Source organism: Zymoseptoria tritici, chromosome 1 (assembly GCF_000219625.1).
Source record: "Zymoseptoria tritici IPO323 chromosome 1, whole genome shotgun sequence".
Lineage (NCBI taxonomy): Eukaryota > Fungi > Ascomycota > Dothideomycetes > Mycosphaerellales > Mycosphaerellaceae > Zymoseptoria > Zymoseptoria tritici.
Genome location: NC_018218.1, coordinates 4917308 through 4972367, shown reverse-complemented (window position 1 = coordinate 4972367; position 55060 = coordinate 4917308). Strand labels below are relative to the sequence as shown.

General features: G+C 51.9%; 17 protein-coding genes across 17 annotated transcripts; 8 read left to right on the top strand and 9 right to left on the bottom strand.

Moving 5' to 3' along the window:
* Positions 1 to 2729: 2729 nt before the first annotated feature.
* MYCGRDRAFT_107644 (uncharacterized protein) lies at positions 2730 to 5149 on the bottom strand (the record flags this gene model as incomplete). Its single annotated transcript, XM_003856625.1, has 6 exons — positions 2730 to 4311; positions 4362 to 4487; positions 4542 to 4690; positions 4754 to 4819; positions 4885 to 4957; positions 5139 to 5149. 6 exons carry the CDS (start codon positions 5147 to 5149, stop codon positions 2730 to 2732), a joined length of 2007 nt encoding a protein of 668 aa, XP_003856673.1.
* Positions 5150 to 6627: 1478 nt separating this feature from the next.
* MYCGRDRAFT_107643 (uncharacterized protein) lies at positions 6628 to 8456 on the bottom strand (the record flags this gene model as incomplete). Its single annotated transcript, XM_003856624.1, has 3 exons — positions 6628 to 7200; positions 7251 to 8226; positions 8312 to 8456. 3 exons carry the CDS (start codon positions 8329 to 8331, stop codon positions 6628 to 6630), a joined length of 1569 nt encoding a protein of 522 aa, XP_003856672.1.
* A 3279-nt stretch (positions 8457 to 11735) lies between these two features.
* Positions 11736 to 13103, top strand: MYCGRDRAFT_90025 (uncharacterized protein; the record flags this gene model as incomplete). Its single annotated transcript, XM_003856963.1, has 6 exons — positions 11736 to 11999; positions 12088 to 12192; positions 12263 to 12296; positions 12418 to 12466; positions 12784 to 13030; positions 13095 to 13103. 6 exons carry the CDS (start codon positions 11736 to 11738, stop codon positions 13101 to 13103), a joined length of 708 nt encoding a protein of 235 aa, XP_003857011.1.
* Positions 13104 to 15454: 2351 nt separating this feature from the next.
* MYCGRDRAFT_28473 (uncharacterized protein) lies at positions 15455 to 15872 on the bottom strand (the record flags this gene model as incomplete). The annotated part of the gene is made up of 2 exons (XM_003856623.1): positions 15455 to 15718; positions 15768 to 15872. Coding segments are annotated over 2 exons (369 nt in total), but the record flags the coding sequence as incomplete, so codon positions are not given.
* Positions 15873 to 17709: 1837 nt separating this feature from the next.
* MYCGRDRAFT_67233 (uncharacterized protein) lies at positions 17710 to 18963 on the bottom strand (the record flags this gene model as incomplete). Its single annotated transcript, XM_003856622.1, has 4 exons — positions 17710 to 17807; positions 17874 to 18507; positions 18559 to 18676; positions 18727 to 18963. The coding sequence occupies 4 exons, from the start codon at positions 18888 to 18890 to the stop codon at positions 17710 to 17712; spliced, it is 1014 nt and encodes a 337-aa protein (XP_003856670.1).
* A 210-nt stretch (positions 18964 to 19173) lies between these two features.
* On the top strand, positions 19174 to 20163 carry MYCGRDRAFT_67228 (uncharacterized protein; the record flags this gene model as incomplete). Its single annotated transcript, XM_003856964.1, has 1 exon — positions 19174 to 20163. The coding sequence occupies one exon, from the start codon at positions 19210 to 19212 to the stop codon at positions 20161 to 20163; it is 954 nt and encodes a 317-aa protein (XP_003857012.1).
* A 181-nt stretch (positions 20164 to 20344) lies between these two features.
* MYCGRDRAFT_107640 (uncharacterized protein) lies at positions 20345 to 21919 on the bottom strand (the record flags this gene model as incomplete). The annotated part of the gene is made up of 6 exons (XM_003856621.1): positions 20345 to 20523; positions 20577 to 20721; positions 20801 to 21129; positions 21192 to 21526; positions 21585 to 21758; positions 21879 to 21919. 6 exons carry the CDS (start codon positions 21917 to 21919, stop codon positions 20345 to 20347), a joined length of 1203 nt encoding a protein of 400 aa, XP_003856669.1.
* An 830-nt stretch (positions 21920 to 22749) lies between these two features.
* MYCGRDRAFT_31461 (uncharacterized protein) lies at positions 22750 to 23389 on the top strand (the record flags this gene model as incomplete). The annotated part of the gene is made up of 2 exons (XM_003856965.1): positions 22750 to 22843; positions 22932 to 23389. The coding sequence occupies 2 exons, from the start codon at positions 22750 to 22752 to the stop codon at positions 23387 to 23389; spliced, it is 552 nt and encodes a 183-aa protein (XP_003857013.1).
* Positions 23390 to 23665: 276 nt separating this feature from the next.
* Positions 23666 to 25946, bottom strand: MYCGRDRAFT_90019 (uncharacterized protein; the record flags this gene model as incomplete). The annotated part of the gene is made up of 4 exons (XM_003856620.1): positions 23666 to 23910; positions 24024 to 24027; positions 24366 to 25787; positions 25899 to 25946. The coding sequence occupies 4 exons, from the start codon at positions 25944 to 25946 to the stop codon at positions 23666 to 23668; spliced, it is 1719 nt and encodes a 572-aa protein (XP_003856668.1).
* Positions 25947 to 27400: 1454 nt separating this feature from the next.
* MYCGRDRAFT_90018 (uncharacterized protein) lies at positions 27401 to 27898 on the top strand (the record flags this gene model as incomplete). The annotated part of the gene is made up of 1 exon (XM_003856966.1): positions 27401 to 27898. One exon carries the CDS (start codon positions 27401 to 27403, stop codon positions 27896 to 27898), a length of 498 nt encoding a protein of 165 aa, XP_003857014.1.
* A 1142-nt stretch (positions 27899 to 29040) lies between these two features.
* On the top strand, positions 29041 to 29689 carry MYCGRDRAFT_90017 (uncharacterized protein; the record flags this gene model as incomplete). Its single annotated transcript, XM_003856967.1, has 4 exons — positions 29041 to 29197; positions 29253 to 29483; positions 29538 to 29591; positions 29652 to 29689. 4 exons carry the CDS (start codon positions 29041 to 29043, stop codon positions 29687 to 29689), a joined length of 480 nt encoding a protein of 159 aa, XP_003857015.1.
* Positions 29690 to 29958: 269 nt separating this feature from the next.
* Positions 29959 to 32473, bottom strand: MYCGRDRAFT_107637 (uncharacterized protein; the record flags this gene model as incomplete). Its single annotated transcript, XM_003856619.1, has 6 exons — positions 29959 to 29973; positions 30401 to 30966; positions 31019 to 31230; positions 31289 to 31559; positions 31613 to 31771; positions 31828 to 32473. The coding sequence occupies 6 exons, from the start codon at positions 32363 to 32365 to the stop codon at positions 29959 to 29961; spliced, it is 1761 nt and encodes a 586-aa protein (XP_003856667.1).
* A 552-nt stretch (positions 32474 to 33025) lies between these two features.
* On the bottom strand, positions 33026 to 35061 carry MYCGRDRAFT_67218 (uncharacterized protein; the record flags this gene model as incomplete). Its single annotated transcript, XM_003856618.1, has 2 exons — positions 33026 to 34546; positions 34635 to 35061. The coding sequence occupies 2 exons, from the start codon at positions 34965 to 34967 to the stop codon at positions 33026 to 33028; spliced, it is 1854 nt and encodes a 617-aa protein (XP_003856666.1).
* A 178-nt stretch (positions 35062 to 35239) lies between these two features.
* Positions 35240 to 37276, top strand: MYCGRDRAFT_98811 (uncharacterized protein; the record flags this gene model as incomplete). The annotated part of the gene is made up of 1 exon (XM_003856968.1): positions 35240 to 37276. One exon carries the CDS (start codon positions 35240 to 35242, stop codon positions 37274 to 37276), a length of 2037 nt encoding a protein of 678 aa, XP_003857016.1.
* Positions 37277 to 37815: 539 nt separating this feature from the next.
* Positions 37816 to 39123, top strand: MYCGRDRAFT_67212 (uncharacterized protein; the record flags this gene model as incomplete). The annotated part of the gene is made up of 5 exons (XM_003856969.1): positions 37816 to 37896; positions 37978 to 38091; positions 38145 to 38400; positions 38449 to 38602; positions 38700 to 39123. The coding sequence occupies 4 exons, from the start codon at positions 37993 to 37995 to the stop codon at positions 39121 to 39123; spliced, it is 933 nt and encodes a 310-aa protein (XP_003857017.1).
* Positions 39124 to 39218: 95 nt separating this feature from the next.
* Positions 39219 to 40912, bottom strand: MYCGRDRAFT_35119 (uncharacterized protein; the record flags this gene model as incomplete). The annotated part of the gene is made up of 3 exons (XM_003856617.1): positions 39219 to 40281; positions 40347 to 40700; positions 40764 to 40912. 3 exons carry the CDS (start codon positions 40910 to 40912, stop codon positions 39219 to 39221), a joined length of 1566 nt encoding a protein of 521 aa, XP_003856665.1.
* A 604-nt stretch (positions 40913 to 41516) lies between these two features.
* Positions 41517 to 43529, top strand: MgAGL2 (putative alpha-glucosidase; the record flags this gene model as incomplete). The annotated part of the gene is made up of 2 exons (XM_003856970.1): positions 41517 to 43029; positions 43087 to 43529. Coding segments are annotated over 2 exons (1956 nt in total), but the record flags the coding sequence as incomplete, so codon positions are not given.
* Between the last annotated feature and the right edge of the window lie 11531 nt (positions 43530 to 55060).

The following is a 55060-nucleotide window of genomic DNA, read 5'->3' as shown; positions in this document are numbered from 1 at the left end:
GTCTCTTCTATAGCCGTAGAATAGCGGGTAGGTAGAGGACTACTCCGCGGTGCGGTATCGATTAGTAGCGTTAGCAGAGCCGGTAGTTAATACTATAGCGGATACTATGTTAGCATTAGCATTGCTAGAGCCGTCGCTAGAGCTAGTGTTGCCGCAGACTCTACAACAGGACGCTTCTTGCTACAGTAAGTATCCTTATCTATCTTAATAACCTTCTTAATAATGTCGTCCGGCATAGACTAAACGACAGTAGTGCTAGTAAGCACTATAGCCTTCTACTCGTTAACGTGTGCTCTAAGGACGCTATAGTACTTACTACGGCTATTAATGTAACATCCTATTATAAGCTTGCTCTTGCTGTTGCTATACTGCTTGTCCTTACACTTAATAGACTCTAAGCACTTCCTAAACGTTGCAATAGTCGTCTTAAATATATCTATAGTCTTATCGTTCGCTAACTTCCTTCCCTTACGCTATTATAAGGAAGGGGCTTGCTCTTAATTAGATTCGAGTACTATTAAACCGTTAGACGACTCTGTAATAACCGGCTCTCTGCTACGTTTATTACTCTATACCTCCGCGATAGTAATAATTATCTCGTAGCCCTTAAAGTGCTCGATTAGCGGTGCTATCTATATAGCCTACTACCCTAAGTCTATAGTTGTAACGTCCTTAGGGAGGATGTAAGATAACCGAGCATACTTCTTAGCCGTTATAAGGGCCTTCCTTAATAGTAAGTAATATTATATGCCTTACTCTTATGCGTGTTTCTCGGCTAGTCTCTTAGCCTTAACTATTAGGTCGTCGACAGCCTAGTAATTACTAGTATATATATAATTAAAGGGGTCCGCTAATTGCCTCTTATTAAAGGCTACCGTGTAGCGCACGAGGACTAATAAGGGCTCGTCGACCGGTTTAGAGGTTTTAAGGCGCTTTAAGGGCGTTAGAGTCGCTAATGTTATCGAATCCTATAACTACTAACTATTAACATCCTTTATAGGCGGCTAGATATCGCTATAGTTGTCCGATTAACCTAATTTTTAAACGAGCTTAGTTAGCTACATCGATAGATAAATCCTAGAGCTTACTATGTATGTTAGACGAGGGTAGTAGTGCTATTAGAGCAGGGAGGGCTAGTAGCTAAATCGCCGGTTTAGGCGTTGTTAGCGCCGACGACTCCTTACGCCCTAACGACTACTTACGAGCCTTCTTCGGCTAAGGAGCCTTCCTTAGCTCCTGTCTCTTATTAACACTACCGGTAGTACTGCCCTTGCCCTTAGTAGCCTTCTTGCCTACTATTTTAGTAGTAGTTCCGCCCTTCTTTAGTATAGGGGTATCCTCCGTTATAGGCTCTAGAGTAGGCGCAAAAGATATACGCTTCTAAGTTAGTGCCGACGCTAGAGCTAGCTTCTACCTTAGTGCCGGCGTTAGAGCGGCTAGTAGCTCTAACTCTACGATAATATTCGAGGATCTTATAACACGTCTAGTATTTATGTTACTATCGCTTCTGCCAAATATAGCGTCCTTAGTAGGGTCCTTATTACATAGGGCAATAATCTGTGTATCCGTCGGCAGCTCTAGCTCTAGCTCTAGTATATTAGAGCTCGGATCCGGTTGTATATACTACTAAGATAGTTCCTATAATTTAAAGGGCTCTTAAGAGGGTTGTTCCTATATTTAAGAAGGTCCTTAGCTACTATCGTCGTTAGAGGGCAGTATAGTAGAGCTGTCGGACGGCTAATAGTTAAATTTCGGCTACGTCTCTTCCTATAGGTAAACGGAAAGTTCGAGTAGCGATTGTACACCCGCCCTTAATAGTAACGATAAGATTAGTAGCTTAAAATGTTGCTACGATCGCGGTTGTTACGGATCGCCCTCCGCTCCCCGCTCCGCTCGTCCCTACACTTCCTTGCTTACCTTATCCCGCTCCCTTTCCGTCCCGTTGCTGCTTGCCTATACAGCTTTCCTCCCTAGTTACCTCTTAGTCTAGACAACAAGCAATGAGTCTATACCTTTGATCACTCCCTGATCCTGTCCACTGTTCCCTCCGTAACAGTGGTAGTAATAACGGGAACGACGGTATGTCGCCGTTTATAGTATATTAGTGTTATATAGTTGTATATAAAGTTTAGCGGTCCTAAACCTTAAGATTCGAGTAAATCCGAATTAGAGTTTGTGGAGTCTTAGCAATCCCGTCCCTTTATAGAGTAAGAATAGGATAGATCGGGGAGGGTAGAAGGTACCGGTATCGAAGCCTCTATCCCCGATCTTATCGTTGTTCTTTAACCCTCTCCTAGTCCTTCCTACCCGAAGGACAAATTCTTTTATAATTTAGGAGGGTAGATAGGTAGACCGGAGGAAAAGTAATTCGGATAGATTCTCCCGAGTATTAAATACCGGGGCGAAATAAAGGTCGGCTTCCCTTACTTCTCTCTCTACTTCCTATAACTTATAAATGCCTCGGGGTTAGTACCCCTCCTCGGCGAGTTCTTGTTTTTCTTCTAGCGGATTTTAAAGTTAAATTTTAATCCTACCTCCGGGAGGTAACGTTAGTCGGCTTCCTAATAGAGCCGATGTACTCTCGAGTTACGTCTTAATATAGAAAATAGAGAGTAAAAAGTAGGTCTTATCTATAGGGAAGTTCGATATTACCTCGTAAATTATATTTATTTAACTTCATCTACATCTATACTCTCTCCAAGCACACATCCTCCATCACCTCCCTCCATCTACGACCGATTCCACTTCCCCAACATCTCCTCTCCAACACCATCCTCGCCCTCATTCCTCGCCACGCCCTCCACAGTCTTGATCAAATCATAAACGATCCCATCTCCAACCACACTGTCCCCTTTGTACTCCTCATGCTTCGCAACAAACTCCCGAATCCACCTCGCCGCCGTCCACAAACTGCCGTCCGCGCGACCACGGATCAACGCGAGATACCGCGCCAACGCACATCGCGTTTCGACATCCACGTTCAGGGAGTCGAGGTACAGTTCCACGAGTGGGATCAACCCGGGAAAGGAGTGCGCCGCGTCGTCTTGGGTTCCGTTGATGACTTCGTCGACGGAGAATTGGGCGTATTCGTCTTCCACCGGACCAGGCGATGGAGGGCGAGAAGGGAGAGGAGTGGCGTTATTAGAAGCCGGCATACTAGCACTGCCGTTCGTCCGCGATCCACGCTGAGGGAATGGGTTCTTGCGGAACCAGAACTTATCCTTGTTGACGGCGTCGCGACGATGGGCTGTTTCCATGTTTTCTGTCGTGAGGGGGATGGGGATGTAGAAGTTGAGGTTGAGAGAGAGGATGGCTCGCGTGATGAGCACGACGAAGACGGAGAAGGCGGCGTTTTCAAAGTCGGTGATTTGAATCTCCATCGGTCGGACTTCGACGCGCCAGCCGATGTCATCGCCTGGTGGAGGCGGTTTGAAGCGCATGTGTTGCCAGTTGGTTGATTGGAGGTTTTCGAAGTGGTCGGTCTTGGTGAGGTCGAGGGATTCGAGGTCTTCGGCGAAGACGACAATGGGATCTCGGATGAAGAGGTGGGCGAAGTGCGTCGCGAGGATGTCGTCCATTCCTCCTGCGACAAGACGAGCTTTGAGATCTTCGTCCACCACTAGATCCGGGTCGAGGTACTCCGGACGAAGGCGAGAATCTTGTGAGATGTATGTGCTGTTGCTGGCGTATCTTGATTTGGGAATCTTCCAACGATCGTTCTTGAGAGGCTTCTCGCCCATCTCCTCGGGTGTGCGATCATCGACCGCGCGGCTGATCTGGTTCCATCGGACATCCGTTTCCGCCAGGAAGCCCTTGTAGATTGGTGTAGCAGCCGTCAGAGCGAGAAGTATGGGGCCTAGAGGTGAAAGTTGGTCGTACATAGTCCGACCCTCATCGATGTTCTTCGCTTGAAAGGTGATTTGCAGGCAACATGAACCCATGCCAAAGGCCATCGCGTCCATGTAGATGTGGTCGTCCTTGGCTGCGCCATTCCTCACGTCGTCGTCTTCTGGCCAGTCGTGGAGGTCGTAATTCACAGTCGGATCCTTCCACGGCTTTGCAGTGTTGACATCGTGAAAGACCGGCACATTCAGTTCCACCTTCCTCCCTCGTCGCCACCGAATGTTCGCCGCCAGTGTTGGGAATCGAATGTGAGGGTTTGCAATCTCATCAGGAACGAATTGCGATCGTAGCTTCGATCCACCGGGTGGGAAGAAAGGTGTGATGGACTTCCGGTCTCCGAGCAGCGGGAATGTCGTAAGTGTAATTGGGAACTCGTTGTCGTAGATGTGATCTTTGGCGAGCTTGCGTCTGGACAGTATCAGTTCTGGCCCTTGAAAGAACGAGATCGTTCAACTCACCTCCACTTCATATCCTGCTCGACATCAAGCAAATCCTTGAACCCAATGCCCCAAGGTTTCCCAGGCGTGGCTTCGAGCATGAATCGACCGAACTCAGGATGAAAAGTCGGAGCATTTCTCCCAGGCCTGTCGCAACAATCAGTCACCACATCCTCGTACCAACAAACGTTTCAATCATACTTCTCATCTCCAACCTTCAAGTCCGGAACTCCACCGCCCTGCTTGATCAACTCGGCATCACTCGCCAGCGCGGCCAGGATATCCGCCTGTCTTAACGAAAGCTTGACTTCTCTCTTCTCGTCGTCGAATGCAACAACGAGGTACTCGATCTATCCCCTCATGCAATCAGCAATCCACCTCTCCTTTGTATATCGCGAACTGGCTTACCATACCTCATCACCCCATAACAACGCGTCGCTCTCCTTTCCCTTCGCTCGATTCCATATCGCTAGTAGTTGCTGCAGATCCAACACATCAGCAATTGTCCTCTCCAAAAACCCACCCGTGTCACAGCCATGCATACCTCAATGCCCCATTCCCGCACATGTCCAGCAACTTTCTTCGCCTCAGGCCAGTCGAGCGGCGTTCCCACCGCACTGCAAAGATCCGTATTAGCTCCTCATGTCCTTTCCACATTCGTCCCGCGAACGTCGTGCATGTGCGATCAAGCAATCCAAGCAAGCAGCAACGGGAAGCTACATGCAAAGCCCACTCCACCTCATCTGCACAAATCCACGCATGCGGATCGAACGAGGGTTGGGTATAGAGTCAACGTACAGAAGTCCCATCTTTCGCCACTCTTCTCTTCCTTCCTTGTCCCTGCTTTCCTGTCACTGTCCAATCGTCGGGGCGTGGACTCGAAGCTCGATCGTCGGACTCGACAATGGCGGTATGCGGTGCGACTTAAGGCGTCAATGGCGATGAGGGTGATCGCGTGCGATTGGTGCGATGGGCGCGTTGGGAGATGTTGTGGAGCAGTCGAATCGGTATTGGTGATGTTGGTGCTCGTTGAAAGTCGTGTTGTGTGGCTCTCGCTCTCTGCGGTGACTCGTGGTAGTGGTGGTGTTTCGTGCGAGCGTCGGAAGCAGGACTGAGGATCGCTGTGGTTCGGAGGAAATGCTTCGCGAGCACGTTACAGTCGCGACAATGCAACGACTTTGCCAAATGGTACCTCGCTGTAACAAAATGCAACCGTTCGACCTGGGAAGTTTTTCGTCGTAACGTGGGGGCGTTCTTTTCCAGCGCGGGGCAGAGAACTTTATGAAGTCGTGATGAGAACGTCACGTCACTGCTTGATACCATCCATGCCTGTAGCAAGGCTCTAGCATCGGATGAACAGCGGGATGCTCATATGCTCGTGGGGGTGGGAGAATGATATAGCGGTGACCGGAGAATCTCTTATACGCCCCGTCCGACTACTTCTTTCTGATGAAGACTCGCAGGACGCGAAGAGCAGCTGGGTCTTGATTTCTAATCCGCTTCTGCCACGGACCGGTAATGGATCATTGATTACTGATTGACAGCAAGAGCAGCACCTTGTGCACTTGATCGTCTTACGCGCCCACTGCGACATCAGACTCGGTAGGGAATCTCACATGTTGCACGCAGTATCGTGTGAACGGCGATCGGATGGAGAAAAGCTTTTCAGAACGGTGCCGTAGCATCGATTGCATTCTCATTCTCAACCTCTTCCTTGTCCTCGTCGACCCAAGACGCACTCTCCCCCAACGACTTTTCTATATACACGCGTCAACCTCCTACTCTCTCGATACTGCTCCTCATCACATGCTCCCGCTTTCACCTCTCTCAAAGACGCCTGCCTCATCTTCGTTGAAAAAACAGAATCCCAAACTCCTTGCCCACGGCCCAAATCTCGGCCATCCATTGAAGTCCCAGGGGTACACTTCCTCAAAACTCCAGAAAAAATCTCAGCAATCCCAGTCCGTCCGACCCAGTGGACGGACAGATTCGACCCGTGGTATAGAGGGAACCCCTAATAGGCTTCCGATTCGATGATGCATGCTTCGCTAATTCGCTGCAAGAAAGTCCGACAAATTTCGGAAAAAAAGGTCAAATAAAGGATCGCTTGTTGCACACTCGTCATTTCCGTGGTTTGCTGGTCAAGCATCCTTGGTTGGTAGTTTGCCTCGTCCGTTGGGCGCAAATACGCCATTCGAAGTGATTGCTTCTAGCCTTCCAGATTTTGTCGCGTTCTTCGGCCTTTCGCTCCAAATTTGGCCAACATCTCCGTGGACTCCTTGTCCTCTCAATCCATGTTCTCCTTTGGCCGCAAATTCGAGCTTCCCACCGCACTGCTTTTGTTCGCGCTCTGGCTTTTTCTCGTCAACTTCGCGTAATGCAATCCACACGCGTTGCAAAGTGTCCTCGCTCCATCAGGTCCTCTCCTCCACTCCGGAGTCTCTGCACGGTTGCAGCTATGACATCTACCCGGAGGAGCCGCTCTACCTCTCCTCTTCTTCGTGTCCATGCCCGCGAATCCACCCATCTTTCCATCATCGGAGTCCTGGAACTGGCCTCCGTAAGGGTGCTGTTGTTGATGTTGCAGATCCGCGTGGGAGGCTGAAGGTGCTTGGTCTTGGAAGAGGTTATTCTGCTTTCTTTGATCGGCGACTTGTTGCTCGTGGACAGCTTGTTGTGTAAGGATCACGTCGCGAATTTTGAGGAGCGAGTCAAGCTGGACGCGAGTTTTCGCGACCATGTCGTCGACTTCCACGATCCCAGGAAGGGTGGACATGCTTGGACCAGAGCGTTGGGTCTGGTGCATGCGGTCACCGTAGCGGCGGGAGAAGTCGCTCAGGATTCCACTCGTAGCGGCGATCTATCGTACGTCAGCGAGAATCTACATTATCATTTTCTTCGCAATATTACCTCGTTCAAAGCTGATTCCAAATCGTAGAAGTCCAAGTGACGCTTCACGTTGTCACCATATGCTGCCTGGCCGGGTTGTCGATCATTGAAGCGCTCACTACCACCTGACTTCCATACCGGTGGTGCCGTTGCTTGCTGTGAGGCGTATGCCGTAGACGGTGGGAAAATGGGTCCTGCGGAAGTGGTTGCAGGAGGTGCTGCATTCGCGTATCTCGGAGGGTAGGGCGTGTACCCGTAAGGGGTCGTGGCCGGTGGCGGCATAGATCCATTCGTCTGCGGCGGAGGCGAATCATAGCCGGAGCGACCTTCTGGTGCACGAGAGAACGCGTTGCTCTGAGGTGTCCTTGTATGCTGAGCAGGTTTCGCTTCTGCAGGAGAGGGGTACGAAGCCCTAGGTGCATCTGCAGATGGGTACGGAAGTGCAGAGTCCGCACGATACCGCGTTTGAGATGGGTATGAAGAGCTGTTGTTGGAGAAAGAACTCGGAGAGGTGTGTGGCGGCTCCATCGGATACGTTCGTGTGATCGTTTTCGGCGATGCAGGAGCGGTAGATATTGGTTGTGTGAGATGAGACGATTGTAAGGAAGGCGGTTGTTGCGAGAGTGTCGTTCCAAACGCGGTCTGGCCATCTCCCAACGCTTCCGAGATCGATGGCAGTGATTGCCTCGCAGTGTATTTGGCAGAATCCTTGTCGTGTTCGCTGGCAAGCCGTGACTCAGGCGGAGTGTTCGCTGGCCGTGGAGCGCCTGACCATGTATTTGTTTGCATGTTTGGAGGAGGCGGCGGTGGTGCTGGGTGGCCTGCGTGGTTGTGCGCATATGGTGGGGGAGGACCGGGAGGATAGTGGAAGGTCGGGCTGGCGCCGGCGCTGGTCGACAAACTATGCGGCGGGCCGGTGTTGCGGTTGTTCTGATATGCCTCCTCTTCGCGCTTGACCTTGTCCACATCGAGATATGTGAGTGCGGGTAGCTGTGGTCTGTATCGAAGGATTGTCAGTTCGATGTGGCGTGGATGTGGAGACATGGCCAGACGACCCGTCATGAGCACGCGACCAGACATACCTGCGATTTGTAGTGTCCATGGTGTGAGAGAAGGAGATGGTGTCGACAAGGCGACTGTGTGCGGCGTTGTTGAGCGATCAGAGTGGAAACAGTATCGGCAACTCCGTCGTGGCGGACAAAGATCGGTGCGGCGAAGTTGATCAGATCGGTGAGGTCGGATCGAGGGCCAGCTTGAACGATGGGCCGGCCGATGTTCGACTGGCAAGAATAAGGTGGTGGCGACGATGATGCCTCGAGTTCGGTGAGGTGGTGTGTGTCCGGGAGAAACAAGAGGGCGCGGTGGTGGAGGTAGAGTGGTGTGGTGTCAAAGTGAGGCTCGAGTGTGGTTCTGAGTGTGGATAATCGAAGGCGGCGGGATGGCGCTGGGCTGGCAAGGCAAGTGGCAGCGACGGAATCTAGCAGATCCAGTCCCAGTCCTCTTGGTACTAGCAGAAGCAGATCCCGTGGGCGAGATCCCTGAACCACAGCCGGGAAGATTCAATGCACGGACGGGACGATGCCGATGTGAGATGTGATGATGATGACTGCATGTACCGAGACAGAACCGAAGTTACAGCGTCGATGGGGCCAGTGCAGTGAATAGAACGGTTTGGATGTTATTCTTCGTCGAGAGAGACAGTTACCACGGTCAGACCATCGTCGAGACGGTTGCTGTCAAGACAAGTTATACCAATTCAATCCACACGATAGAGGCGAATACTGTGGACACGAGAGGATTGAGCTACATTCGTTTAGCGCGGTAGGTACAACGGAGAACATCTGAATCCATCTCCGATCTGCCTGCTTAGCAAAGTCGGACCAACCCAGCACCCAAGCGGTATCGTGCAGGCCGGTATGTCTATATGTTGACTTTCGAGAACAGGCACAACGACAACGAACATCTCAGCCGCATGATGATGAACAACAGCACTGCCGCTGAAGGAGATACATGCAATCCTGCTACATGCCCATATCCCTGCTGGTCTTGTGCCATCCTACCCGCCACGCGATGCCGATCTGACAGAGATCCGATCAGAGATGCTCCTTCTGAAACGATGCACAGAAGGGCGTTGCCTGCCATCGTAAATCACGCTGCGTTGTAAGGCAGACGGCTTTTTGGCACTACACCGTCGCATACTACAGTTGAAGACCAACATGAGAACGCAGCCGACGACCAAGGAAACACGACATCCAATATTACACTTGCCCTGTAAGGACGTGGAACCGTCGTCGACGCCGTCGTTTTTGACCTTGCAGGCGACAGGTAAACCCTGGACAGAACGGCGGCCGGCCAAATCTCATCCACCCACAGATCTTGGCCCCTCGGGTCCACACGATCGCGATCCGCCAATCGCGTCGCCACCCTCTGGTGGTGCATGGATGGCCCTGTCCATCAATTATCAATCAAAGTTTTCATTGGGCTGCCACGGTATCGTATCTGATCGGATCATCTGGCAATGCACGGGTCCACGGGTCGCACGCTTCGAGTTGCCTCGGTGCCTCACTCGTGAAGGTAGTGAGATTGCAGCTCCTGACAGGTTCAACTGAGGACGACAAAGATGACAACGACGACGACGACGCGACGAAGTCGTCGGAGTCAGCGTGCACAGCCGTCAAGGTCCATATGCAACAATGCATTGTGGACCGGGACTGCAAAGTAGGTTAGAAACATGAAGTTCTACCCGACCCCGATCTCCAGGACCACCGATTTCACCCCCAGATCGCGACAAGGGCCGCCATCCGAGACGCAGCACTGATTGGTTGACTTTGACGCCTCGAAGCGAACCTCGAATCCTGCGGTGGCTGTAGTCCACAAATCCACACGGGCGAGCGGTCGTCGGACATCTGCTTGACGGCGAGATCGATTGTGGTTGCTTGTGTGCGTTCAATACATCTCTCGTACGGCGACAACTCCGTCTGGTCGAGATCATTTCTCCAATTCATTCCACTCGACAAATAGTCGACTGTTTAGCAAGGCGACACTGCTCCGTTCAGCTGTGCCGCAAGAACCTAGGCCAAGACCGAGTATACGCGAACTCTTTCATCCCGGCTCGCATCATTTCCAAAGAGCAACGATGGACCGTTGGACGACCATCAATGCCTTCTCCAGAAGTGCTTGCAGCTCGACCCAGTAAACGTGATGACGCATGTCGTCGACCTGGCAATGAGATTGAAGAAACACGTATGTTGAAGAAAGATATCCGACTGTCCATCTAGTCAGTATACGGACAGCGCACGAGTCCGACAATTGACTTGAGCACTCAATCTCAACCCTTGCACAAACTCCACCACCATCCGCTGCGTCCCGCTGTCACGACCCGATATGATCGAGAGGAACCCACACCATCCAAGCCCTGTACGGCAATTGAACGTGGAGATCGCGGCGGGTGGACAGATTAGGACATGGGACCGGGATACGCATTTCGGTCGAAGGATGGGAACTCATCGCTTCGGCCTGCGAGGTCTGCGCCGCCAGTCGATCTTTCACTCGTCTTGGATGTTGGACGGAGCGGCGCATCCTTGCGCTACCTACCAGCATGAATCTGCACGATGTCTTCGACAAGCGAAAAACGCAGGGCCCGACGAGAAAGATTCCAGCCTCGAGATTCATTGTTCCACACGGTGTTGGCGACGAACATCTTTTCCCGAAGCCACTTTGGAAGCGAGAAAAGTGGAGCGTCGAATACCGCATCGTGTAACAACCTCCCTTCAAGCAGATTGACTCGTCGCGGAGAACGTCTCCGAACTCAAGTGTTTATCGTGGAACAGCACCGAAAGGCTGGGTGAGTTGCTGCAGGGCAGCGTGCTGAATATAGAATTGCATACATCATCGACGATGATTTGTGTGGTGCTTTCGCTTGTCTGGAGCGAGCTCCGGGTTTCGTGCTGCGTTCCATAGAGCCTATGGAAGACAGGACACTCACGCGACCACATGTTGGACGCGTTTCGTGCAAGTCCAATGGAGGTCGCAGCAGCTGGTTCCTCTCTCTCTACACGTAACGTCGATACCGTTGGTATCGTTGGCACTTCGTGCAAGGCTACGCTTTTGCAAGCTTCACATGCTATCCCGGAGAGGAGCTCACGAGATGGTCAGTGTGGTGTTGAACTCTCCCTACTGTGCTCATCTCAACCGAGTCTACCAAGGCTTTGTCCGACCAGCAAGTGGCATTGCCCATTGTTCATTTAACTCCATGAAGTCGCAATCTCGGATCATTAATTTACAGTTTCCAGTCCTCCGCCATCCCACGTGGCAGGGCGCAACCACGAGCAAGCTAGCGAAATATACCGGCAGATGGGCTGAACTCTCCATCTCGCGCGACTTTGGACCCCATGGCAAAGTTCCGTCTCGTCTACTGTCAATTCACACGCCGCGCACTCTGCTAATGACTCTGCTCAGATTTAGGTGTCATCGTTGCCGATGAGCGGCCTCCAGTCGTCCATGAAAATGCACGATCTTGTGCCATCGATCGTAAATCCCGCGCCAGCATCAGCGACCGAAATCTCCGAACTTCTACCATCAGCGTCCTCCTATCTCGCTCGACCAGGATGCCAGATCTGGGTGACAGTGCATCAACGATTCACCGACGATGGTCGTTCCACCGATCACAGGATCTTCCACGTGTCGCTTACTGCCTTTTTCAAGGATACCTGGGAAACCCCTCTTCGATCCGGAGATGAGCACCAGATCGTGGCATCGCCCGATACTGGGGTAAGCACGGATACGATGGTTTCATGATGCCAGGCTTGCTCGTGCTCTCTGCCGTGGTCTACACGAAGACGATACATATTGATCACAGACACCACGCTTTCCGAGTCGGAGATTGATTCTCTGGAGCGCGGAACGCAGCGAGAGACGTGCGTTCAGTGTTGATCGACGCATCAAAGACTCCGCCCTGGCCGGTGTATGTTGAACAATCGAAATGCCGCGGAGAAAGACGTCACGACAATTGAGACACGACTAGGATATCCTAGAGTCTCGCGAGAGTCTTGCTGCCCAATCTATATCGTAAGATTTTGCAATCGTGATCGGGCTGCCGGATACCAGGATTCATTCCATCCGATCAGAATGGACCGGGCTGTGCTTCTGGCTCCCGAAAATTTTCCACCACCGTGTTCATCTTCGACAGATCTCGGAGATATGACTGAAGTGCACGTACCTGTGCGAGCACGCGTGCGGTATGTGACGTAGATCGCTTGACATCTTAGTAATGACAGCTGCCTTTGGAATGTATTGTCATGGCAGACTCGTTTGGCTAAAGGACGTGGGAGGTCAGATGCTGCCACGAGGGACCGCAAGCCCGCCGGAAGGCGGTGTATGGCGACTGTTCGGGCTCCGGGACCTCCGACTTCCAGCATCGTGGTGGGTTGAGATAAGCAGCGATATGCCCTCTCGCCATGTCTCCTCTTCTCGATCATCCGCTGGGAATCCATCTTCAAAACGCGATTCAATACCTCAAACACTCAACCGCAACGCCTTCTGTTCGCCCACCAAGACCATCAAACCGAATCATTGACCGCAAAAACTCCCACTCCCTCGAAGGCACCATGCACTTCTCCACCCGCTTCCTGGCCCTCGGCGCCCTCGCGACCCTTCTCTGCTCAACTCAAGTCCTCGCAGGAGGCCACTGCGTCGAGAGCTTCTGCGCCCCGGCGACCAAATACGACGATTGCAATTGCGGTGGCTACGACCCCAACTTGAAGCAGTTCGTAAATGAACCGGGTTCATGCGGAGACGATGGGGTATGTATGATCTTCTTGGACTCTTCCATGGATCACTTTGCATTCATGGATGACCTGACGAGAGGGTCGCTAGTATTGCTATTTCCCGCGTGGTTGAGACATGAGACTTGGGGTTTTGGGGCCGGACTGTGACTACTGGTATTTGCGAGGCGGAAGTGTAGCATTCGAAGCATGGGTGGATATGCGGTGATTCTCATACTACCATGAATAAATAGATGCGTGGCCAGCTATATGACAATCAACCCACCTGCTCTCAAATTCCACACACTCCTCCGTCTTCCGATCGTTGGATATCTCAGCCCCGGCGGCTGACAGACCGCCGCAGCCGCATTCTGTTCGATCTGTGGGAATTCCTGCTCTCTCGCCATGTCGCCATGGTATAGGTATGAAAGGCACTGACACCGTCCGCCTTACTCCATCCTCCTCGCCTCAGCCAACCGCAGAGGACGACAAGGCATGCAGCATGCGACTGTCCAGGCAAGTAGATCTCGTGTTGCTATGATAAGAAGCGCGCTCTCTCCTCATCTCTCTCTCTCTCCTCGATCACCACTCCCAGACGACACCCAGCCACTCAAGCAAATCAACCGCATCCAACCACTCTTCACACAACGAACACCAGGTCGACTATGCATCTCAGACTCCACTTCCTCACCCTCGCGGCCCTCCTCTACTCCACGACGGTCACAGCATCGGGCTCCTGCCCTAACCCGAAAGTCGACCCAAACGGCCTGACACCCGCGACGTGCCACTGCTGTGCGTTCAGCCTGAAGACAAAGCGGCTTGTCAACCATACGGGTACTTGCGGTCTCCTTGGGTCATGTCTCGTCCCGCGAATGGACTCTCCTCACTTGTGGTATGGTCATGCTAATCCAAGGCTGGAATGTGTAGAACTGCTACTATTCGTCATGGTGATAAGTTCGCATCCTCATCCCGGCTCACTATTCCTGCTCGGTAGCAAATGTCAGAGGCAGTGATGTAGAAAGCAGAGACTATCCGATAACCCCACGTTGCTTGTCGTCTAGACCGAGAGATGGGGGCCGGACAGGTGGGACAAGTATAGCAGTCCCTTCCGCAGGCCTGACCGTCAAGTGAAGCGACTCTCTACCCAAGTTTCTTTGCGACCGTCCATCGTCATCTTCATCAATAATGGAAACACCTAGGCCAAAGATCATGATGTCTGCTGCTGAAGCGGACCATCTCAGTCCTGCCTGAAACACATCGCGTCGGATCTCTTCGTCCGCTTTGAGGTCAGGAATCTCTCGCCATGCTGACCAATCGAAGAATGCTTCTGAGTGGCAGTACGTGCCGTAGCCAACGACATTGAAGGTGGTGCGAAGTGTAGGGCGTAAGACGAGGCACGCCTGCTGTCCGCCGCGTGCGGCTCGTTCGTCTGCCGAGAATACGATGACATCGTCTGGACGAGCATCGTGACACACGAGAGCAACCGAATGGTCGCCTACCTCCGTGAAGACTTTATGAGGCTTGCGAACGTCCGATCCATACCAGTTGTACTCCGGCAATGCGGTCACGCGGAGCGCGGCGAAAAGTTCCGAAGCATCGCGCTCGTTTGTATACAGATCAGTGTCCATATATCGGAGTCCACAAAGCATTGCTTCATGAGGTCCTCTTGTGAGCCTTGCGACCACGAGCGGGCTGAATGCAGATCCGAGGTTGAAATCGCTGATTTCCGTGGCCAGGCTCACAGGACACTGTAGCGACAAGCGCACTTGAACGATCGCAATTAGCTCAGGTATCAACAAGTCGATCCGGAGAGTTCGTAGGACATCCTGAACGAATCTGCACTCTCCCTTGCCAGACTTGGTTATGACTTCTCTGGCCAGGTCCAGCGTGGACTTGCTGTAGTCTGGAAAGATCCATGCCGCCTTGTCCGGTCCCCAGTCGATCAAAGCCAATAGACCATAGACCCGATCTCGAGGGTCTTGACACTCCATCTTACTATACAGTCGACATGCCATACCAATATCAAATGTCGCGCCGTCAAAATCCCCGCCTGTCCTCGAGCGAACGCCAGAAATGAGTCCTGCCCAAAAAAGATTTATGGGTGACGGATAATTCTTCTTCATCCTCGTGGTAGCACATCTTCTCCGCAACCATGGTGGATATCTCGCTCAGATCATAGAGAGACATATGTTGAGCGCCGCACAATACTTTCGTACCCAAGCTCCCAGCTGAGACTTCTTGCACGATCCACAAACGTTTCCAGTATGGGCGGCTCGCGAAGCTCGAGAAGTTGTCCGGTACTTGCACGATACGAGCTGTTGTATCCAGGGGTTGCGCTCGGTCCAGGATCCTGCCAAGGTACACTTCCATGCTGTCCTCACATCGTGCATCGTCTTCTCCCCAATTATACGCATGAATGACTTCAGGCACCAATTTGAATAGTACTTCGCTATTGTCTCGGTGTTCACCAAGGCACGCCAGTACGTGGTCGGCCCAGAGGTAGATATCATGCATCCTGTGCACTTGGCAACTCTTTTCTTCGTCATCGGCTTGATTAATGCAAATAGCATCGATCCACAGATAGATGTGTCGATCAAAGCGATGTGCTTGCAGTAACGCATCGTAGCAGTTTTGCCTCACCGTCAAGGGACGCTCATCGACGACAATAGTCGTGTTGTTCTTTGGCTCGCCCCAGGTGTGCGAGATGGCGTTGTAACGAGGGGCTCGCTTCATTGGGCCACGCAGAAATGGTAAAGGATAGCTGCAATCTCTGCACGGCATGGGACACCAAGTCCGTATTATAGCGCAGAGTCGGCGTTGCTTTTAGCAAACGAATTTGTATCGCGGGATTCTCCAGGGGGATGTGTCGGTAGTGTGGCAAAGCATCACGGGGATCCGAGTCCATTGCGGCGTCAGAGCTTGATGCAAATAGGGTGACCGATGGCATATGCTGACTTGCGCGAGTCGAGCTACTTTCGAAGCAAGTGCAAGCTTCGGGTTTGCTGGCTCAAAGCTGAGAGCGTCTCGTCCTCAGCCGAGAAGGGGAAATCGAGCGAAGCAGATGTGGTCGAAGATCGCCTTTGGGAGCGACGTGGGAGTGTTGATGCTTTTAAAGCGAAGGTCGAAGTCTGACGACAGCCCGAAGCGTGAGTAGTCAATTTATCAGCATCAAGCTGGGTGAGGTGTACACACCGGCAGTCGCCAAAGCCGCCTCCACGAGGCTCGCATGCGAGGAGGCGATCAAATCACACATAGTCGTGGCACAAGGCGAAAGTTGTGTAACGCGGATGAGTATTCTGCAAGATGGCGTCCATCACAAGTCAAAGTGGCCACGGCGTGAGCAACCGGACTTGCCTGTCTCCCGTACAGTAGCCATGTTGTCCCGATCATCAGGACAGCTGCGCCTACGATCCCGATCGTAACTTGTGAAATTCCTGAGAGAATCAGCGCGGTGGCGAACCAGAAATTCAAGGAAAGTGAATGACCACGATAGGTCAGGGGCGAAACGATTCACTCCAGCCCACTCGATCCACTCCAGTCCACTCAATTCAAGCATAGCTTGAACAGAGCAGGGCCGCGAATTCCCATGCATATCGTGTCGGCGCTCACGGGCAATTGACACTCATGGTTTTGGTTCTGGGGCGCCTCCTTGCCGTGGATTTCATCCAGTAGGGGACATCGAGGTCCGGCACGCATGCAGGTATAGCGGCATAATCAGAATGTCATGCATGCAACAAGGCTCGCAACCTGCTGGTTCTCGTCCTGGTGCTCGATAGTTTCGCCCAGTGTAGCCTGCGTCTCTTGATGGTCTCGCCACGATGCCGAATGGTTCATCCTTCATTTCAGCAACCATACCGCAGCCCCTGAAACCATATCATCCACGACACCTCCCCCTAACACACCTCCACGACCCAAACACCCTTCACAAACTCATTGATTTCTTGAAGCTCGTTTCCCACACAACCCGCGCTCAACCTCCCCGTTTGCCGTCACCCCTCCTCCCACCACTTCGGCGCAGCACCCCACCACCCCTCCATCCCGCCATCCCGCCCATCCCGCCCGCCCACGAAATTCAAAGGGATATAACCCCTCCCGTTTCCTTCCGCCTCTCATCCCCTCAGCCAGTCAACGAGTGTCATTTGAAGCTTCCAAAGTTTAGCTGTACGGTGTACTCCGGGTGCCTCGAACACTGCCGTCGTTTGCTTGCAAGTGGCGTTTTTTTTCTTCTTTCCAAGGTCGTGGGTTCGAATTTTGTATTTTGGTTTGTTTTTTTGTTTTTGTTTGGTTGCTTAGTGTTCCGTCCGCTTTGTCTTTTTCTTCTTTTTTCTTCTCGTGGTCACTGGCCATCCATGTCGCGGTGTTCTTCTTGCCTCTTGAGATGGATGTGGCTGCATGGTCCTACTGGTAGCTGCGCAGGTGCGCTCGTTCAATAGGACAGCCGCATGGCGCATTGCATCGTATGATTTGGCTGCGTTATCACCGTCATCACCACCATCATCGCCACCGGCCAACGTTTGCCCATGTTGTCACAATAGCGCGCACCTCGTGTCCGAACTTCCAATGCTGGTGACCACTGTCATTCGCGGAGGGGCCGTGGAGCCGGATGGAAACATCTGCGCGACGGCCGTCAAGAGCCCCAGAGAGGAGTCAGTATATCATATTATGTATCGTGTATCTTACATTGTGTTTTTACAATGCCACGCAAGCGCTCCATACGCTCACTTGAGCGCTCGCATAACACCTTCAAATGCCACCAACGCCATCGCATTCGCCGGGAACGCCCTCAGAAAGCACGGCACAAATCCTCTCCAGTATCCTATCACACAAAAAGTCAGCATCACCTCATCAAACACAACAGCAGCATTCAAAAGAAAAAACATACCCTTCCACCCCGTCTCCCGATAAACCTCCCTAACCGCATCCCTCCACCTTGGAAATCTCCTCCCCTCCCCCAACGGATCCGTCATAATTCTCTGCTTGACCACATCACTCGGATAACTCGTCAACCAGAACACCTGCGCCGACAACCCTCCCGCCCAAAAATTCACCGCCGGTTGACTCCACCCCGTATTCCGCTCAAAGTACCTCGTGAACACATCATAACTTCCCCACCACGCGCAGAAAAACGTGCGAAATACCAGCGTCGCAAAAAGGCCATGATACAACCCTCTCATCCCGTGCTGGGCGAAGATCTTCTTCGTAGCGTCGACGGGCCCGGAGTACGCTCGCTCGGCTTTGGTGGCTTGATACTGTACTTGCAAGCGGGCTTTGACGTGTTCGACCGGTGCGGCGACGAACGAAACGGTCCAGCCGGCGAGGATGCCCGCCATACCGTGGCCGATCACGGGGAGGCGAGCGCGGTCTTCGGGCGTCATTTCGGGATAGTAGGCGATATGCGCGGGTCGAGCGCGGAGAGGTTGGAAGACGTGTTCGTTGAGGAGGCGGCGGTAGAGGGTTAGAGAACCGAGCATAATGGAGTCCATGCACATCCAGCCGATCAGGGGTGGCGTGGCACCCTGCAATTTTGGTTAGGAGTTGTGATGCTGACGGAGGCTAAGCAAACGCACTTTGTACAAGCCATTGACGCCTTCTTTGCGGAGGGTTTGGAGGAGGCAATCTGCGCCGCCTTTGAATTGGGATGTGGTGGAGGTTTGGAGGCGGACTTTGATTGTGTCGAAGGGGTGGCTATGAGCAGTTAGTATGAATGGGACAGGATGAGGGACGATGCGACATACCCGACGGACAGCTTCGCAATTCCCGAGAAGACTCCTGCTACGAATCCCTTGTAGTTTTGTCCTCCCTTCGAGGCAGTCGCTACCGTATCTTTCCCGCCATGTGAAGTATTGTCTCCGGACTTGGACGAGGAAGCAACATTGCTCACCGTCGTGCTGGCGGACATTGAAGATGGAAGAAGACACGACTTCTCAATTGAAGCATGTTATTGTATGGAAGAGAGATGGAACATATCAACGGCGTGTCATCGATATTGGATAGTCGACAAATCCGAAGGCATGTCGTCCATTTCATCCCGAAGTTTAAGCGGGCCTGTGCTCGACTCGATGATGATATTGATGTCCAAATCGTCCAGCAGGAAAATCCAACCCACATTCAACCCCACGTCTTTCCACTACCGTAAAAAATGTAATCCTTACCTCCTTCTCGACCACCAAGGTCACCCATACCACCCACATCCCTACCACCCACCACACACCGTCGTCATGGCCACGGACGCGAACCCCAACCCTACCCGCGTCGTCTCCAGCCCCAAAGTCTGGACCACCCTCATCACCAACACGACCTACCTCTCCGGCCTCCTCACCCTCGACGCCTCGCTCAAACAATGCGGCTCCAAATACCCCCTCGTCGCCCTCTACACCGACACATTCCCCGCCTCCGGCCACGCCGCCCTCGACGCGCGGGGCATCCCCAAAAAACGAATCCCCTACCTCCTCCCCTCCGTGTCGAAAGATTACTCCAATGACCCGCGCTTTTATGATTGTTGGTCGAAATTGACGCCGTTTTCCTTGACGGAGTATGAGCGCGTGGTGCAATTGGATAGCGACATGTTGGTGTTGAAGAATATGGACGAGTTGATGGATATACCCCTCGATGGAGCAGAAGAGAAGGGACTGGGAAGTAGGGTGTTTGCGGCAAGTCATGCGTGCGTGTGTAATCCGTTGGGGAAGGGGCATTATCCTAAAGACTGGATTCCGGCCAACTGTGCTTTCACGAGCCAACACGGGGATCCTGAAAAGGCGCAAGTTGAGGGTGCGGATTCCGGGGCGGGACTAGCGATGCCCAACGGCGGACTGCAAGTCGTGGTGCCGAGTAAAGAAGTCTACGATCTCATCTTGTCGAAATTGGACTCCCCGGATATCAACTATGATTTCGCGGATCAGAGTTTGCTTGGGGACTTGTTCCGTGGCAGGTGGGTGGCGCTGCCGTATGTGTATAATGCGTTGAAGACGTTGCGGTGGAAAGGGGTGCATGATGCGATTTGGAGGGATGAGAGCATCAAGAATGTGCATTATATTATGTCACCGAAACCTTGGGATGAGAGTGAGAGTGATAAGGGGAAGGAGGGGAGGGATGGGAGTCATGGGTGGTGGTGGGTGGTTAATGACCGGAGGTTGGAGGAGGAGAGGAAGAGGGGGATTGACGATGGGTTTTGATGATGGGCTCTAAGGATGGAGATGAGGTTATGTTGTCACGATGTAGATGGGAGACGTGGTGGATTCATGAGGGATGGATGTAGGACTAGTATTTGGCGAGGCTACGCAAATGGTAGCCTCATAGAGCAGAGTGTCAGTCCTGTGTCAGACTCGAACATCTCATGGATTCCGATTCTTGCTCTCACTCCTCCTTCAGCCATGGATCTTCCAAAAGCTCCCTCGCCGTCTTCCTCTCCTCGGGCTTCCACACGAGCATACGGCGCAAGAATGCCAGGAACTCAGTCTTGCTGCGTCCACTGAGTCGTGTGAGTCTGTCCTCCAGCTTGGCAGTCGAGATTGGTGGTTGAGCTTTCCATCGGCCTCGTCACGCGATCAGTGTCCGCACTTGAAAACTTCTGAAATGCCACACTCACCTTGTGCATCAAACACTCTCCAAGCCTGCTCGCTGCGCAGTAGGAAGTCCCGCGGAGGATGGCCAAGCAGACCTACCATCTCACCCAAATGCACGCGATTGTTGTGATGTCCTGCTTCGTCGTATACATCGAAGAGATGTGAGACCTGCAGCATATCCCATACCTGGCGGTTCTCTCGGTCAGCCTTGCCTCGTTAACGTTCCTCTCTCCACCATGACACTCACCATGCACCCCAAATTCCAGATATCGACCGCAGAGCGCAACGTTCCGATCTCCAATAGCATCTCCGGCGCTTTGTAGACTTCCGGCTGGATGTCCTGGAATGGAAAGGAGGAGCCAATTCGGGCTTCGCCAAAGTCGCAGAGCAGTGGCAGACCAAAGTCTGCACCGTTTGATGGTTTACGGAATTTGCGGGATCCGTAGATCGTTCTCGTCTTACCTTCGGCTGTCGTTATGGTCTTTCGTGGAACTGGGTCGGTGGCTTGCGAGGCGATGAAGGCGGGTATCACGCTCGGATCTTCGATTTCCAGCATGATGTTTGAAAGCTTCAGATCTTTATGATTGCAATTCGTAAGTCAGTATGGTGAACTGTGTCACGGAACGGTATAGACTCACCGCAATGCACCATCTTCGCCTCCGTATGAAGGTAGTCCAATGTTGGCAAGAGGCATTGAAGTGTCTGCTTCACGATATCCTCGGGAAACGGGCTGGCCTTTCCACCATATCGCTGTAATTCCGACATGGTAATGTGTAAAGGTGGATGCACGAGGCAGGGATGGTACAGTCCATCGTCTCGTTGGATGTTGAAAGAAGCCAGAAGAGGACGGATGCGAGCTTGCCCCGAATGCTTGGAGTCGACGGTGCAGAGGTGAGAGTAGGCTGCCAGTTCGCGATTGGCTTGAGGATTCGAAGTTTCGGTGTACACTTTTAGTGCTACGAAGTCATCGGCCCTGAGATGGTCAGTCTTGAAGATGGCGAATAAGGAGAAAGAGAGGCAGAAAAGCTCACTTGACAGACTGGATGTCCCTGCACAACCAGACGGTCGAGTTGGCGCCGTATCCTAATTTCCCAAGCACTTTGTATTGATTGACCAATGTCTCACCGATTTCAATGGGAAGGAATTGATCGGCATGATAGCCAGGAAGCGTTTCCTCTTCGAACGGTCGCTCGATTGAAGCTGCTCTGCAGTGGATTGTAGACGTGGAGTTGCGTCGCTGAAGACGAGTCGAAAGAAGTGATGATGAATGGAAGGACGAGAAGCGTGGCGATGGTCTCGATGAGCCCTTCGAGATTGACAGATACCGTGCCGAGGTGCCACAGCATCGTTGCAAGCATGATTGCATGGCGGTTTTTTCAGCCTTCTACTTCGACGATTGGGTCTCGCATGCATTCATGCCAGGCTCTGAGGTCTTACTGGCATCGCACTGGCCTGGCGTGATCTTTGTCAAGGCGCGACTGGAAGAGCAATACTCTTGATGGACAGTGTATTGTCTGTTTTTGATGCTGCTTGGCCGAAGGAGGACATCCGACCCCTTTCTTCTCGAAAGACTCAAACTGGGCTCTGGCTACTCACTCGATCATCGAACGACGACTGCATGCGTGCTTTGAGAATATAGTTGCGTGAGCGAATGTTGTATGTTATTATCACAATCGAGTCGGAAGATGTTTCTCTCGCATATTCTATCCCCTGCATGTGATAGCGGCGTTGGCATCCCGGCGGAAATTTGGTTCCGCTAGAACTACAGGTACAGGAGAGAGAGTCGGGAAGCTTGCGACCCTCCACCCAAACTACCAGGTAATAATAAGGTAACCACCATTGAGACGACAACCTCACTCTCAACAAACAATCACAACGACCGAGTCTCTCCTTTACGAATATCGCCGACAACTTCAGACGGACAATCGACACATCTGACGACGGCCGATTCACACGAAGCGCACCCCTCTTCCTCCTATCACCCAAGTCTCCTCGAACCATCTTCCAGGGTTCAACCCTTCAACGTCGTGGAAACCTTGTGCACGCGACACTTCCTCCCTCTACACTACTCCTGGGAGCGATCACTCCTCACAGAACGCATCACGACCACTGCCGAGGCCCGACCGATCAATCGCACAATCCCACCAACTTGACACCTCTCAATCACACTACTCGCCGCGAGCACCCACCGCGATCATGGGTCAAAAGATTTCCAAGATGATGAATCAGATCTTCGGATCCAAGGAGATGCGATTGCTGATGCTAGGTCTGGACGCAGCCGGCAAGACGAGTACGTTGAACACTACAATTTTCCCCATGACCATTGAAGACAGCGACGAGAGACCTCAAGACTAACCACTCAACGTCCCTCCTCGCAGCCATCCTCTACAAACTCAAGCTCGACACCGACGTAACCACCATCCCCACCGTCGGCTTCAACGTCGAAACCGTCACCTACAAAAACACCAAATTCAACGTCTGGGACGTCGGCGGCCAGGACAAAATCCGTCCCCTCTGGCGACACTACTTCTCCGGCACCCAAGGTCTCATCTTCGTCATCGACTCCAACGACCGCGACCGCATCGAGGAAGCCCGCAGCGAATTGGCCCGCATCATCCAGGATCGGGAAATGAAAGACGCGCTGTTGCTGGTGTTTGCGAATAAGCAAGATGTGCCGGGAGCCATGCGGCCGAAGGAGGTGAGCGATGCGTTGGACCTGGGGCGGATAGCGAGGGATCACACGTGGAAGGTGGAGCCTAGTTGTGCGACGACGGGCGAGGGCATTTTCGAGGGATTGGCGTGGCTGAGTAGCAATGTCAAGTTGCCTCCGAAATGAGGTGGATCTATCGCGAGGATTCAAGATGGTGCAAGGAGACGGACAGCTGGACATTGAGAAGCTAAGAGATGCTCTCCAACCGCGTCCGATCTCCACATTCATCGATCATGGGTCAAGCTACGGCACTCACGAGGAGCCACAGCTAGCGAAGCTCCATCCCACGAACCACATCCATCAAACTACAGCTCCGCCTGCAAGGCGAGCCCGATCCGAGAGACCGGAGCTTTCACCGTTTCCAACTTTTTTCACCCACCACCCATCACCAATACCCACCTTTCAGAATTCCAGGATATACCCCATCCACCCGTCCGGAACGGGAGGAAAAAAAACGACCTTCACCCTCTTCCACTTCGACTTTTGGACTCTCATTGGCGGTGTCTTGTCCGCGGCTCTTCCTGCGGGAATTGCGGCCCAAACTTCTAGAGCGTTGGACACCGACCGTTTTCCTTTTGAGCCTTTTCGTGTATGCCTTTGGGGAGCGCGCGCAAAAAAGCGTGCAGCGCAAGCGTTGAGAGTAAGGACTACTAGTAGTATATAATAGTCATACAAGTTTTTGATAACACTTACGGAGACGTGGCTAATTCGGTCTCATATTCATGAGTTCTGATCTATAGCATGCTGATGCCGGTCATACATCGCTCCATTCAATCATCAGTCATACATCTCATATGCCCCACACACATCACACTTCCATCACTCCCATCACTCCCATCACTCCCATCACTCCCAACTCGACCACATTATCTCCAACCACGTCTCAAAAATCATCAATGGCCCCCTTCACTTTCACCTCCTTCCCATTCCCATCACTTCCCTCCACACTCCTCCCAATCCGCCCTTTCTTCTTCACCAACTTCCTCCTCCCCGTTCCTTCAACACTACTCGACCTACTCGACCTCCCACTTACTCCTCCTTCACTCCCCGACCAATCACCACTACCCTGCTCCCGACAATGACGTGCATTCTGCAGACTCACCGGCGGATTCTGCGCTTTGGGGAGAGTTCCAGGCCGTAAGATCTCAAAACCTGTGCCGTGGCCGCGGACGATGGCTGCTGATTGGGGGCGGGGTTCGAAGGAGGAAGGGCGGCTGGATGGATTCGAGGGTGCAGCAGTAGTTGTCGTCACGGGAGCGTTGGACAGTTCTGCTGATGCTGTTGAGGGGATCGCGGTGGTGGGTGTGATCGTTGGTTGGATCGTCGTTGTCGGCGCGGAAAGGGTACGAGGGTGCAAGACGTCTTTCGACGGTGAGCGGGAAGAGGTAGAGGTGGAAGTCGATGAAGACCGAGAATGAGATTGTGAGCCTGGACCCGTTTGGCAGAATTTCGTAAAGGGCGTTACGTCGGGAAGGGAAGATTGTCTGACGATCGGAGGTAGCGTTGTCGGCTCGGAGGAGGACTTGCCAGCAGAGGGAGACGACGCAGGTGAAGGCGAGCGGCGGCGAGATGGGACGGCGAAGTAATCGGTCAGGTCGGGGAAAGTAGTGGACCGAGGGGTGCTGGCTGCGCTATTGTTGTCGCCGCCGTTCCACTCGGATCCGGCGTGGCTGGGTTTGCGCACGCGGGGTGTGAGTTGGCCTGTTTCGGCGGCTTGGGACATGCGGTGGGTATGCATTAGGTCGAGGTCTGTGGAGGGTTTGCGAGGGCGTGCTTCAGCTTGGGCTTGATGGGTGAGAAGGCCTGGAGCAGAGGCGGAGATGGGAGCCGAGTCGCTGGGTCCATTGCTGGAACTACTTCCAAAGCTGTCGTCTGCGATTGATGGGTCGATCGGACCGGAGGCGTGGTGGATGGCTTCGAGGGCGGAGAGCGTGCTCGCTGCTGAGCCACTGCGGATGAGAGCTGGGTTGCCGCTGTAGCGGGAGTAGGACAGGGGTGGATGCCGGCTTTTGGACTGCCGGGTGGTGGTGTTCATGTCGGGAGATTCGTCTCGACTGTTGCGACTGCTTGGGAGGCGGTCTGAGGAAGAGTTCCTGGCGGAGTAATATCTCGGATTTGCGGCAATGCCAGTGCTGGAGTTCGAAGTCGTGCTGTTTCGATGCGGGTTGGCGTTCGTAGCCTGCTTCTCTACGTCGGTATTGAAGTCCTTCCTGGGGACATGATCCCAACTCGAAGATGATCCAGAAGTGTCTCGACTGTGGATTGGTAGACTGGCTTCGGAATTGTTTCTCGAGATCCACACGCCTTCGACTTCGATCCCACTTTCAATCGCTCGTATTCCAAAAGGGACGTCGTTTTCCCGGCTATTCGCCCGCCGTCTCCGCTGGGTTATATGGCGCTGAAGTGTCGCCAACATTGTTTTCTCCTGCTCAGCGATGGTGGAATGTTTGCGCAGCTTGCGATGAGTGTAGAAGAGTTTCGCACAGCCCAGAAGTATAGTAACAATAATCGCGCAGCCGAGAACCTGTACAAGGATTCTCTCGTGTCAGCTTAGGCGTGCAAGCATTCCTACGCTTTGCCGAACGTGGAGGAACGTGGGCCGCGCTGGTGGGGCCAGCTCGTATACTTGACTCACGAATGTCAGCTTCTGCCAGAGAGCCCAGCTCTCGAAGAACTTCCCCATGTTGCCGAGCTTGAGGAATGTTGGCGTCGGTCCAGGGTGGTTGATGGCTTGGTGAAGTTTTGGTCAAAAGACAAACAGCAGTATTCACGTCTTTCCACTAGTCAGTGAATTGCACTCGCTCGTCCGGGACATTCGCGTGTCGCGACGAAGTGAATACCGAGAGCAGTTTCAGTCTTTTTGAAGAACGAGAAAATATCGATGTTCGTGGAGCTGGAAGATGTCGATCCACAAATGCACCGACCGAAAAAGCCACGATCAACCAGCGCTCGCAACGACCGACCCGTTGAGATCCGGGAAGAAGGAGAATAGGAGTAATGATGCCTTGCCTTGAGAATTGTTCTTGAAAAGATCAGATGAAGTCCCCAAGCCTCGGACCCACGCCCCTGCAGCCTTGACGATGCTGTGCGACTCGACGTGAAGCGGTGAGTTTGGACGTCGTTGAAGTCGAAAGGAAATAAGACGACGATGCGAACAAGCTCAGTCGCCGCCCGAGCTGTGTGTATATCAAGCTCAAAAGATGAAGGGGAAGAATGCTATAAGTGAGGAGAAGGTGAAGTGAAGAACGCACTCGTCACAAAGGTGGAGAGAAGGATGGTAGACCAATGCACTTTACTTCTCTGCATCCAATGGCACAACTCACCTGCAGGATTTCATGTGGCACGCGGTCATCGTCCACACACTTTTGCCTCTTCTCTGGTCGCGTATGCACAGCTGCGGTGGACCGTAATGTGTGCGACCGGAGGCGTGGCACTCGCTCCTGGCCTCGTTCTCGCGGCCTTTTCCATCGTAGAGGGTAATTGTCCTCCAAGTGTGTCCTGGGTATACAGAGACAGCGTTGGACAACCAATCGTGCTGCTCCTTCTTCAGCCATGCTCTTCCATCTCGGATTCTGCCTTCAAGCCATGCCGCTGGATGGCTTGGCTGGTGGAACAACCACAACGCCGAATCCCATGTAAAAAGGGCTCGTGTCCGGTTCGGATACCACGACGGCCACGCGAGTACACGCTCTGTGCCTTGCGTTCAAGTCTCCCAAGACGCGCTTCTTGTATTGGCGTTCGTCGTACGGATAGCTCTGGCGCGAAGAGCGAATTTGCGTGAATGAAGTCGACAAAGTGATGCTCGAGACAGTCTCCATGTCTTGGTATCGTCGTTATGAGCAATTGCATGAGGACGTGAACGGCAGGAACAAGGTCGTAGAACTGACGAAAGACACTCCGGCAAGTCCGGCTACAGCGTCAGCCAATAGAACTACCCGGTCAGGGTCCGTGAGCCGGCAAGATTTTACCCGGTGCCAGGTCGGAACTTCCAACGTGCAGTGGACAAGAAACATCTCAAGGTCTTTGAATCGCAAACTGCTCTCCGACAGGCAGTCGAATACCGGGCCTGATACCTTCGAGCTAATTCACCCACCAAATCATTTAAGAGGCGACTCTCTCGATCTCATAACACTCGCCATGGCCTGCGATGACCCAGCACTCGACACAATAGTGGAAGACTTGCCTTCCGGAGTCCGCTACGTCGCCGGCGCTGCGATATTCGAGATGCCCGAAAAGCAGACATCGTCACAACCTCCAAAGCTCCTTTGTGTCCGCCGCGCCGCCACCGAGAAAGCGTTTCCCAACTACTGGGAGATGCTAGGCGGCAAGGTCGACCCCAAAGAAACACTCCGCGAAGCCCTCGTACGAGAAGTTTTTGAGGAGACAGGTTTGACAGTGGAGGACGTGACAGCAAAGTTGACGGAGAAGCGCTGGGATCGGCCTGGAGGAGTCAAGTGGGCGCAGTACTGCTATGTCGTGAAGGTCAAACAGCCGGCGATTGTAAAGCTGGATCCCGAGGAGCACCAGGAGTGGCGATGGTGTGGGCTAGAGGAGGTTGAGGAATTGGATCGACTGGAGAATCAGACGGCATTGATGCAGGAGGCCTTTGAAGGATTGCGGGAGATCGGAGGATGATGAGAAGACGATCGATGGAGAAGTGAGCGATCATATGCGAGGTGAAGACTAATCGACGACCATAGCTGGCAGCTTTCCGCTCATTGCGACTATCGCCGAGGTCTTCTATCCATATGATGGACAATTCAGTCGGCCGAAGAGAAGATGTTCTGTTGGCATCGTCAACATCCTCAAGACAGCGGGCCATACATCATCATCGATGGTAACAACGCATCCGCCGAGCTTCCGCTGCAGTGCATTTGGCATTTCTGGAAAAGATCGACGGTATCGATCGACACAGAGCCTCACGAAGCTTAAGTTGGGCAGAAGATGAGCGTGGCGCCGTTAGCGTGAGAGCCGTCGATGAGTTGTTCTCACTTTGCGTCACGTTTATCTCATCCTCACTTATAACACCTCGGGCATAAGGAGAGACGAAGCACACTTCTACCAGACATGGTTCGCGAACGTGCGACCGCAGAGGCAACGACCCATCGACGGGAACATGGGTGTTTGACCTCGCCCGACTGAAGGTGGACGCGATGGTCAGTGCAAGAAACAACGGACAGTATATGCAATGGTCTGCCGCCCTTGGGTCGAAATGAGACGGTCCGACGAAGCTTCGAACCTGCAGATCTCCTCTACCACGGCCCCGTCGATCTCTCTCTACACCATGCAGCTCAACTGCCGCTCTTACCCTTCCAGGACATCCATTACTCGGTTGGAGTCTTCCTCCCGAGCTTTTCACGAGCCCTCACTCGTCAGGGATCCCGCCAGAGCTGCAATGCTTGGACCCTCAATTTTACGTTGTCAGTGCATATGTTGTCTTGAACAATAGCGATCGTCGCTCGTAGCCAGCACGATCCACTCCTATCGCTTACCACACCGGCCTCGCGCGTGGCATCACAGCTTGCTCGTCATGACCATGTCAACACACGGGATATCCAGGATGCCTAGCTGGGTGATCCGTTCAACGCACGAATCGATCGGACTGAAGCGAGGAACTATGCGAGATTACTGTTTATATAGGAGCAGTCGTCGACCTTGAGTATTACTCTTTCTCCTCTGTCATCCTACCATTTATCAATCTTCGCGAATCTCACCTTCCACTCCATACAACACCCTCTCAACCAATTCCATCCCACTCAATCCAAAACACCACCAATATGCGTGCCTCCACCATCTTCGCCCTCATCGGCTCGGCCATCATGGTCTCTGGCGCCGCCATCCCCGTCGAGCAGAAGCGTGACGCCGTCGCCTACGCCGTCCCTAGCGAGCAAATGGACCAGTTGACCAAGATTCTCGGAAGCATCGTCGGCAACGGTATACGATGTCCCTCTTTCCATTGTCGAACACAGGTCTGACATAACTCACATAGGCAACGGCAACAAGGACAACGGCATTGGTAACGGAAACAAGGACAATGGCAATGGAAACGGCTCTGGCAACAAAGATAACGGCAATGGTAATGCGATTGGCAACCCAGGAAGCGGTAACAAGGATAACGGCAACGGCAACTCCATTGGCAACGGCTTTGGAAAGGGTGCCGGTGCTGGCGCTGGCAGCGGTAACGGAAACGGAAACCAGGCTGGCAATGGCAACACCTTCGGTGCGAGAGCTTGATCATATCACAGTTATCCACGTCTTCTAACATCACCGCCAGGCAACGGCAACGACCTCGGAAGCCTCGATCTCGGTGGAATCCTGAACGGCTCTGGTAAGCATCACTCAATACTCCTGTCGTCTTTGATCGGTTCGCTAATACCTCCTCTTTCAGGCAACGTACGTCCCGTCATCAACATCATCCTCCTGTGAGCCGTGACAGGTCCCATGATATGCGTACTGACTGATGCTTTAGAAGGTCGGAAAATGAAGTCGCCAAACTCACTTGAGATGCGTGTGAGTCGGGTCGACAAACTGCTTGCTTGTTGGTCCGGCGTGAGACGGATTTAATGACATTACTACTTGACCACCTCGGCCCGCAAGTGGCGGGGTGTGAACGATTATAGAATGGAGAATCAACTTTCCCGTCCGCCGCTTGGTCGGTTGGATCAAGTCGCGGTCCGGCCATGACAACGCATCCTTCACCGGGTGTTGGCCTGTACAGACCATTGGCATAAAGTATTGTAATGCAACGCTCATACACAACATTTTCACGTCTTCATTCGCCTCTTCCCTGGCCGTCGTCTTAGAAGCGAATGGCAATGCAATGGCCATTCGCTTCTGTCTTCGCCGTCATCTTAAGACCCACATCGACTCCGATGAGCGATTTGTAAGTCTCCAGTGCCGGGATCAGCACTTCTCTGAATTTTTAAAAGAAAAAGGACTCGTACGGCATTATCAAGTCCTCATCCCATCGCTTCCTGACGCGGCTGATACTCCTCCTAGTCCAATACCCTGCGCCTCGCAATACTCCGTCAAAAAAGGTAACTATGAACCCACCAAACTCAAGTCAGCCGACATGCTTCGCTCCCTCAGCGCAACCGCCGTGGACGGGAAAAAGCCAAAATCAAAAAAACATCATACCTGCACCCTCTCCAATTCCATCCCCAGCGCCACAAGTCTCACCCCACACGCCCTTCCGCTCGCATCAACCTCAAACACCATCTGTCCCAAAGGCACGTTGCCGAAGGTGTAGTCGTCTATATCTAGCCAGTTTTGACACGGCCAGTAGAAATCGCCGTTCTTGGGGACATCTTCTGGTAATGCGTAGATGCCTGTGAAGCCCACCGAGCCGCGTCTGTCGTATAATTGATTCGGCACAATGCGGAAATCGACCACGTAGTCTGGCCGACCGAAGACGGTGGAGAGTAAGTCCACTCCGGCGGAAGTGTAGGCTGTGACTTTGAGGCCGGGGGAGGTGTCGAGGGTAAGGGTGAGGGTGGAATTGGCTGTAGGGTCGGTGTATGTTCCGGCGAAGTTGTGGGTTGCTTGGGATCGGGTCGAGGCTTCGAGGGCGGTGAGGAGGGTGGTTATGAGGAGATTGGGGAGGGAGGCGGTGAGTTTGCCGTGAGCCGAGCTAGAGGTGGAGAGGATGCTGAATCCGATGTTGTAGGAGGGGATGAGGGCGAAGACGGAGGTGTATGATCCCCCTTGATAATCGTGTTAGTGGGCGGGTGACGGACCGTGAGAGGGTGAACGTACAATTCCCAGCCTTAGTGTATACATCAACGGTGTGTCCGTTGACTTCGCGGCGGAAGATTTCCCAGCCTCGACCGGCGGCTTGATCGAGAGAGTCAACAAAGGTGGAGGTGCTGAACCAGCGGCGGGTGACGGCTTTGGAGGTCAAGGTGCTATTGAGAATAGCTCTGCCGATTTTGGCGAGGTCGTTGGTGGTGGAGTATGCTCCAGCGGCTCTGGGAATATACATCAGTTGATCGCATCATCAGATATCTGATACGAGGTAAGACTCACGCAGCCAAGGGACCCAGCTCATCATCCCAGCTCGACGACGAGACGTTCCCATTGGGTATAACTGCGTGCTTCGTCACAATCTTCGGCGTGGTATAACTCGTCCCCGTCAATCCCAACGCCTCGACCAACGAACTGTTGAACACAGCCTCCACCTCCTCTCCCGCCAGCTTCTCCAGCGCATACCCCAGAATCGCCCAGTTCGCATTGCTGTACATGGGAGTGTAACCTGGCGCGAAGACGGCCGCCAGGTTTGCGACGGCCTGAATGTAATCTAGACCACATCAGCACATCTCCCACCCACTGTCGACGCTTGCGTGAACTCACTGTCTTCCTTGCACGCAATGTAATCATACCCATTTTTGAAATACCCACACACCGGCTTTTCCTTCGGCGGCCCGCTGCTCATGAACATCTGCACCGTATCAGCGGAGAGATACTCCGTAACCGAGTTCTTGATTGCCACGTCGTTCAATCCATCTTCTACTCGTCAGCCCAGTGTACGCGCGATTCTGGCGATGGGACAATGTCTTTCAGCTTACAGTCTCTCCCAATCCCTGCCAGATACATCATTAGATCTCCCACCGTGATCTCGCTCCAGTCCGGTACAGCGTAGTCCCGACCCTTCGCATCCCCCGTTGCCAGCTCGGGGACATACTCGATAATCGGATCGTTAAGTCGACGGTCTCCATCGTGGATAAGCCAGAGGTAGATCGTCAATATCTTGCTGATACTCGCGACCCGATACACCGAGTCGGCATCCACATCGTTGGCTCCGAGGCTGCTATTCTTGACAAGCTCATCGGCGTGGTGAAATTCCCACAAGAGGTCCTCGTCATTGGCGCTGAAGACTCCAATGGAGAAGGTCGTTTCGTTGTAGGGAGTCTGAGATATATTCGCATGGAGTGTAGCTTCTAGTGATTGGAGTGCTTCGTTGAAGATCGAGTCTTGGGAGAGATTGGTGGGTACCGGGAACTGCTGGCCCTGCAGAGGGCAAATCTGTTTCCCATCTTTGGTCAATACTGCGGCTGTTGTGGACCCCAGCAGGACAGTGAGGATGAGTGCGAGTAGAGGTCTCATTGAGGCGTACAACTACATTGATGAGGATGAGCACGAAAACATTGTGCAAAATTGCACGTAAAGTGAGGTCGAGAGATGACAGGTGCCTGGCATGGATTGACCCATGTTGCCGAGTATTGTTAGAGTCGTGACCGGGGTATGTTTGACCGCCTGTGATCGGCACGGGTATATCTGCGCGACTTTTGACAAGGTTTAAGTCAGCACACTTTGCAGCTTTCAGGTTGGCTCATTGTGGTATTCAGCACGTGGGGGGTCTGCCGTCGCCGAATGAAAACGCAGCTTGAGGTCTTGAAAGAAGGCAGCTCATGCGCACTGCACTGCGGACCTGGTATGAATGATAGATGTATGTGATTGAAGTCACTGTCTCAATCTAGACCATCTGTCTGCGCGGAAGCTCGATCGTGGTCCATCGCAGGCTGAAGCATTACATGCGGCTATAATGTTTAGCTGCTGCTGTATCGGTGTGAAGAAGCGGACTCACGATCTTACAGTACGTCTCGCCTCCTTCTGTGTGTCATGCACTTTTAGCGATCGTGGCCCGCCCCACGCTCTGCTTCAGAATCGCATGATGCGCCTCGAAGATGGGTATCAGTCTTACGCCGCTGAAGCAGTGCGTAAGGTGATGTTAGTGCGATGTTGATCCTTTATCCCGACAACCTCTCATCCATCCTGCTTCTGCTTCTTCACGGGCAGCGCAGGAACCTTGAATCCCCCACTGTCCACCTTGGCAGGAGCTGCACCTCCACCCAGCTGAGTGAAAGTACCACTCTTGAACCATCGATCCTCCTCTGCTTTCCTCTTCCGGTTCATCTCCTCCCTGACCTTTGGATCCACCAACTCCAGACCCTGCACGGGCGTGAATGCAATCGTACTTGCCGTACCGGCAGCACCTCCTACGTTCGTCTTCATACCGCCAATGTTCGTCTTTAACCCAGTCGGACCAACGCCAGAAGTCCTCAACCCAGCAGCCTTGAGCTGACCAGGCGTGCTCAGACCACCGCCGAAGCTGCGAAGAGTGGTAGATGTGCCGCTCGCGTTCGCAGATGTCGAAGTGCCACCCCAACCAGGATTCTTCTTGCTCAACTTCGCTTTGGTACGATTGTCGATCTGTTGTGCACGAATGCGTCCGTCGTTCTGTGCGCCGATCATGCCCAGACCTTTCGTGCCGTCGCCGTATCCCACCTCGGCCTCTTCCTGACCGAAGACCATGCGATTCTGAGCCTTGCGCAGATCTGTCATAGCAGTCGCCTCCTTCATCTTGCGCACTCTACGACCACCACGTTTGCGTGAAGGCTTCTCATCAGGAGCAGGAAGGGCTCTGACACCCTTATTCGGAGCCGCCTCGGAGAGCTTGTTGATGCGCTTCTCGACCTGCTCGGCCAGCGCGAGACCTTGCTCTCCTGATGGTGATTCATGTGCCGAATCAATGCGGGCGGCCAGAACCACTTTGGCGGAGAGAATGCGCATGCCCTGTACTTTAAGATCGGATGGGACGTCGCGGATGATGTCATTGGCGTAGAGCACGCCTTGGTTCCGGACTCCCGTGTTGGTGGCCAAACCGACCGCTCGAGCAGACTTTTTGTTGCCCAGGGGTGGGATATTGCATGCTGGGGTCTTGGCCAGACCGGAGATCCCGCCAGCGTAGTTGATGAGCTGAGCGGCGGTGAGGGACCCAATGAGAGCTGTTAAATTAGGTGCAAACATGGACATTCGAGATTGGACATATTCGGTGAGGACTTTCTTGGCGTGGTCAAGCTTGAAGATCATTTGGCAGGCATGGCGCACCGTCTCCAGCTCGGGCTCCGAGAGTGGCTGGCCATTGGTCTTTGCGGCTTCGAGAGTAACGACCATGAGAGATGGGCCATCCAAGACCTGCTTCAACGGCTTCCCGACGATGTTGTCGGTCGTTTCGCTGATTGCGCGAATGTTCTCCATGGGACCATTGCCGATAATGGCGACAGCTTTGGCGTAATCGAGTGGGTTTTGAATAAGCGTCTCCAGTTCCGGGAATCGTACTGAGTAGTGGTCGCGGATGAACTTGTGTACCAGAATGATCTCGCCATCGATTCCCGTGGAAAGAGTGTTTGATTCTGTGAGCAGCTTGTACTCTGGGTTGTCTTCAATGTTGCCTATATTCCTTGTCTCTTGTCCAGGAGGAAGCGATCTGTAGTGGTTGATTTTCTGCGGGCAGAAGGTAAGGTCAGGGCTGTATTCGAAGAGAAGTTTAATACACTGCATCGCAAACGTGTGCGCAAGGGGATTTGCTTACCTCAAGAAGTGGCTCCAACTGCTTCATCAGCCCCGCGACACTGCGCACATCGCTGACTTTGTGAAGCTCCATTTTCTCGACGCGCGCTTTGGTCTCTTCGGGGTCTTCCTCTGTTTCCGCCTTCAGGTTGACATGTCCCTCGACGTCTTCATCAGGCTCTTCCTCGTCACCATCTAGCTCCATGCCACCTTCCTGACCCTCGCCTGACGTCTCCTTTGCTTCTCCATTCTGATCTGCATAGTTGTCGAGGTATGTGCTGTCGATCTGCTCCTCGTCGTTCTCGTCTCCAGAATCACCAAAGTCGTTCAGCAGCTCATCCGCGATGGTCGCCATTTCAATCCGTGATCGCTGCGCTTACGCGCGCGGTAGCTGGGATTTGCTATCTCAGTAGCTCTTGTACGAGTCTCGGGTCTGCTGCAATCTCGATGGGAGGTCAATTGTCGCTGTGGTGTGTGTTGTCGCAAAGTGCAGATGTTGAAGCTCCAAAGAAGTTGAAGTCGAAGAAGGAGCTCTTGGCGGGGACTTCAAGATTTCTTGTGACAGTCAATCTTCAAAGTCGGAACACCACCTCGTCGCAATAACCATTTTCGATCAACGAAATCACCATGGAGTCCTCACGAGGGCCTCCACGGGTCAAGAACAAGGCCGCCGCGCCTCAGCAGATCTCCGCCGAGCAGCTTCTCCGAGAAGCCGTCGACCGACAGGAGCCCGGTCTCGCCGCGCCTACACAGCGATTCGCGGATCTCGAGGAACTTCATGAGTACCAGGGCCGGAAACGAAAGGAATTCGAGGACTATGTACGCCGGAATCGGCTTAATATGGGCAATTGGTTCCGCTATGCCGCCTGGGAACTGGAGCAGAAAGAGTACCGTCGCGCCCGTAGCGTGTTCGAGCGTGCGCTGGACGTGGAAAGCACGAATATTCAGCTATGGCTCCGCTACATCGATGCCGAGATGAAGGAGAGGAACATCAACCATGCGCGGAATTTGCTCGACCGAGCTGTGACCATTCAGCCAAGAATCGACAAGCTGTGGTACAAGTATGTGTACATGGAGGAGATGCTGGGTAATGTCCCTGGGACAAGACAGGTCTTTGAGCGGTGGATGTCGTGGGAACCGGAGGAGGCGGCTTGGAGCGCGTATATCAAGTTGGAGAAGCGCTATGGCGAATACGAAAGAGCAAGGAACATCTTCGAACGCTTCACAATCGTACACCCGGAGTCTCGGAACTGGATCAAGTGGGCCCGTTTTGAGGAAGAAAATGGCACGAGCGACTTGGTGAGAGAGGTGTTCGGTATGGCGATTGAGACTCTCGGCGACGAATTCATGGATGAGAAGCTCTTTATTGCGTACGCCAGGTTCGAAGCAAAGTTGAAGGAGTATGAGCGTGCTCGCGCCATCTACAAATATGCTCTGGACCGCATGCCCCGATCAAAATCGGCAATTCTGCACAAATCTTATACCACGTTCGAGAAGCAGTTCGGCGATCGCGAAGGTGTGGAAGATGTCGTATTGAGTAAACGCCGAGTTCTCTACGAGGAGCAGGTGAAGGAGAATCCCAAGAATTACGATTCGTGGTTTGACTACGCACGATTGGAGGAGTCCAGCGGTGACCCTGATCGTGTGAGAGACGTATACGAGCGTGCGATCGCCCAATTACCACCATCACAGGAAAAGCGACACTGGCGACGATACATTTACCTCTGGATCTTCTACGCACTGTACGAGGAGCTTGAGACCAAGGACGTTTCCCGCGCCGCTCAAGTCTACGACGAAGCTCTGAAGATTCTACCTCACAAGAAATTCACCTTTGCGAAAATCTGGATACTCAAGGCACACTTCCATCTTCGTCAAGCAGACCTCACTCAAGCACGCAGGACACTTGGAACCGCGATTGGCATGTGCCCGAAGAATCGCCTCTTCCGAGCCTACATCGACATGGAACTCAAGCTCTTCGAATTTGTGCGGTGCCGGACCTTGTACGAGAAATGGATCGAGTTCGATGCTAGCAACAGTCAAGCCTGGATCAAGTTTGCCGAGCTGGAGCGCGGGTTGGAAGATCTCGACCGGACACGAGGCATATTCGAGCTGGCGACGCAGCAGGAGGTTTTGGACATGCCGGAGTTGGTGTGGAAGGCATACATCGACTTTGAGGAGGAAGAAGGAGAGTTTGAACGCACCCGCGAGCTGTATGAAAGACTCCTGGCGAAAACGGATCATGTCAAGGTCTGGGTCAGCTATGCGCACTTCGAGATCAACGTGCCGGACGCTGCAGAAGAGGAGATGGACGAGGACGAAGAGGCGCCTATATCAGATGCTGCCAAGGCCAGAGCACGCGCCATCTTCGACCGAGCACACAAATTGTACAGGGACCGCAATCTCGTCGATGAACGTGTGGCATTGCTCCAGGCCTGGGATGGCTTCGAGACCACGCATGGTTCGGATGAGGACAAGGAGAAGGTCAAGAAGATGCTGCCGAGACGGGTCAAGAAGCGGAGAAAGTTGGACGATGACTCCTTTGAGGAGTACCTCGACTTTGTCTTCCCTAACGACGACGAGAGCAGTCGGAATATCAGCAAGCTTTTGCTGCGTGCTCAGAAATGGAAAGAGCAAATGGCAGCTGCTGGGAATGGGGACGCATAGGTGTCGAAACCTATGAAACGAAGAGTATAGCATGAGCCCCTTTCATTCGACATGCTTGACGCATTTCGGTGAAGACTGCTATATAGTGTGCTTCGAGCAAGGCATTACCCGAACCGACACCATACCACGCTTCAATGCACGTCTGTCTCGCCATACTGCTAAGTGAGCGGTTACCGCCTTTGACCGTCTTGCTACATTACCGGTACCTTTGCCTGTACGCCTGTTAAGTACGACCTGCCAACCCATCTAGACCTGCAAGACTGCCCCGTTCAGAGCCCGTTGACTTTGTCGCACGTGAAACATGGTAGAATAAGGTTTCATAGCGCTTTTTTTTTACCGCCCTGCAGCTGCAGATTCTGTCACGCTAAGGAAGAACGGTGCCTTTCCAAGTTGTCACTTTCACGACCTCGACATCGGCGTAAATCAACATTATCATCATTGTGTTCTCGCGCAGGACGACCGTCATCATGGCAGACCGCATTCCGTTTCCGCAAGATCAGAGCGAGTTTGCAAATGATCCGCGCGTCGCCTTCTCAAAGGAGAAGAACAACTACTTCCTCGAAGATGAGAAGGGGACTGAGTGGGAATGGATCGCGAGCCGCAACACTTGGAGCGAAACGGTAAGCATGCTCCGTCGATCATTGCGTTTCAGAGCGAAGACGAATGTGTCCATCTGCTAATACATTGCCGCAACGACGCAGGTCCCCGAAGAGCTCATGAAACAATGGGCCGAAGCATACAAGGTTGAAGGAGTCGACGAGAATGAGCCCGCTATGAATCCAGCCCAGAAACGGAAGCAGGCGCAGCTCGACAATGTACGCATCCATGCCTCCTGTAAATCGAACACATCGGCCCTGACACCTCGCAGCCGGAGGAAAATCCAAATGCCAACAAAGCCAAGCGTACTACCAATGCCACGACTGGAAAAACCACTGCCACCGACAAACTTCTGGATCCGGATAATGCCATCGTTGTGACGGGCCTTCCTCTGGATGTGAATGCTGACGAGATCGAGAAAGTGTTCCAACGCTACGGAGTCATTGCGGAGACACCGAACGATTCAAGCAAGATCATCCACATCAGCGAGAACGAGGATGGTCTGCCCACGGGCAACGCTGTCATTGGTATGTCAGTCAGGTGTCTTCTGCGAGATTCAGCTAACATGATGTCAGTCTTCAACGATCTACACGGCGTTGCGCAATCCATAGAATTACAAGATGACGCAGAATTCAGCCGCAAAGGCAGCCGCAAGACGAACAAAATCAGTGTACGAGCCGCCACAAAAGAGGATTTTCAACGCGAGAAGGTTCGTATCGATAAGCCAGTGTCAGACGCTCAATTGAAGCGCAAGAAAGCCGAGATTGCCGAGTAAGCCTACGTTTCCGTGCGCGCAAAGCGTGTTCTTACTGATTGTCATCAATAGCCGTCTGAAGTCTTTCGAAGACGAGGACGAAGAGCCAATCCCTGCTCCTCGCAAGTCTGCATCCTGGGAGAAATTGGTCATTATCAGTAACATCTTCACCCTGGCGCAACTCGAGGAGGACGAAGAGCTTGCAGACGACATTCACAGAGATGTTCTGGAAGATGCCGAGACAATCGGACCCGTCAAGAATGTCGTCGTTTACGACCTGGAGCCGCGAGGAATCTGCGTCATTCGTTTCCGGGACGTGGAGTCTGCCCAGAAGTGTGCCGATGCTTGGGATGGTCGAAGATACAATGGAAGAGCGGTCCGTGCCGGTGTGCCTACTGAAGCGGTGAAGTTCAAGAGAAGCTTGAAAACTCGCAAAGAGGACGATGAGGAGGAGCGCCTTGCGCAATTCTCGAAGGACCTTGAGGCTGGAGCTTAAGCTGTAATAATAAATCGCAGCTTGCCTCGAGCAGCGTTTTTGAGACACTCCGATGTGAGCGCCATCCTATAATACACAAAGAGCATCCCTGGACTCTACTCGGCCTTCACGCGCTCTCCTCTCTCAGCGTACGGATCAACATGGGTCGAAACAAACTTGGTTGCTTTGATCTTGGACTCGAACAGGATATCCAGCTCTTCATATGAGCGATCGCGGGTCTCGGGCAAGCGCAAATAGGCCCAGACGAAGAAAACCAGACATGTCCCTGCCCAAAAGTACGCGGTCTTCCCGTGCCACGCTGCTTCCGTCGGGTTGATCATGTATGGCTCGATCACATTGCCGATAACCTGGGAGATATAGTACGCGATCCGGGAAAGGCAGACGGACTTGTTGCGTAAACGCATCGCAGACGTCTCGGATATGATGGCATAGCAGACCGGTCCTACCGTGAGGTAGTATATGAGGAGCCAGCCAACGACAAGACCTGCCTGGCCATAAGATGAGCCGCTGGAATCGGAGACAGATGCAAGGATACCAGTCAGTAGAAGAAGGCCCAAAAGACTTCCCAACCCCACCACGTAAAGCGTCCGTCGACCGAAGCGAGAGATAAGGAACCAGGACACGATCGTGCCGATGGAGGCCAGGCCGAGACCACCGACGCTGAATTTGAAGGAGTAATTGGGGGAGAGACCCGCCTGGACGAAGAAATATGCCGGTGTACCGCCGAGAGGGCTCCCACACCAGACCTGCGCTGCAAAGACCATGCACGCAATCTCTGTGCGGCGCAGATCGACACCCTTGAAGCAGTCCATATACGATGAGCCACCTTCGAACTCCGCCTCGATCTGCATCGTATGCTTAATGAGAGCGATGGTATCGTCCGTCTTGTCCGCGGCCTTTGTGGAAGACAGTCTCTTGAGCGAGTGCCTCGCATCCTCGATTCGACCTTGCCGTACCAGCCACCAGGGTGACTCAGGCGCGAACGCGATCAGCACGAGGAGAGGAAATGGAAACACCCATTGGATGGCGAACGGAATCCTGTAAGCCCATTGTGTGGTGCCGTTGCTGAACCCTGTCAAAACACCCGCGGCGATCAGTTGACCAAGAGCCCAGCACAGGTTGACGTAGACGGTCAAGTAGCCTCGCAACTTCAAAGAACTGAGCAAGGTCATCAGTTCATGGTCTGGTGATATGCAATGCTTCGACAGTAGAGAGAAACTTACCAGATTTCGGAGGCATACGCGGGGGCCATGGTCGCGAACACCCCCCATGGGATGCCACAGAGGATCAGACCAATCAACAATACGGCCAGAGACGGTGCGAAGAACAGCGGGAAGATGAAGGCGATGATGGCCGCGAGCGAGACGATGAGAACCTTGCGGTACCCGAATTTGTGAGTCAGCCAGCCGTTCAAGAATGCGCCCATGATCGCTCCAATGGTCGGAGCAGTACCCAGGCCAGATTGCCACGGCGCAGGTATCTGATAGCCATCGTCGACGCGAATGCCATATCTCTGCGAGAAAGCCGGCTGTGCGAACAAGGACGAGACCAGGACAATATCGTAGCCCTCCATGATGCTGCAGATATACGTCACCGGTCAATTGTTGTCGGAAGCTTCATGGGACATTTGGGAGACTCACATGGCCATTGACACCGCCATTGACCAGAACACAGCTTTCCGCTCGTCCTTCAACGCTTGCCAGAAGTTCGTGGTCTTCTCGATGTTCGCGGCGAGCTGGGCCACCTCGACCTCGGATTGCTCCTTGGTCTCGATACGCACGTCATCCATATTGCCTTGGGTCTTTTCGTCTTGGGAAGACAGACTCATCGTGACCGGCCAGATGTGTAATGATACGCAGACCGAAAGTGGTCAATCGAATGCGAAGAGATGTGAGAAACCTGCGGTGGTCTTGCCGTGCGGAGTCCTCGGACGGAGATCGAATGACCAGACCATGCAGCAAAGCATCCTTGCCCTGCGTACTTAATGCCAGCGGGGTTGGAGAGGCGAAGTCGCATGGACATTTGGCTTGCCGGATCCATGTCCCTGAGCAGACTTGGACCACCATGCTCCTGCAAGGTACCGCATGGTATATTGTGGGGTTTGCGGTGGTGCACTGGTGCTAATATTTAGCCGATCCAGCCGGTCGAAGCTGGGGAACGACGAGGGTTTGTGGGGGATTCCGGTGGGGTCCAGTAAGCTCCGTCTCCGTTCCCATTCCTGCTGCACCATGGCACCTCCGTGCTGACCGCCCGCCACGAGGAATCGCATATGTGACTTGGGCTTGCTCAAGTGGACACAGACTTGCAGGCTCCACCTGGTCGCCCTCAAGCTGCCTTCAAAAGCGTCTTAGTTGTTTGTACACCTTTTCTCTTCACACATCAAAACTGCAAAGATGCTGTATCAGGAGAAAAATCGTTTGGTCTTTCGCTTCGACGATCACATTCTATGGATCGATCCATGGGGTCCCAATGCACTTCGCGTACGTGCCACCAAGTTGGCAAAAATGCCCGTTGGCGAGGGCGCCCTTCTCGGCCAGCCAGATGCCACGGCCAAGATTCAGATCAACGATGACGGCTCTGGCGAGATCGTGAATGGGAGCATTCGAGCGACGATCTCAAGACGCGGCAAAGTCGTCATGTACAACGGCAATGGAGAAAAGATCCTTGAAGAGTTTGCCCGAAATCGACAAGACCTGCTGGACCCCAAATGCAGCGCTCTGGAAGTCGAGGCCCGCGAGCTTCGTCCAATCCTGGGTGGAGACTTTCAAGCGACGCTGAGACTTGAGTCAATTTCGCCGAAGGAAAAGCTGTACGGAATGGGCCAGTACCAGCAGCCGTACCTGAACTTGAAGGGATCCGATATTGAGCTCGCTCACCGAAACTCACAGGCGAGCGTCCCTTTCGTCTTGTCCTCTCTGGGTTACGGCTTTCTTTGGAACAATCCAGCCATCGGTCGCGCTGTGTTGGGAACGAACGTAATGACCTTCGAAGCTTACTCTACCAGAAGCCTGGATTACTGGATCGTGGCCGGTGGGACGCCCGCAGCTATCGAGGAAACATATGCGCAAGTCACTGGAGTTGTTCCTATGATGCCCGAGTACGGTCTGGGCTTTTGGCAATGCAAACTGCGCTACGCTAGCCAAGAAGAGCTTCTACAAGTGGCGAGAGAGCACAAACGGCGAGGACTGCCCATGGATGTCATTGTCTGCGATTTCTTCCATTGGATCTACCAAGGCGACTGGTCTTTTGACCCAAAATACTGGCCGGATCCAGCAGCCATGGTGAAGGAGCTGCGCGACTTGGGCATCGAGCTCATGGTCTCAATCTGGCCAACAGTGGCCCCAGAATCGGTCAATTACCCGGAAATGCGGGAGAAAGGTCTCCTGATCCGCGTCGATCGTGGTGTGCGAGTCGCGATGCAATGTGGAGGGGACAGCGTTCACATTGATACAACCAACCCCGAAGCACGGAAATTTCTCTGGTCGAAAGTCAAGCAGAACTATTACGACTATGGCATCAAGATCTTCTGGGCCGACGAAGCCGAGCCGGAGTACTCTATTTACGACTTCGATCTCTACCGCTACCACGCCGGTCCAAACATGCAAATTGGCAATACGTATCCCGTGTGCTATGCCCAAGCGCTTTATGAGGGCATGGAGAGCGCCGGACAGAAGAATATTGTCAATCTTCTCCGTTGCGCATGGGCTGGTAGTCAGCGATACGGAGCTCTTGTCTGGTCAGGCGACATTGCGAGTTCCTGGGAAAGTTTCCGCAACCAACTATCGGCCGGTCTCAGCATGGGCATCGCCGGCATTCCCTGGTGGACCACCGACATCGGAGGATTCCATGGCGGTAATCCTAATGATCCTGCATTCCGAGAATTGCTCATCAGATGGTTCCAATGGGGTGAGTCAAGTCAACGGTTGATCCCTCGATGTTCATGCATCACTAATTCAGATCTAGGTGCCTTTTGTCCCGTGATGAGACTTCATGGCGATCGAGAGCCGAAGTCAGAGGGCGATCCAACAGCGCCCGGCGCTGCCAATGAGGTCTGGTCTTATGGCGAAGAGGCATACCCGATCCTCGTGAACTATCTCCATATCCGCGAGGAGATGCGCGAGTATACACGAGGTCTGATGAGACAGGCCCACGAGAAAGGCTCGCCTGTCATGCGAACTTGCTTTTACGAGTTCCCCGCCGACCCGAAGTGCTGGGAGGTGGAGGAGCAGTACATGTATGGCGACAAGTACCTCGTCATACCAGTTCTCCAGCCAGGAGTTTCCGAGGTAGAAGTGTATCTGCCTCGCGGAGCCAAGTGGAAAAGATGGGGTTCGGATGTCGTCCGCGAGGGTGGTGTGACTTTGCAAGAGTCCTGTCCTATTGACTCTATGCCGGTGTTCATACGACAAGAGTGAGCTTGGCCGTTCGGGTGTCACATATGGTTCGATAGCGCGGAGAAATCGGTGACTGCATGATCACATGGCACAATGGCTTTGTTCCTGTGCAGGGCGTCGAAGTATGCCGTCACCTCCAAATATCCTTTCGTCCCCTCGCCAGGCTCCAGCATTGTCCCGGTCAAAGGATTTGTGGGGTTCCGGTTGGGGTCCGGGCAAATACAAGGGAGTCCTGGAGCAAACCCGAAAGTGGAGATAATCTGCACGGGGACTTTCAGCAGATGTTCCGGAGCGGACAGCTCATCTCACTTATCACATCATCGGCACGATTGCCGTCGGGCCTTGCACATTCCGTGCAGCTCTCCATATGAGTGCTCTGTTTGCCGTGTGGCAGTCCGCACGCAAGCCGGCATGATCCACGATGGAATGTCATGTCTGCTCTCAGACCTTTACGCGACCTGAACATCTACGTCGCCACACAGATTCGGTACACGGTGGAGCCAGCGCTGTTGCGTGCAAACACTGCGGCAAACAGTTTAACCGGAAGGATTCTTGCCTACGGCACGAGACGACCGCCCATCGAGATGTTCGGGAGGCTTCTTCAACAGAGGGCGCGGCATCCGAACGCAGAGCCCGCCAGGCTTGTATCATGTGCAAACAAGCCCGAACGAAGTGCACAGGTGGAGTTCCTTGCCTACGATGCGAGAAGAGATCACTTGCCTGCTCGTATTTCGGACCGCAGACTCGCCTTCAGCCAACGTCCTCCATCACGGCCGATAGCGACTGCGCTGCTCCGCGCTCTACCGGGCTTGATTTATTACAAGTGACGCAAGAAGGCCAGAATGTTTCTGCCATGAGGCCTACAGAGCAACAAGTGAACTCGGTCGACAATCAGACTCATCCTTCCCTCGGCAACATGGATTATACGTGGTCGGATCAAATGAACTGGCTTCCAGTCATGGGAGACTTCGATTTGCTCGATGATTTCATGGGACCGACGAGCGCTCCCTTCCTTGGTGCTGGAGATCAACTCATTCCCTCTGTTTCAGACTCACGCTCGCCAATCGGAAGCTCATCGACCATATCCGCGAGTCTCACAGATAGCGCCATCCTGAAGTCTAGGCCCGTGGACTCAACATATGTGGACGGCGATGGCGCGCGGCGCTCTGTGCAGGAAGGACATCGACATGCATCAAATCTGTATGCGGTCGAGCCTGCCATTCTGCCGATACTCGACCTCGGGTTTCCCATGTCTTCGCAAATCGCAGACGGCATTACCTATTTTCAACATCCCAACACTAGTTCCTTGAACGCTACGACGTACAACACCATTTCAAAGCAATTCACCGTTCTGTGTTGTCGCCAACCATCCCTCTTCGCAACACAGATGACATCGGCCATATTCCCCTCACATCGCTATTGTTCTTTTTGTCTCACCATGTTTCAAGTCTCCCCTCCAGAAAACCTGCCGCTGGTCCATTCCACCGCATGGCAGGAACAGGATGATCACTGGATTTTAGTGCTTGCGGCCATCACGGTCGGCGCTCGTCACGATAACACTCAAGATGGTCATCAGTGCCGGATGACTTTTAATTGGTATTTGCCAGCCTGCATAGGGCTGCAGCGGGAATTAACAGGAAGCATAGGGATTAAAGGAGGGTTTGCACGCAGCAAACGTCTTGTAAAGGTAGATAACAGCAGTTTCTCCTCCGTAGAATAGAAAATTAGACACACAGTTGATTCCTACCTTCGTCCTTGTACAGGACATCCTTTTTAATTAATTTATAGTCTGGATTTGTTCTTTAGTTAATCTATCGATCTTTATTACAAATCTTCCAAATAACCGAACGGAAGTTACTTACGTAACAACCTCCTACCTACTATAGCGTTAGCTAACAAAACTCTATCTTCCTACAAGGATTTTAACGGCATCTACGTCTACATTCTTACCGGACCTACTACCTTCTATTAATAGAACCGGGAACGGAAAGTTATTAGTAACGCCGAGAACTTTAAAGGCCTTATCGACGGCACGGAAAAGATTATTACTAAACCTATCCCGCCCTAATTTACCGACATAGCTCCGGTTACTCGCGCTAGAGATGCCGTTAATACTGCTGCTACAGCATACGAAACATATAAGACCTAAGTCCTTATCTTTAACCTAAACACTCCTATCTTTAAGGAGCAGTATAAGAGATTAAAGAAGACTAAGCTTTTTATATACAGCACTATCTCTATCGATCTTCGAGAAGCTCTCGTCGAGTAAGTCGGCAACGTCGCTACCCTAAACGACATCTTTAAAGCTATCTAGGTTATCTGCAAATAATCCGACACCTAGGCCTTAACTAAGTTTTACTAACAATTTTATAATCTAGACTTTCTTTCTTACTAATCTATGTTCGACTATTTTACCAAGCTCTCTAACATCTAAGCTAACATTAAGGAACTTAAGAGTACTCTCGACGATAGACAGCTTACTACAAAAATCACATCCGACCTTAAGAAGACCGGTTGCCCTGTAGAATTTAAGGATTTCTTTCGTACCTGGGACATATAAGCTCGCCTGTTACTAGATACCCCCCGCGCCCTCCGAGATCTTAAAAACGCTCTTTTATATAAGTACGAAACCCTCCCCGCTAGCTAGCGCGCCGCTTCTAAGGCACTAAAGACCTACGATAGGGACTACAACAAGGATAATAGCAAGAACAAAGACAAGGACGGCAAGCCTCGCAAACCTAAAGATAGCAAACTCGATCCCGCCAACTTCGAGACCTGTACGTTCTGTAAAAAGCCTCGCGCATACAAGTTAGTTAACTGCTCCCGCAATCTAAAGAACAAGGACAAGCCAAAAAACTTCTAGTGTAATCCTAGTTTTAAACCTACCGCGGCTGTCGTAGACACAACTGAAAAAACCGCAGAAAAGGGCACCTCTAACTCCTCTAACAACAAGACTAAAGAATGCGGTCTTACCTACACCCCCGGACGATTATATAACATCCTCGTTGCAGGCGGCAAACCTTTACAATAGTTCGAACACCTCGATTCCGAGTATTCGAACACTCTATCCGCTACCAGCTTCGATTTTGATTATCAGAGCGATTCCTCTATTACTACTATCGTTCCTAAGCGGGCCCCTACCTACCTTAGCATCGATCCGGATTTCTCCAGCACTGCTATCCTAAGCGCGACCAGTTTTAACTTTAACTACGAAAGCGATTCTTCTATCGCTATAATTATGCCTACTAATCTGCTAAGTTCTACGCCCACCTACATTATCAACTATAGCAACCTTACCTCGGTCTCAAAACCAAACGCATACGGCGCTATTAGCAAGAAGCGATACATCGCAAGAGATTTTAAAACCTCCGAGACGCCAACCTAGGATCTAGACGCATCCGCTACCGAAGGATTGATTAACAACGCCGAAGATAACCTTTCCTTCGCGGCCCTGTTTACGCGGACTACAAACTAGACCCCTTACATCGGTCGATCGCTCTCTGTACCTTCGCTACCTAAACCTATATAGGTTGTCTCTCTACCAAGCGCGGCGCATAACTCTACGACCTCCGCATCTACTAAACACTAGCTATCTTCTAGCACTACTATACCTGCCAACTGTAAGTCCCTCTCCTCCTTTCCCCTTTCTAGTGCCTATACTAACATCTCGCCGCAGATTATAGAGTCTTCGAGCTTAGATCTCGCAAGGTGGAAGTTAGTACCGGGAACGGCGGCAAGGAGTAAGCAAGGGCAAGTAGAGAGTAGGGATTACTGTTATGCGGATGAATTTGTGGACGGATTTCTAACTATAAGAATCAAGCCTTATACTATCGCTCTCCTTAAGAGCGGCGACTATTATATAGGACCATCTTTAATAATCCTCGATTCTGGCGCTAGCCTGTGCATTGTTAGTAATAGGAACCTCTTCACCGAATTCCGTGCAACTCGATACGCTGTCGGCACTGCGAACGATCCTGCCGCACTGAAAATTAAGGGTTCCGGTACTATTCGCATTTAAGTCTACAGCCCCGGTTGCGAACCTGTTATACTTAACCTTAGCAATGTGGCATACGCTCTAACCGTCCGCTTCTACATTATTTCCCTCTCCTGGCTTATAGAGAGAGCGAAGTTTCGTAGCGAGTAGGGCATAAGTGTCAACGGCATAACCATTAGGGACCGCAACGGCATACTTATCTGCACCGCCTACCTTTTCGATAGACTGCTCTACCTCCCTGTCCTTAAGGACCCCCTCGACGTCCTAACCTAATTAACTCGTAAAGTCATTATTGCATGCCCTCTAGGCGTTCGTCTACTACTTATTTGCACTAAAGTCGACTTTACTTACCTAGTTATGCAACTCTACCGTCGCATAGGCCATCTTAGACTACAGAATCTCCGACTCCTCCTTCGTATAAGTAACGGCATCGATCTTACCGACAAACAGATTAAAGACATAATCTCTGTTATATGTCCGGTTTGTTAGACGACGCGAGCGCTTAACCGCGTACTAAAAGACCCTGCCACTCGCCGTGCTAAGTTTGTTAGAGATATAATGCATGTCGACACTTAGGGACCTTACCCGATTAAGGCTATTAATAGTGCATTCTACATTCTCGCATTTACCGACGACGCTAAACGTTTTACTTAGGCCGACTCTTTCTAATACAAGTAGGAAATTCCGAACAAATTCAAGGCTCTTTACCGAAAGATTAAACGCGTCGAAGGATGCAAGATTAGAACCTACCGCCTCGACAACGAATTTCTCTCCTAGACAGAGATAAAGCAATAGATCGAGTCCGAAGGCATTGCCGTCGAACTATCCGTGCTATATAATTACTATTAGGCCGGTACTGCCGAGCGAGGCTAGCGAACCGAGCGAGAAAAGGCATCCGCTATAATAAACGACTCTAACCTCGCTTATACCGCTATTAGTTAGACTATTCTCGCTATCCTCGACAGCACAACTTAAGAACTCCTCCGTAAAACAAACCTCCCCGAATCTCTCTAGGTTTACGCTTTCCTCTATGCTATCTAGCTTAAGAATCGCTCCCTATCCCGAGCACTTAAGCTTAAATAGACGCTATAGGAAGCCAAATCCGGTTACCGACCAGACATTAGCGTCGAGCGTATCTAGGGTAGTCGAATGTACATCTTTAGCCTACCGGAGAAGCGGGATCCTAAAGGGAAATCTCTTCGCAGCTTCTGTAGGTATGTCGGATACTTCGTCGGCCTAGAATCGGAATTTATTCTTCGCATCTACTATCCTAGCACTTCTTACGTCTACCGGGTTAGCAAGCTCCGTATCGACGACGGCAACGGATTAACCGACTCCGATCTAAATTAGTCTATCTACGACCGAGTGGACTTCGACGAGCTCGAGGAGCTAGCTAGGCAACACCGCTCTAATTACCCCCTTTCCGACGAAGAAGAAAGTAACGACGGCAATGCTCTAGACAACGACGATTCCTCGAGCGCTACCGATACGCTAGACTCCCCGCCGTCTCTAGTAGCCGAACAGAGCAGCACCGACGCTAATAGCCTATCGCCTTACTTTACTACTCGCTACTCTATAAATGTTCTTAACTAGCTATCTAACGTCTTAGACTATGTAAAGAAGGCGCTGCTCTAGGATCTAGACTAATCCGCCCGCAGACTCGCTTTAGACTGCATTAAGGACATTAATGTCCCTAAATAGTGCACCGCTACGAAAATCACCGCAAGAGTCAACTATATTAAATAGTCCGTCGCCAAAACCAAGATGTCCGAAATGTACTAGCTAGACGACCTCATCTCCTTTATTACGAATCTTTTCGCTAAGGATTAATTACAATCTAGTTAACAGGTCCTCGATTAATGTAGGAGTCCCTAAGACGAGTACGCTGCTTTTCAAATACCGGATAAGATATCCGATAAGATCCTAATAGGCAAGATCAGATCCCTTAAGCCTCGTGCACCTAGCGCCAAGCGCATCTCTACCGCCGATCTTCTTGTCCTCCGCGAACTCTACAAAGAGAGTTATGCCTAGAAATTCTTAAATAACAAACGATCTCGCGCTGTCGAACAACTCTGTTCCGAGCGGGACGATATCGGATTAGAGGATTTTATCGGAGTAGACATCTTAAAGAAATATCGACAGACTACTAAGGATCTAACTCGACTAACCTTGCTTAGACTGTATCCGGACCTTAAAGACGAGGAACTAAACAACGACATTTGAGAACACGTCTAGCGCGTTATAAAAGCTTAGCATAAGTAGCTAAAGTGCAACCGCTGTTAATCCCTCTACTACAAATGTTCCGGACACCCGGGTCCTTGCGACGCTTGCGTTAGGGCGCACGAAAATGCTAAGGAACGCGAAAATCTCTAAGGCAATGCCGACTTCAGAGGTATTAACAACTGCATCTTTCCCGATGCCGATAATAATCTTATTAGCTACAAGTACCCTGTTACCTGACGCGATCTGCGGATGTCCGATAACGAATACCTCCTCGAGAAGTAGCTAAACGCATGCTAGTCCTGCCTTTATAGAGGACCGGCCGCAATAATAACTTGTAACGGCGAATTTCCTTGTAATAATTGCACGTCTTCCACTCTCCTATGCAATTACCCGTTAGAGGACGGCAGCTACAAAAACTACGTTTGGAGCAGAGGCAATTTAGGACGTATAAAAAGCAACGATCTAAAGGACTATAAGGACGGCGCCGAGCCGGATAGCACTAACAACTTGCTCTCTGACAACGACGCTAACGGCGAATTACTAACTAAGAAAATCCGAATGAATTACTACGACCCGGCCGCCGATTAACCTTCTCGCTAGGAGCAGAGCGAAGATATCGAAGTTATAGATCCAAGCAGGCCTTCTACCGTGCTATTTCCCGATCCTCTACGACCTCTTAACGTTTAGCGTTTTACCTACAATCTATCCGGTTAGCGCTATGTTCTGGCACTAGATGCAGCAGCTGCCTAGCAGCCTCGGTTACCTATTGTACTCGACTCCGACTCTAGCTCTTCCTCCTCTGACGACTCCGACGACCCCGGTAATGCTAACATCGACCCGGCGCTGCTCTCTGCTTCCCCTACTTACCACCCTTAAGTTAACGTTATCTCTCCCTTATTTCGCGTCCGCCCCTCTCTAAACGACGGCGCGCTACCGCGCGCTGCTAAGGCGGCAACAGGATTAGGACTAACGGAAGTAGTAGGAGATTCTCGGGCACGAATAGTAACGGAAGATTACGAACCTCGATCCTTAAGGCTGAATCGCAAAGTTCGGAGATCTGTCTACAAGCTAGAATACATGCTCCTTTCTTAACAACATAAAGCATTAGGCCCCGAACTAATAAACCTAAGACAAGCCCGACGCATGCCTAATGCTAAATAGTAGGAGCAAGCGGAGATTAACGAATACGATAGCTTAATTAAAAATAACACCTAGAAAGTCGTTCTACGACTAAAAGACCGCAAGGTCCTTAGATTACGATAGGTGTACAAGCGTAAGATAGCATCTAATAGCAACATCGCCAAACATAAGGCACGATTCGTCGTTAAAGGCTACTCTTAAATCTACGGCCTCGACTTCGATAAAACGTACGCCTTAGTCGTTAAAGTACTATTATACCGACTCCTATTTGCGGCGCAGGCTCGCTACGGATAGAAATGCTATTAAATAGACATCGTCACAGCATTCCTTAACGGCCTCGTAGAACACGAAATCTATATTAAGCTACCTAAGGGCTTCCCTTAAGGCGACGGCGACAACGTCCTTCTCCTTAACCGAACCCTGTACGGACTTAAACAGTCTTCTCGACTCTAGTACTAACGTCTACGTTTCTTCTTGGAATTACGCGGATGGCGAGCATCGCAATACGACTAATTAGTGTTTATCCACCTAGACGGAATGTACATAACCGTCTACGTTAACGATCTCCTCATTTTTGGACCAGACGAGACTAAGATTACCTAAGTTAAAGAGCAACTGTCCGAAGAATTTAAGATAACCGATCTCGGCCTCTGCAGTTACTACCTCGGAATCTACGTCTATTAACAGCCTAATAGTAACATCTACCTCTATTAGACGAATTACCTCTAGCAAATCCTGGAACGATTCGGGTTCGGCGGCAAGGATCGAAAGTTCGACACCCTAATAGACTCTCGTCTACGACTTTAGAAACGCACCGACCTCCTACAGCTGCTTTATTAGATCCGGACATACTAATTACAGGTAGGATCTATTAACTACGCTATAATTAAGACCCGACCCGACATTGCTAAAGCAGTAGGAGTCGTGTTACAGTACTGTTCCAATCCGTCTAAGGAACACGAAGAAGCAGTCGAGAGAATCTACGACTACCTTTCCACTAGCACTAATCTTGGGCTTTACTACAAACACTTACCGGAAACGCGATCCGACCTCCATATGTTCTCAGATGCGGACTAGGCAGCGGACCTAGACTAACGACGAGACGGCCGAACAGACTGCACCTTTACGCGGTGGCCGTCGTAAGTACCTTCCTTAGAAGGGAAACTAAGACAGTCTAGAAGAAACCTCCTCGAAAACCTCTTAAATCCGCCCGAAATCCTTCTCGAAATCCGCCTCGAAACACGAGCTACAACAGAACAATAGCACGATTCGAACGAATAGCCCTCTACGCTACGAACGAGAAGAAGAAAGAAGCAGTCTACTCTGCCCTATACGCGCACCTCCTCGAAATCCGAATTAAAATCGTATATCCCTTCTCTAGAGACTTCGTCGCCCTCGAAGGAAGCATACATGCACTTTAAAGAGCTAGAACTCGGTAGAATCTATATGTAAGGACACCCTCACGATAACGCCCCCTACCTGTCCTAACCTGGACTATCCTAGCACTATAGATTACCGGTGCTATCTTATCTAGCCTAGACTAGGACATCCTGTAGAGGGACGAACCTTACAGGCGTACGATAGCCCCTAAGCGGACGTTAGACTGCGACCGGTGCCTAGTCTAGGCGGAGGGACGTATTTAGTAATACGAAGGGCGGGTATATAGCCTCGGGGGACGCTCTTATCTATTCCCTTCCTTATCGAATCGACTTATTACATTCTATAACTATTTGTTTTCGGTGTAAGCCTATATTCCCTCTCGAGGTGCTTCTAACATTTAATTCGATTAAAAACAACTGTACAACTATACTAAAAACTACCGACATAGCTCTAAAGGTTACCTATCGTTAGGACGATTCCCTTCCTAATACCTCCGCCCGATAGTAGGCGAGCGCTTCCTCTACGGAGCTATCGGCTACGCCTACTAGTTAGCTATAGGACGTTAACCTTCTTAACTAGCCTAGCTCGGGAGAGACCGCGGAAGAAAGGGCTACCTAGGAGTACGACAACGAAGTCGCCCGCGCTACCTTCGAGTTCTTAACCCTTTAGCAGAAGATTAAGGAACTCCGTGCCGAACTAGACTATCCTACGCTAGAAGGGAACCTAAGGACGGCTACCCTCCGCTACCTCTTCTCCGAACCTAACTAGCATACTAAAACGAGGGATAACCTCCCTAAGTTAAAGGAGCTATTAGTCTTTAAAGGTAAGTCGCGTACAAGCTACGACGACTAGGTCCGAGCCCTTAAAAGAGCCTTTAGACGATACGAAGGATTCGCCGAACGCGAAGACCGCAAGGTCCATCGACATCCGCACTTCCATTGCACACCCAATATTGACCCGATCATCACCAAACACGCACCATTCGAAAGCCCTTATCAAGGCCGTTCTAACGAACCCGCATTCACCCCGCTGCCCTTAAAACCTACGCCGCTACTAGAGTTCAAAGATTCACCTTGTTGCCCCCTTTGGGGTGCAAATTTTTAAGGACGCTGGACCCTGAACTCCGGAATTTGGCCCCCACCTCCGAAACCTTATTCCGACCTTACCTCCCCTACACTCGAAACATTCCCTATTTAGGGCATTGCACAAGGAAGGTTCACAACCTGTACTATAACACTTCAACACACTACAACACAACTAATACGCCGCCGATTCGGACGCCGTGTAGCCCGTTTGAAAGCCCTCGACGAGAGCTTTTATTCTAGCTATCAAACGCCTAATTTGGTCGAATTTTGAAAGAGCTAAAGGCCAAACAAGAGCAGTGTTCCTAGGATACACAAACATATATATACACAAACACTTAGTTCTCTCTACACTAGAGTTACCTGTTGTCCTACGCCGCCGAGAGAGGAAGCTAAAGGAGCAGTATAGTTTAGTAAGGACGAATTTGCACCTCTAGGGATTAGAGTAGTAGTACTAGCTATATAGCTAGATACTCTGTATAGAGTATAGGCCTACCTTTCCCTAGAGACAAAGGTTGTCCCGAACCTGCTACGGCTACCCGCAGAACGCCTCTAAAGCCTGCTATAAAGACGTACGTTACTGTAGGCTAAAGTACTTCCTAGAAGTAGAGGTATATTTATATATCTCTTCTCTCCTCTTTAAAGTATACCTTCTCCTATACTACTTTATATAGTAGGGAGAAGAGTGCCCTAGTGTCGCAAGTAGGCTAGGACCCGAACGCGATTGGAAATAGAGACGAACAAGCAGCCCTCTTAGCGTAAGACTGCTAAGCCTCTTTTTAAACAACAAACAATAACAACAAGATAATGTCTACCGAGACGGAAATAACAGACGCAAGCTTAGCCCCTTAGACTCTAAAAGCTACGGCTAGAGGGGACGAGGAAGTTACGTTTAAGTCTCTTAAAACCCTGCCGTTGCCGGAGGAACTACTAAAAAGAACCGGCATTCCTTTTATACCTAGGAAAAGGCAAAACCCCTTCGAATTTAGTATCTCCCCGACTCGTAGCCCTTCTCTCGGAAAGAAACAAACACTCTCTTATACGCCCGCGAACGAGAAGATCCTACAAGCCCGACAGCTACTAGTCGAAGCGGCGGGGGATCTAGTCGGGTTTCCAGGAGAACAAACCCGGGTTCTCGACCTTCTCGAAGTCTTTCGGCACTTTACCGAGCGTATAGACTTTAGGATAACGTCCTAAATCCTCGCAAAGTAAGTCTCGAACCTAGAAACGACAACAAAGAAACTAGTAGCATAGGCAAAGAAGCCTACTTTCGTAGACGTTGTTAAGGGAGATAGCAGATCCGATACCTCTACCTCTACCTCCTCGACAACAAAGACAACACAACAACAACAACAATAATAACAACGTTAGACGACCGTCTCCCGGAGGGCTAGCAAGCCGAAAGAACAAGCAGAACCGATGCCTCTTATCCTTGTACTAAAGGATAAAGAGAAGGAACTCGACTAGATCGCAACCCGAGACAAAATTAATAACGCTCTTAAAGGCGAAGACCAAGAGCTAGCCGTCCTTATAATAAAGAAATCGTTTCGGGGCAACATTGTCCTAAACTTTGTAACAGAGAAAGCCCGCTAACGAACGATCGATAGCCTTACTAAGGTTACCGATATCGTAGGCGAGGCATAGGTAATAGAGGACTCTCTCTAGCACAAGGTCGTAGTCTACGGCGTCTCGACTACGAACTTTAACACGCTAATAGGCCTATA